Genomic DNA, 51,315 nt, shown 5'->3' on the forward strand with positions numbered 1-51,315 from the left:
CCTTTGATGTGTTCAATGATTAAAACGGATCACCTTGCCTCTTCTCTCTGATGCCTGATATAACCAGTGTATAATACAGTAGTTAATAAGCTGCTTTAACTACCCTATAAAGCTACAGCATGCCCATATGTACACTGTGGTTCAGTAAATTGAAAGTTTGACATGTTCTCTCCACCAAAAATGAGCTAATGAAATGATGATGAACGAACAGAATTGAACTCAACTGCAAATTTATAACATGGAGCTACAGCTAAATCAGTCTTGTACGACAGCCCGGCTGGAAATCCTCCACTAATTGCTAAACATGTATACTTAATCCAGTCATTGACTTTTCAGAAAACATGGGACTGAAACTGGAAAAAACATGCAAATATTTTGCACTTACTGGGTTTGTTGAATTATACGTCTTTATAGTCATACAAGTGAGAGCAGACTCATCTCTTCCCTATAAAAGGCATACAGTTCAACAGCACCACAAACGACAACCTACAACAAGTTCACTAAGTTTAACCGACATGTCAAACTATTTAGCCAAAAACTGACCACAAACTATAACAACCAGGGCTGTCGTATTAGATTGGATTATTGCTGTACCTTATAAACCGAGTTGTAAGTTTGTAGTAGAAATATTATGAGACCTAAAACATTGCAGAAAATGCATCTCACAGTGGTTTCAGAGCCGCCTGCCACTGACACAATACTTCTAGTTAAAATTTCCATTTACACTTCATCCTGTGTGACTTTATTAGCAACACTTCACCAAAACGCATAATAAATACAAAAACTATTTTGGCTCCGCTGGCAAATGAGCCACTTGTGTTATTAGCATTGTCTTTTTACATCATGTGGTTTTAAAACAACATGTTTTTACAGACTGTCTCGTCTGTAAAAGCTCATGCCTTCAAATGTTATAGTGCTACGGTGTTCAGATAAATATTCAAGCAAGGAGTGCATGTTTATGCCGCTAGCCCTTTTCCTTCTTTGCTCGTCTTAGCTCTGCCCAGCCATGAAATGTGTTTCTATAAGCATCATCCTTCACAAATTTAACATTTAAACTAACATGCTCTATAAAACTGAAGAATCTGCTTCATATTCAGGCCAGATATTCATAAAATATAACAATTATATTATTTACATTATCATCTGAGCCTAATCAGAAAAATTAAGTCATATTTTGAAATGTGAAAGTGCTGAAAATCCTCCAAACTAATAAAATACTCATTACAGTAGCAAGCTTTTCGATCACAAATGTGTCGAGGCTCATAAAGGAAAGGCATGAAGACAGTGGAGGTGTTGTGTGTCTCACTGGGACTTAATAAATTTCAGATTGACTAAAACTTCCAGACTGCTTCTTTGGCACCGAATGCTGCACAATGAAATGTTTAGTGATACTACGTATATGCACACATACTCACACATGTATGAGGAACTCAATTGTACGATCAGTTATTTTTCAATTCCCTTTACGCCCACGTGTAGATAGGACAGAGGGAATTTTACCTCACCTCAGTATCAGTCATGTTTCCTCATTTACAGTAGAGCTACCTCAAAACTGTCCAAGCTGCATGAAGGAGTCAAGCAAACCCTCACAATTCAGGTACGATGGTTCGGAAGGGAATGATGAAAGTAATTCAAAAGTCTGAAATATTTTGTTATGCATTTCTTTAAGGTCCTCTTTTTTCCAGCTTTCCAATGTCACATCAAGCCTTCCTCCACTCTTGGTGCAGTTTTAAACTGATGATCTTTGGATGAAATATGATTGTATCCATCTGAGGTGACCAGTATCAAACTTTTCTTTGGTGGGTCAGCTGATGGAGGGAAGGATGGAGTGACGATGAATGAACTGATGATTGGCAGTAACACAGAGGTCCTGCTTTAGTGTGAGGACGATGAGGAGGATGAGAACAACCACAGCACAGACGGCACCAATAACCATCATCCTCTACAGAGAGAGACACAAAGAGAGAGCAGCGTTTAGCGAGGAGCAGCATGGAATCTGAAACTTGCCCACAGACGAAACACCAGCTTAAAACGGTGTGTGACTAACCCACTGTCAGAACTGCTTTGTTTGTTTAGCAGGAACCAGAGGCAAGAGATGCAGAATGGGATAAAAAAAACCACACACACCCAATAACTTCAAAGGCACACAAACACACCTTAATTAAACCCTCTGGATACAGAGGAAAAACACACAGACACCTTCAGGGAGCCGGAGATAAAGAACCTGCAAACCCTTTTCCAAAGTCTTCCTCATACCCACACACACCCAACATGGCACTGCAGGAGTTATCTGCTGCAGAGTTACTCACCCTTAGCTCTCCTCTTACTCAGGTATCATCAGCTTTACTTCAGTCCCACTGACAACCCGATAATGAGAGCTAGTACAGCCAGCAAGATCGCCACAACCACCGCTATTATGATCATTTTCTGTTGGGAACAACCAACACAGCACCATCAGGATCATTCTCAGTGTTGAAACAACATTAATTATACTCTATATACCTATCTGTGATCCTTACTGTAACTATTGCTGTACACTATAAAGTATTAAAACACGTTTTGTGAGGGAAAAAGGGTTTTATCAAGCTTCATTTATTCTCTTTGTTGCTTGGTAACCACCCAAACACTGCGCTTCAATGAAGTCTGATAAACCAGTTTTCACTTGGCACAACAATGTTGACTTTATGGTAATGTCACAGTTCAACAGTTATTTTCCCACATACTGAAGCAGAGAGAACAGCGAACACACTGCGAAACAAACAAAAGAATAAGAACAAGGAGAATAAGGCAGACGTCTTGAGCAAACTGTAAACAGAGACAAAGTTAGGGTTAAAGCTGAAGAGAAAGAACTGGGAGAAAAATAGTTAAATGTAGAACATGTATGTAAGTGTGTGAGTTTGTGTGTGTGTGGACCAAGAGGACAGGAGAGGTGGGGGGGATCATCACACGTAACAAGGTGAAGATCGGGGTCTCGATGGAGATGGGATGGTCGTCATGTCGCTAGGCAGGTTTCCCAAAAGCAATCTTTGATTAAAGCTGTTTACACTTTTAATTGCAATTATATTGGAGTATCAACTATACAGGAGAAAAAGGGCTTGTGCAACAAAGATTCTACCAGAAACATGTGCTTCATTGGCCGACATGCAAGGAACACCTGAATATTATGAATTGTTATGTAAGATAAAACTTGAATCTGACTCAGTCTTAGTCCTGTGGCGTCTATTTCATTTCTCATCCCCTGTATTTAAATTTGTAGATCAGTGATTTCAGGATCATCGACATTCTTCTTTAAAACCATAAAAACAAAGCTTTGACGGTTGCTTTTGGGAAACCGGACTGCTGTTCTGGACCGTAGTCACTCACACGGCGAGCCTCTTGCTGAAACTTTGCTGCTTTCTTAGTGTCGGCTACAGCCCTTTCCACAAAGCCCACTGATTGGTCCATGTTGCTCTCAATCCTTTCAATCATTCCACCCTAACGTGGGTCGCGGGGACGAGAGGTTACGAAAAGTACAAGAAAATAAATATGACAAGTGAGACAGAGGAAGAAAAAGAAAAGAAAAGCACAACGAATGCAACAGTTGCGCACCATTGGTATTGTGGGTGCAGGGTGAGGGAGTGAGAACTGTCCACACAAGCTGTGTCAAACAGTGTAAAAAGTGTTAGTGTGTAGAGAAAGTAAGCAGAAAAAAACAGGAAGAGGCCAGAGCAAGCTGGAGCATCATTTGGCTGAATCACATTACCTTGCGAGCTTTGGTCTGGTACCTTACAGCTTTTTTGGTCTGCTCCTTAGCGACTGTTATGTGGTCCTGTGACTTGGATACATTCTGCTCTATGTTGTCTACTATGTCACCCTGAAAAACACACAACACAAACAGTAAGATACAGAGCAACAACTCAACCAGTAGAACACAAGTAGTAGAGTTGTTTAAAAACACATTTTTCATAAGTTCGAGGTTCATTGAAGAATTTTGGATTGTCCTTAATCTTTTTTTTTATTATTATATTGTGAAAAACACTATTGATATTCACACAGTTTCCATTCTTTAACATTGTGAGATATGTTTTAAAAATCTTCACAATCTCCCTAGGAAATATTTCTTGAATCTTGTTGAGAAAAATCTGGCACATTTAGGGAACTCACATCTCGGAGTTTATCTAATCTTGAATTAATGTACTGTCGGGCCTTTTAGTTCAGTTTGAATAATGACTCCAGTTTTGTTTTAGCTTTTAATGCACGGGTAAATGTCACAGCCAAGTATTCAGAGTGATAATATTGCTCAGTTTCTTTGGAACAAACTTCTTCCAGCAATAAACTTAAAATACAGAATGGTGAAGGTCAAGAGTTGGTTGAGACAGTTTCTCTTGCTGAGAAAACAAGAGTCCAGAAAACCCACCCAACACAAACAGTGCAGTGTTCCTTACCTCAAACAAGCTTTTCCCTCAGAAAGCATGGTGTAAGCAGCAAGAGATATGTTGTTATACTCATGTACACATAAAAACACACAGTTACTGACACGTGTTTATTCTGATGGTAGTGCAAAGTCTGCTCTGTTCTACAATGATGCAGAATTCATACATCTTACTAAAAGCTTTAAAGTGGATTCCATCAGTGTTGGGTGATGAGATGGAGGAGGCAGTGGAAAGAGACAGTAAAGAGATGTATAAGAAATGCATGGAGCTGGAAAAGAGGAAACAGAGACAGACGCAGGTTGATGGTCAGACCACAGAAGTGATGAGAAGAGAAACAAACAGGAAGAAAAATAGTTGAAGACAGTCTGGATTAAACAGAGCTGCAGATAAGAGTCCGGGATCGATGCAAGGAGTGAATAAACGAATGGATTAGGTGTTAGGTTACTGAGGTAACTGATGGGCAGACAATATGATGGGCTGATCAAACGAGTGGAGGAGTGTACCTGGCTCTCCACCAACATGGCAATGTCTACAAACATATCGTGCAGTTCCTTGATGCTGCTTTCCAGACGCACGATGTCTTTGTGTCTGGATTCGATCTCACTCAGGGCTTGTTTAGATATCCCAGAATCCACAATCTGTGGAGAAGAGAGAATATCAAAATCCTATCCTTTTCAATTCACTATAGGGACCATACATTAGTTTTTCTACTAAACCTTTTTATGTTTAACAGAATAAATCTTCCTAAATACGAATCCTAATACAAAGGGACTGTAAGAACCTTACCAAGGTAAAATTACACCAGTTCAATTCTTTCAGTTGTTTTTCTTTTATGAATTCAGTGTCACTACACTTGCTGACTTATAAAGAAGCAAAGTTGGTCAATTTAGAATTTTGGTTTTAGGACTGTAGTAAGAAAACATGGTAATATAAAGGACTGATACTATTTCATCCCAATCTTTCTCTATTCTCCCTTTCTATTTGCATTCATGGTCACATTGGCTGAGGCACGTTTTTTAAAGCCTTTAGCTGCTATCAGATCGGAGAATGTCAAACTACATTGTGTGTCCTTGTGAAAGAAATTCTTCTCAGGTTGTACTGGAAACAACCTTGTGCACAGAGAAGCTTTCTCACTATTTGAAATGTACTTTGCTCTCTTTTTACCAGCGGTTTCATGCAGCTGAAACAAAACAACAAAACACTCTCTGTCATGATGTGTCATCATATTCTTGCAAACCATGTTTGAGCATTTGTTCATACAGCCCACTTCAAAATACGCCGCATTCTTGCCTGAAAAGTTAATGATCCTCGTCTCCTTCTATTTGTTTTTGTTTTTGAGAACACCACTTGGCTGTTATATCTTTGAATGAGGGTCAGAGGGCTCAATAAGGCCCAAAGGAGCAAACTGACTTTGAGCCCAATAGGTTCAAGCACAGCTAATCTTTAACCTGTTGATACAGGCCTTTTGAGTTTTTCCTGAGCCACTGACAACTTGACCGTATGACCAGTGTCAACAACAAAGTGGATATTAAAAGCACACAGTCTTACCCCTGCAGTGAAGACAGCAGAATTCCCACTCTCCAGCATCTCATCCAGCTCGTCATCCGTGGTTTGCTTTCCAGCTAGAAAGGAGAAATGAAATGTGAAGGGTAAATGACAAAGAATACAGTAGGACCATCATGTGACTTTAATGCTGTGTATGTGGGAAACACTCACTGATCTCTAGCTGCCTCTTAATCCGTCCTTTACTCCTCTCCCTGAAGTCCACCTGGGCTTCATTATACTTTGTCATTACCTCCACAAACTTCCTTGACAGCACTGCATGCTGGGAGACAACAGAGAAAATATAATATAGCGTAGCAGTAAGTAAAATATTAAACCTGGGGGGACAACAATTATGTGGAACCAACTGAAAGTTAAGGTGCGCATCATTTACCTGTGATTTACGTATCCGCATGTCAGCTGAGACCCTCTCCTGCTCCTCCGACTCCAGATTCCTCTCGATGGCTGGAAACAAACCAATATACTAATTTATGATCAAGCATTACACAGCACATGTTCTAACTTCACATTTCAATTCACTGTTTCACATTATATCGGAAAAAAACATCAACCATTATTCTGAGATGTGTGTGTGTGGTGTGTGTGTGAAGCAGACTCACTTTTGAGTTTGTTTCTTGCATTGTTGGCCATCTTCTTAATGTCATTAGTGATTGCCTCCAGTTCATCCTGTGTTTCTGAAAAGGAAAAGATACAAGTCAGCGTATTCAGTTAGGATTCTCTGACATTTTCAAATCAGTTAATGACATATCTATATAATATTTCTTTAAGTTATCAATTCAAGTAATCCATTAAGGTTTAATGATGGGGTACCAGAATATTTCTGAGTTTTTCTTAGCAAAAGTAGGACAGAATTCAATTTGGGACACAAACAATTAAATGCAGCTTGTAAATGAAAAACATTACTAAGGGTGAAGGTCTGGGAAGGAAACCATCCTTAATGGGACCCTAAGTGACTACATTTTTAATAAATGTTCGGCTGTAAAGGATGAGATATCTTACTCTGCTCTGAAGTGGGAGCAGAAAGGATGACAGAGAAGAGCTTTTTGACTTCAGCCACGTTGTCATCGATTTTATCAATACTGTTCCTAATGTCCTCGATCTGAAACACAAAAGTTGAATTTAGAAAATTACACAACATATGCCAATTACTAAACAACAGCAACTTGTCCCCTTTAATGCAGTGACAGTAAGAGTCACCTGAGAGAAGAACTCGTCCATGAAGGCTGCGTTGTCCACAGCAATCTCCACGTCTTCGTCATCTTGATCACAAGTCTAAGAGAAGAAAAAGGAAGAGACTGCATCACACTTATACCACTACATCCAGCTGGACACGGAGAGCGTGTGAAGGGTATTTCTCTGAAACGCACAGGATAAATAAAAAGCGTGTCATCAACGCCTCGGGATTAAAGGTTTACCCTGATGTTCATTGTGGTCACCAGGGTAAAAACAGAAAACCTGACAGATGTGTTTCTGTAGAGCAATTTATGACTATTTCTTTTTTTTTATCTTCAATTTGTTTTACTGTTTCTATGTCCCATCTCTGTTCATTAAATTGCCTTATGATTCTGTTATATCTTGTCTGAATGTATTTCTGTTTTATGTCAACTTGTACTCCCTTGTTATTGAAAGCTGCTACACCAACAGCTCAGAACAAACTAGATAAAATATAAGTAAGTACACAAAAATCTATGACCACCTACTCAATAGTCCCAAAAAAGTATTCTCTAAATAAATCAACATTCCTATGATCATCCCAACACAAAGTCTGAATTTTTATAGCCAATACAAACATTTTAAATGAAAAATGATGTTCAAATATACTGTATTAATATCAACTTTCAATTCCACAATTTCTGTCTAAATATACCAAGTGTTTTCCAGATGAGATTTTCTAATCAGGGAAGGAAGCCTACACTGAGCAGCATTTAGACAAGGAGCCACCACAGAAGGCCATTCTAATGTAATGCTTCCTGGTTTTCGCAGCTCTTTACGAATACGTCAACCTTAAACATTGGACTGATCCGAATCAGCCAACACTAAATTCATCAGAGAGCTTCCCTCTGCTGAAGTCATAAAAGCATCACAGGGCACAGTGGGTACACACAGAGCTCAGCCCGGCTGGGGAATATTTACATGGTGAGGGACGAGGGCCAGGCTCCAGGAACTCAACCTGTTTTCAACTGACTTCAAGAAACCACAGCTCAGTTGCAGTGTAAACAGACATCATCGGGCCGTGCTGTGACGGAGTTAGAGGGTGGGGAGTAGGAAGTAAAGCTTCATGTGTTCCTTCCCGTTTGATTACTTATGCATTTAAAGTCAAACATGTGTACACTAAACACCCGATTAGCTTGGGCTTTGCCACTACACCCTTAACACTCGTGTTTCTGTCTAGCATGGAAGACACTCGGTGGTGTCCCTCCTTTTAATCAGTACAAAGCATTCAACATGTTAAACCAACCTGTGAACTTCTCCACGCTCTCATATCACCTGACTTAGTTTCCATCTCTAAACTGGAAATCTCAGTACAACACTTCAAAATATGGTTTAAGTCGCAGCATTCCTGTTTCTCACTGGGTTACACAATGCACAGTACAATGTTTTTAAATTAACTTGTTGAATCACTGTTGGTCGGCTGACGATTACTGGGCATTGATTTAGGGCTGCAATGACTACTCTATCAAATGATTGTTTAGTTTATAAAATATAAACTAAGTAGAGCACATTCCTACACCAAGGCCAAACAGTCCCCTGAAATTAAATTAAGCTGCACTAAATTGCACACATTTAAAGATAATACTTCCCTATACATGCCTGATTACTTTCTTTAAGAATTATTCAACGCTAAACAAAGAGGGGGGGGGGGGGGGGATCATGGTGCTGTGACCTGCTTCGGACATGCACCAAAATGTATTGAGTTCTATCATGGGTCATTCCCCACCCCTCCACAAAATGTCATGGAAATTGGTAGAGTAGTTCTTGTGTATTCCTGCTTACTAATAAAGGCAGACGAAATATTTTACTTCGTGGTGATTACATCAAGGCTACATCAATGTTTCCAGTTAGCTTAGGACTTACAGTCTAATCCTGTAAGATATTCAATTTACTGTAACATGTAAAAAAAATAAAGTGTCCTATTTATGAAGCTGTAACTATATTTTATGAAGAAAAAAACGTGTTTAAACAAAACTGCCAAACATTCGATAGCTCCAGCTTCTCAAATATAAGCTTTTCTATTTGATAGGACAGTTTTTTCAGTCAAATAAAACAATGAATGTTTCACCTTGACCTTTAGAAATCACAAGTACTCTATTAAAATGTTGAGAAATTGAATTAATAAACAGTCTGCAAATAATGTCACTGCTCTCTGTGCAAAAACCTTTACTACAACTGTTAAAATGCAGACTTTTAGTTTGTCTTTAACCTTCTGCCCCTCATCTACAATTTGACTTGCAAATGCAGCCTGGGACCATTTGTTTCAGCCTGCTGTAACTAACAACACATGGGAACAGAGACTTCCCCGGACACGCACACAGGTCACGCTGCTTGTTTTTGAACCTCTGGCCAATACATTATGCTCCCTCACACAGCCTTATGCAGCAGCAAGATAAGAGCAAGCGTTCGTTTCCTTCCAGTGTCTCTCATTCAGCAAAAATAAGAGGAAAGACACCAACACACCCACACATCCACACACCAACACACACATACAGACGCAGGTTCTTTCATGTAAGCTGGCTGATACTGACTGTAACCATCAGAGGCAGTGACTTTGTCGAAGTCATCAAGAAAACATTTACAACAATTTTTGTTAAACTCACTCACTGGTCTTATGACTCAACTTGGAAGCACCTGTTCTGGTTCGAAGATTAAAAGATAAATTCAGGGACTTGAGCCGAACACACAACCTCACACATGCTTATTCTTTTGGATCAAAAAATGTAATCATTACTAAGTAACCTTGTACTGTTTCCTAACACTGAATGGGGGTGGGTGGTTAGCTGTGTAATGCAGTTTAACCTTTCATGACTAGTTGTGCTTGTTAACTGTGCGATCGTGAGATATGTAATGTTCGCAAGGTTTTTTTGCAAACTGACAAGTATTTTACAGCGTTTGTGCAATAATGTCTGATGCAAAGGGGAAAGAAACACACTCACTATCACTGTGCCATATATAAATATATAAATTGTGAACAAACTAGGTTTAATTCCACTTTAAGCAGCTGTGCCAAAATGTTAATTCACAGTCAACCGTCCAGAAGCAAATTAGATTCTCTAGTTTTTTCGTTTACTAAATCAACACAAACACTATAATCTCATGCTTAGTTACAGCTTGTGTAATCATGAAAACATTAAAAAACACAACCAGGATAACATTTGGACGACTTGGCATCATGTTAGAAAATACGACACATGCTGCACGTGAAGGACAGAAATGTGACCCCGGATACAGGCTCATTGCTTTTATACAAAACATTTAATGACATTTATCCTGCAGACAAAGCACCATATGTCAGGTTGCATAATTCCTCTCAACAAGGCAATGACTGAGCCGAGGTTTTACTCTGCGGCAGATAGATTCAACTAGCATCAGCTTTACAAATACAGATGGTCATAAAACTGACTGGCTCTCTTTACACACAATGTCATCTGACCTCCAATCAGATGACAGCTTTAGGATTCAGGAAAGTCTGATCAAATGGGACACTACATAAAGAGGGATCTTACCAATGGAAAGACACATACACAAGTACAATGGCAGAGCTCATTTGGGTTGGCCTTTACACCCCCGCAATAAAATTAACTTCAGCATACACACACAAACTATAAGCATCAGAGCAAATGTATAATAAAAATGGAGTGACCTCTTTGACTCATTATCATGCACAAAACTCAATAAACACAGGGCCAACCCTCTGGCTCACTTATCTTTCCTGTGATTCCGTCATCTAAAGGAAACAGAGCTGATAAAATGGCAGACTTTGTCACTGGGGATCATAAAGGACGAAACAGTAGCATAACACATTCAACAGGATAAAATACAGGGCAAAATTATGTTTACACTAGTCGAGCGGCAATAGTTTGTTAATGAATCTATCGGACAATTGAAAGAAAAGTTGTGTAGACGTTGTGAAGCCGTGTGGGAGTTGGTGTTTTCACCACCATTACAGTGTGTGTTTTGCTGGGAGAGCCCCAGCAACTAGACATGCAGCAAACGGAAATGAATAATCGTGATCCATTAAGAGTGACTAATACAGTGGAAGGAAAAAACTGCTTACTGGCAAACTGGCTAAACAGTGTGTTTTTTCTTGGAGATACTTCATTTATTCTGGAGGATATAGCAGAGCAGGAAAAAGCCAGTGGTAAAGCAGGTCTGACGCAATTAAAAGGCGACCTGTAGTGTCACACAAAATTGTGCTTTGCATTTTACAGACTCAACTAGGAAAAGAGCCATTCAGCAGGTTAAATAATTATTTTTTAGGTGCACCTCCGTGCACTACACTGTCCCACAGGACGGTTTAGAGAGTGAGCCACCAGCTATTAGCAGCAGCAGGAGAGGGACCTGAGGTCGGATTTACAGCGGCCTGGTGACAGAAGCCAAAATACTCTCATCAGGACTTGTGTTAATGCAATGCTGAAATCTGACAAGGGATTTAAAAAAGTGCAGGTGCCACAGTAAAAACCACGATTGTGCCGGTAGAAATTCCCCCATTCAGTGTGCTGGTATTGGAGCCATATCGCCGAGGAAAGTCACACAGCAGGGAGGGTAAGGCTTTGACTGAAAGTACATTTGAAAATAGCCGAAAGGATGAAGAACACCGAGCTGTCACATGGACATCAGCCTTTAGACTAACTGCAAGTTAAGATTGTATTCATCGATTCTATTTTGGCCATAGACAGTAAAGAAGACAGACGACGCATCTCTTCTTCCTCCGAGTATACAGAAATGTCGTAATAGCTCGGATATGAAAGCTGCCATCTTGCGCATTTGGAGCCAGAGTCTGTGCTGATGTAATCGGGGGATGGAGCCGTGGTATCTGGGTCTTGCCAACACATATGCTCAACAAATATCAATTCAGCCTCAGCTGTTAATTAATGACGTTTCCGCCCATTTTTACAGCATCAAATAACTACTTAAAACCAAACTTCAACAAACATAAGGCTGAAGAACTATCTAAAATGACAGAAACATTTACTTGATGTGTTTGTTTCCCTCATGTCCCATCCAACATGAAGGAGGATGGATTTACAATCAATACTGCAGCCAACCACCAGATAACTTCAGTTTTCATCAAAAGGAGACACTTTTGCATTTTTTCAATAAAAATATTTACCCAATATATTTTTGTAGTTGGAGCTTTACTCAAGTCTTTTGAGAGTTGTCCAGCTAACTTGTAACTAACTAGAGATTTTGATGTTTTTGTTTAAAATGGTCTGAGCAGCCAGCCATATCATAACGTGACTAAACGACTTCCAGCGTGAGCTGTCTCAAAGAGCCAAAGCTCAGGTTAAGCTCCTGGCTTCATGTTGCTTCTCTTTCCCAAGCTTCTCCAGGACTAAGGTATGTCAGGTGACATGATCACGCTGGTGGCATGAGCCCACATTCACAGGAATACATGCCCCCACCCAAACCACACAATTTACAGCCTCAATTCGGGGGAGAATAACAAAAAGTTAACTGAGGAATGCATCCTGGATAGTGTAGGGGTGGAAGCAGTGATATTTGACTTTCCAGGTGTTAACATAGCCTCCCAACAAATAACTGACCTACTTCATTTGCTATCTGCACTTCTTTGCCCTGAAAAGAAGCCAACTGTGTGAGATACAGACGCCTGGAAGGGGGGGGCAAATATTTGGCCAGGAGTAGCTATGGCAACACATCCCGACTTGGGTTACAAAAGGATCAAGGCCCCCCCCCCCCCCCCCCCCCTGCAAGTGTATTTACTGTCATTAACTTGGTTTTGAATAGAGAAAAGGTGATTAAAATGGAAACCTCTGTTGCCAGTGATGACTCTGTTTAATAATCGTAATAATCTGACTCTGATGACTTGAGACATGGGAATGGATTGTTTGGGCCTTTGAACTCAGATACAATCAACCCGAACATTAGATCCCGTATCCATTTGACAACTTTCTACTAAGTCTATCCTTTTTTTATCTTTTTCTTAAGAATGTGAGAGTTCTAGTAAGAGTCATTCTAGTATTTTCAATGGTTTAACGTATTCCTAGCACTGGGGGGGACTACAGTTGTAAAGAATGACTGTTCCATTGTAACTATGCTTCTGTTACCGTTCTGTTTTCTTTTTTAGATAATCACTTTGTCTATGAAATCATATTACAGTTCTAAAAAAAAGAATTTGTGTGACCATCAGCTCACAACCATGATGTCTAATTTCCATTGACATATAACAACCAACCCACCACATATGAGAAGCTGAAATGATCATATTTGTACGCACATGTCTACATCATGTTAGGAAGCGATGGTTATCAGAGCAGCAGCTTAAATATGCAATGTAAAGAAGATAATAAGCAACAGTTTAGATCACATCTTAATTTAATAGTTTACACAAGTGAAGCACAATGTAGCTGGGTGTTGAAAGGTGAAACCTAATTTAAGTTTCTCATTATTAACATTATTATCGTTTATAATTATTATTATATCCAACCACACAACATGGCTGCATGTAAAAGAAACTGGAAATGATGTTTAAACAGATGACTCTCTTTACAACCTGCATTTTACTACACACATCAGGAGTTATGTCATCACAGGGTAGGCTGTTGGCTCCAATGGACAAAATTGTGTATTTATCCAAAAGGTTTGATTAAAAAGTGAATTGGAAATGGGGGAGGGGGGGGGGGGCTTTTATTAATCTGAATTGATCCTCTCTTTTTTTCTTCCATAATGTGTTTTTCAACGCGTTCAAAGAAACGACCCATGAAGAGGAAGAGACCGAGACGGACACTTGAAGCCAACCTGACATTTCCCGGACATCACTCACCGCTTTAAGTTGCTCCAGTCGGTCCTTCATCTTTCCGATGGTCGATTCAACACGTTTCTAACCGAGCGGATGAAAACAGGGTTGAAAAGCTAGTCCCGGTGCGTGGACTCCTCCACCAGCTGCTGGGCTCGCTGTCCGTCACAAACCCTCCGCCACTGAGAAACAACATGAAACTCCGCTAAACTCCCGAGTCTGAGGAGGACAACACTCTTTTTCCCGGCGACAACAACCTTCCCGTCGTTTTTTTCCATACAATATGGCTGCTGGGTTTAAACCCGGTGTTTTCTCGTCGCTAAATCTCCTCGGGCCGCGGATTAAAACAACAGTTGTGTGCAGCAGTTTAATCTGTGTCTCTCCGCGCTGGACTGTAATCATACTAAAACGCACTTCTCCGTCTCACGCATGCGCGCTGCGAGCCCCGTTCACCGGGGAGGAGGCCACGCCCTGAACCACCTGCAGCAGGGTGATGCGTTCAGGTGAATAACACAGACTTGACACACCTCACCGCCTGAATGAAGGCTTTCGTCTGTAAAGCAGTGTGTAGGATTTATGTGAGAGGATGATAGACTGTAGAGGATCTATTGGCAGAAACTGAATATGAAATAATCCTGAAAAAGTGTATTTCATCTAAACAGTACAAATAATTGCTTTCTCTACCCTAGAATGGGCCCTTTATATTTAAATACTGCCACCACGTTGTTTGCAGTAGTCCGAACTGGACAAACTAAACACCTTTTGAGTGTTTATGACAACTGAAGGTTCCCTCTCATGTTTGGAAGGGGAGGATGAGGTGAGGGGTGTTCAGCTGCAACATGAAACGTCTCCACTAGATTTCACTAAATTCTATATACACTGAACCTTTAAATAGACTGTTTTAAATTAAACTGGCCGCAGAGAACTTCCATATACATGTACATAAAGAGATGGTAAGGTGAAACGACAAGGAAACATGGTAGAATCTCCTCGTGATCACTAAAAGATTCAAGAATATTTTTGTCTTTGAAGAAACACAAGGTACATGAGAGGGAAGGAAACTAGTGAGGTTGACAGCAATGAAATGGAACGACAGAATCTAAAACCAAAGCAGATGCAGCAAATAAATGCAATGATATAAAAAAAAAACATAGCATGTTGCCTTATATTGCTAATTGATCAAAACAATAAGCACTTCTAATAATATTCAAAGTTACTTAACAGAATTTCCAACACAAAGCAGATAAAAGTAATTTATAATAAGCCTATTTAAGTTTTTGAAACATTACATTTTTGAGCAGTTCAAATAATGAAAACCTTGATGCCTTAATGGTGATAAAGTACAATTTCTCCTTTCCACTGCTAACTGTGGAGTTGATGGATACCACAATTATCATTTTGTATGACCATTACAGTTTGTGTCTCAGATTCCTTGAGTTTATTAGAAACTTTCTCCTTGCTGTTCTTACAATAATGAAAGCCTTATTGTAGCTAATGACGATTACATATCAAACCATGTCTGATTGATGAGAAGGCATGCATGTGTAAATGGTTGACTACGTGCTAAACGTCATTTCTAAAGAGGGCTGACGTCATGGTGAACGAGGCCTCAAACTATGAGCTAATGCCAACGTGAGTAATGAGATTGAAAGAACATGAGTGACCCCTGGTGGACATCAGTGTATTTAGCAGGTAAGACGTGTCCCTTACTTAGAATAGTGACTTTGCAAGGTTTCATTTGGCAGTTACTGAAAGCACTCATTCTTTTAAGACTTATCTGAAATTCATTAATCTAATTTGTTTGTTTAAGTCTGTCTTCTGCAGCCCCCACAAGAGGCAGATGTTCAGCTCCCCTCCAACAAAAGAGGACATGACTTGCAAAAATATCAAGTTCTGTGCATAGGGATTCATAAGTGTCATGCACTTGGGAAACTAGCAGGGGGAAAAAAAATTATTTTCAAGAATAATACTGCTCTAAACCTTCTCACTAAATCACATTTCCGCTACTCTGCATAAGCTCCTTTTGATTATCAATGTTTTCATCCTACTTGCAATTACTGACCCTGTCCAGTCCCCTACCACTGTGAAAACTACTGCCAGAATCAAGCCAATACCTTAAATATTGAGTTATGTCGTACCATTATTTAAGTTAGTGAGGACTATGTAGAAAGTCACACGATTCAAAAGTACAAATAAACTTTACAATTCCATTTGACTGCTTCTGAACTTCCTGCTTAAAGGTCACACTTTAATAAGGGGCCAAAACATCTTTACAAAAAGGGGTTTAATGGTACGACCTAAACTCACAAAGTATCACATTAGCTTCAGCAACACTGTTATCCAGAGGTTAAAACAAATAAACAAAAAGGACATGTCATATTGAGAATGTTTTTATTCAAAGTTTACTCCCCATAGCATTTCCAATACACCATACAACAGCATTCTGTGGGCTGGTTAAGTGCAGTGGAGGGTGCTCGACGATGAAGAGTAGCACGTTACCATGCCAATGACAACACTAGGGTGGGGTGTGTCTTATACAGTGAAATTAGAAGCACAACTTTTCCACCTAGTTATCTTTCTTAGTTTTAAAACAAACAGAAAAAATTCAAAAATAAAAAAAATCTGAAAAGGGATTTTACAGTAGGGGGGGGGTCAAGACTCCAACAACTTCCTGTCCATAGCTAGGAGGGAGAGGGACAATTTGGGTAACAGGTTAGAGGTCATCTTCGTCATCTGGCAATGCTGTTTCTGATGCAACCTGATGAGAAGATGGAGATTACAAGTTATTAATGAGTTTGAGTAATTGGCCCAGACCTAGAAGCTGCTGGATTGGAATTACAACATACAGTCAAACAGACATGGAACCTGCGTGTTTTACTCACTTGAAGCTCATGCTCGTACTTCGCAGCTAATGTTGGGTCCATGTGAACCTCTGGAGGAGCGAGGGCAGGCATGGCCACAAATTCCAGGTTGGGATCACCGATCAACTTCCTTGCTAGCCACAGGAAAGGTTTCTCGAAGTTGTAGTTACTCTTGGCCGAAATGTCGTAGTACTGGAGGAAGAACAGTGTGCAACCAGACGATTGTTAAAAAGAATACACGAATTATTTTACATTCTTCACTGACTGGAGTAGGCACGAGGGTTGACATACCTGCAGGTTCTTCTTGCGGTGAAACACGATGCTCTTGGCTTTGACTTTCCTGTCTTTTATGTCAACCTTGTTGCCACAAAGGACGATGGGAATGTTCTCACATACACGGACCAAGTCACGATGCCAGTTAGGCACGTTCTTATAAGTGACTCGAGAGGTGACGTCAAACATGATGATAGCGCACTGAGCTGTGGAAGTAAGAGAAGATTTATCTCACCATTCCCACATTTTAACATATAGTCATTGTAGAGAAAGTTCAAGGTTTAATGACTGTAACAGCACATTGTAGGATTGATCCACACACCTTGGATGTAGTATCCATCTCTCAGGCCTCCGAACTTCTCTTGACCAGCTGTGTCCCACACATTGTACTTGATTGCTCCTCTGTTGGTGTGGAACATCAGTGGGTGCACCTCTACTCCCAGAGTAGCTGGAATATTAGGCATAATATTAGGCATAAAAAGGTGAGTATGTGAAACATAAAAAAAGGTATATATATATATATATATATAACAAGATGGGCCAAGGAAGGAGCAACACAAATGGGGGGGGGGGTGTTCAGTTTAAAGAAACTGGCAGTTGCGTGGATGTGAATTGTATTGGTTTATTAGCACATAAGGCATATCCACCTGGAGGAAAGGCACCCATTAACTTTAGATTGATTGTCCTAATCAAACAGGTTCTGCATAACACAGACCAACAACAAAAGTAAAATCCTGGAAGTTGCAATTAAGGCCCAACCCATAATCATTTAAAAAAAAAAACGTATGTATACAAACAAAATCTGTATCAACAAATTTGTTTAAGTCAATTTGTAAGTGCTTTCTGGTGGACAAATCACGTAATGGGGTTACTTTCTAAATAACATAAAACCTAGTAAAGCATTTCTGTACAATATGTTGTCAAGTCAGCCCCAGACATACGTGTGAACCCAGGGCCTGCTGACTGCTTGCTTAGCCCCTGCTGTCGGTTGGTGAAACGTCTTTTTGCTCGTTATCTGTCCCAAACTGACGTGTCACTCTCTCTACACATCAAGATACTCACCGACATATTTCTTCTCAAACTCTCCTGTGATGTGTCTCTTCACAAAAGTTGTTTTCCCGGTGCCTCCATCTCCAACTAACACGAGCTGAGGGGGGAGAATGGTACAACTGGTTGGTACTGGTTCCGCACTGCTGGCGCACATACCGCCATTATCTTTTGGTCAATTTACATCATTTACTAGATCATTTCAGAAACTTACCTTGAACACCGCCACACACTGAGCCATTGAGTCCGCCATGGTTACTCTTTATCTGGTTGAACAAGACAAGGCGGGACGGTTAGAACGTATTTCATCATCCAGTTAACGTTGAGCTAACGCTGTTAGCAGCTACGTGGTTAGCTATTAACAATACATAAGTGAACTATAAGGCAACAGTATGTGTAATAGTTCGGGTCTAGTGACGCTTTGAGCGGCTAAATGCTACAAGCAGCAGCCTGGTGCTTGGTAGCGATAGAAGCTTCTAGCATTTCCTATGCAAGCTACCGCCAAACACATTGCGTATCAGTTATGCTAACAGCTGAATAAGAAAGGTGTAAATCACATACGCTTTCCCCTACGAGGAAGTTTTGAATGAAAGCTCGTCTATCAAGCCTATGAGTCCGTATTCTAGATCTAGCCGTTACCCGCTGGTTAGCAGCCGTTGGTTTGAGTGCGCCATACCAACGGCTAGCGCACTTTTTCTTGTTCGCTTGAAACAATCGACCCGGGAGACCGCACCGTGTTCCCCGCTGCTTCCGCCCCCAACCAGAGGCTAACACCACTAACAGGGCCGGCGACAGGCTCCTCATTAAGTCACTAATAATAAATATAGTTGATAAGATGAATGAAGAGGCTCTCAGGAACAAAGCGATGAGGGCTACTAGCCGATTAGCCAGCACGGCATGGAAGCCATTCACTTAGCTAACAGGCTACATTAGCTACAAGGGGGGAAAAATCCAGTGGCCTTGTCTGGCAGAGGCTTCTTCACGTGGCTACACATAAACCACCAAACGGAGCAGAAACCCTATCGTCGGGTCTGCGGTAGGTTTTAAACAGACTTTCCTCAAACACACAAACTTACAGTCAAAGTCGGGCCGCGATGGGAGAAGGAAACAGAGACTCACCGGTGCTGTTGCGAGGAGAGAAAAGAGTAAATGGCCGCGTTCGCGGGAGATTCAGCGTGGACTAGGAGGCAGTTTCCGCCCTTATCACGTGACAACCCCGGCGCTCAAATAAAAAAAACCTCTGCGTGAGACCATAGACCAGAGAGTGCGTAATATAGCCACAGTCTGTGTGATGAGTGCGACACATCGTGGAAAATCACCCAGCACGAGTCTGCCTGTGTGAGCCAGAGCAGTTCATTTAAAGCCCTGAGATCCAGCTTCTGTGCAGTCTGTGTTTACTGCTCCTATTGTATCATTTACAACCACCAAGCTGCAGTATTAAGACATAACAGCTAATGGTTGTCAATATGTCCGTAAACTAAATAAATAATGCATTGGTCTAGATATCAGAAACAATGTTAACCATACGTTCAATTAAAATTGATTAATCCAATCAATTTACCAACTATATTGAACGTCCTATCACATCCTATAGAGTAAGTGAAATAAGTTAACACACACCAACAAGCAACAGCCAGACAGTATTATTTGAATTAAATATTGATGATTGGTGTTTATTCCCTCAGTTGAGTTTTATTTGATTGCTTGGTCTCTTTAGCTCTAATTAATATTAAACTGTGGTTATGCTATGTCATTGACATTACAGAATTAATTCAATTAGCACTCATAGCAGAATCCACCACCAAGGCCCAAACTGTTTATGTAACCACATTAAAATTGACTAGATCCAGACTTCATTAGGATCGCACATATTCATTAATATCAGTCGCCTAAACACACAGTTCACATTCTGAAACAACTTGTTTCCTTTGAGCAACAAAACCAAAAATGTCCACAAAATACACCGGATGTAATAAAAAACTATGAAAAGCAGCGACTCCTCACATATTATAAGCTGGATCCAGATGTTTTGAACAATCGATTAAATAGCAAACATATTGGCATTTACTAATCTATCACTCGACCAACTGTTTAAGCACCAGCTATAATACAACAGACAGTTAATGTTTAAAAACAGGATTTACTTCTCTCACTTTCCTAAATAGCGTCAGCAACATACATACATATATTTTCAGAAATGTCCAACCTATTAAATAAGATGAACCTTGATTTCTTAAAGTGCAGTAGAAGATAGTCTATAACAAGCATGTGCATAGGTTACATGGGTTACAGTTTATGATATCAACTTCAGAAGATACACAAATGTAGTTTGAGGGAGGTTGAAGCTCCAACACCGAATTTATAGCCATTTTGTGTGTCATGGCGAGTTGATGAACTTTGACGCCACGTCACAGTAATCTTATGTCTACATTATCAATGTCGCCACAGGGGGTGCTGAGATTTTAAGTCACGATTTCTGTGTAGATGTCATCAAGCCGGGACTCTTGCCCAAACGGCAACTTAATGCAAAATGTTTGTTTGTCTGATAATCCTGTGTATAGATTTTTGTGAAGATCGGTCAATGTGAACGCGTTCCAGGGGTCTCTGGGGCGCCATTGAGACATATAGGGCCTCACTGTCTCCTACAGTTCGGTGCCCGGGCCCTTAAAATGCAATATCAACAAGAATTGAATTGTGCGTTTTTATGTTTTTTCTCAATTCTGATGACAGAGTCTGAGGCTGCAAGGCTTCTCTACCAGTAATCTCTTTAGTGCATAGAACGATGATGATACACATCATTTCACGTGTCACACATCTTTGTTGTCAGTCTGCAGATTCAACAGTCTATCTGTACAGGTAGTCTGCTTGTATGTTGGCTGCTATCTCCGCCTCCCATCTGTCTCCATTGTTCAGCAGCTTCTCCTTGTTGTACAGCAGCTCCTCGTGGGTCTCTGTGGAAAATTCAAAGTTGGGACCCTGGTGGAGAGATTGACAAAGAAGAAAAGAAAGATATGACGTTTGCATGTCAAAATCCACACACATGTTCAGTACCGTATTGTGCAATAGGATTTTGATGGTTGAGTAAATTATGCACAGTTTGATAACTTGTGTATATAAAAAACATTAAGGGAACACTTAGATCTTGATGAACGAATTATTCCGAATTGAAAATCTTCAATGATGTATCACCAGTAAATTAAAAATCCCCAACCCATTGAGGGCTGGATTGAAAACCTTGATTCAGCTCCACAGAATCTATTCAGAAGCTGTTTCCTACCTCCACAATGGCATCAACAGGACAGGCCTCCTGGCAGAAGCCACAGTAAATACACTTGGTCATATCAATGTCGTAGCGCGTAGTCCTCCTGCTGCCGTCAGCTCGAGTCTCAGCTTCAATGGTGATGGCCTGGGTTAAACATAGAAACAGAATTAATAGCTGCGACAGAGTCAGAGAGGTCAAACAGGGATTTCAGCAGATAATTAATCAGAGCTTATTAGAGTAAACATTACAGTCATATTGGCTGTTTGGTCAAGGCAGGAACTTGGTTGTTACCTGAGCAGGGCAGATGGCCTCGCACAGTTTACAGGCAATGCAGCGCTCCTCTCCGTTAGGGTAGCGGCGGAGGGCGTGCTCGCCACGGAAGCGGGGTGACAGAGGTCCCTTCTCAAATGGGTAGTTGATGGTGGCGGGTTCACGGAACAAGTAACTCATGGTCATCGCCAAACCTGGAGGGAGGGTTGGCCAAAGGAACAAAGAGGTGATGACTTTTTCCCCCATAATTCTATGTCTAACTTGTGCAAAGCGGTGTGACCCCTGGTATTTAAAGATACCTTTTCATTTTCATAAAAGGTAGCATTGTTTCATAAAACACTGTCAAACAAAAAAAATCGAGTTAATGTGGTGACTGTTTGTTATAATGAAGGAGCAGTGGTGTTGCTTCTATTTGCCTTTAATCGTTTTTGGAGATCTGTGGGCAGATAGGCGTATCCTTTAACTCTACACATGATACAGGGTCCAGAGCCAACCACTGTCTGTGTGTATGTGTGTGTGTGTGTGTGTGTGTGTGTGTGTGTGTGTGTGTGTGTGTGTTTGTGAGGGATGTGTGACCTCTGAAAAGTTCAGTCCACAAGAGGGTTGTTGCAGCCCGGTCAGTGATGGACCTCAGGTCTGTTGGCAGCTCCAGAGCGTTCACGTACTCTGCAAACAGAGACAAGTTGGCTCCAAATAATCTCAATAAATATGTCTTATGTGAAAAGCTGTTGGTCGGCAGCAGTACTTACTGAAACCCTCCCTATGCACACTGAGACTAAACGGGCGCATGACACCAGGACCATGTCCCGATGTACCTGATGACACATATGATACAAATGTGATGTGATGAGGCCTGATTGTGTGCAAACATATATCACTGAATTTATTGACACCTGCTTCAGTAGTACCGTGCTTTGAGTAGCAGTGGAGAAGACGCAGGCTGAGTGCAGTGACGTTGGACATCTTAGCAGAGAGGAGAGAGGGGAAGCGACTTGAAATAAGTGAGACACGTTCAAAATAGTTGGGGCGATCCATAGAAAGCAGGAGAGAAAACATAAATCACAGACCATTCATCCACACAGCACTGCTTGTCGATACTAACAAATCTAAAAACATACATTTAGAAAACAAACATACAAATATGTCATATTGAAAATGCCAGATTAACTGTCTAACGAACGGGAATGGTTAAAGGGCAAGTGCATTCATTGATGTAAACTGACCATCACCAACCATTCAGATGACCCCGGAATAAACCTAGACGACTTCCTACTTGTTTTACATACATGCAATCTGAAATGCATTGATGATGGCAGCCAATGGAAGTCATCATGTAGGACTTTGATATATTTTTATGCGTGTTCAGTATTTGTGTGTTAGAGGATTTAAAATGTTCACAGTAGATTATATCCTCGCTGTAACCAGGGGTGGGGGTGAGGGAGGGAGAGGGAGAGAGAGAGGGAGAGAGAGAGAGAGCAGCTGACTGAGAACATCCACTCTGTAATCTGGCGCCCCAAATCCCTGCTATGACGTCAGTGGTGTGGCACCTTCAGGGGATTTTGATCAGAATGGGAATAATGTTTGATCAATCCACTTTAAACGGTGGAGGAGCATTCAAAGATTATCAACCACCGTCACAAGATCAGCAGATAGTATCGAGCTTTTAAATACAAATAATAAGAGAGAATAGGCTTGAATTAACCATTTGTAATTAGTCAAAGACGGTCAAATCATATGTAGCCCCCACCCCTCCCCTCTACAATCATCGGTTAATTTTTATCATCTGATTTTATTGAGTGATATAACGTCATAACGCCTAGTCACAATTTTGCAAATGGCTTGCATGATTTTATTTTCAGTTCTGTTGCACGGATGCTCGTTTTCACGCACTGAACGAGGCACGTGAACGCGTCGTTTCAAATAAATCCACCGTTAATAGGTTCAAATGTTTTAATGTGTTACATAATTCTTTTTATTTAGTAAAAGCATGGTCACCATTCCAGATTGGTTTAAATTAATTTGATAACATGCAACCATTAGGTCCATCACCAACTTTTCTGTTAGAAGAGCAGGTTGATTTAATGTAATTTAACAAAATACTAGTCGCAGCTCGATTAATTCAAAATGGCTCCTGCTCCCGAAGCTTAAAATGATCATAGACTGAAACATTTCATTCTAATAATCATATTTTAACCGCACTCACCTTTTAGTTGAGTTACTGTTGAGCAGGAATACACAGCGGACCCTGAACTATGCAGTTGTCAGAATGCTGCATTCACGTGCACCTCGTCGATTTCACATTCTCAGATAGGGAATAGCAGACAAACGCAATCTTGTTGATATTGTCCACTTTATTTTAAGAACATTAGGAGTTGTGTTATTGTTAAATTTCCTTCAGCAAGAAAAAGTGTCAATAAGGTCATCCAGACCAGAAGAAGCACTTGACGTAATCTCTCATGTCATGTCTGATAGATAGATAGATGAATAGATAGATGGCTGGATAAATGGATAGATGGTTACACAGATAGATAGATATGTTCTTTATTGTTTCCAAATTGGGCAATTATTGTGAGACGGCAGCATGTCAAGGGCATTGCACATAAAGCGAAGTAGAATAAAACAAATACAAAGAATTAAACTAACTAAAAAAATCTGTACATACTCCCAAAATAAATTGATGATGAATCAGCATGTTTGAGCAACTGGGTATGAATTCTATGACAAATTAGAATCACATGTCTTATCCAATAAAAGTAATTTTAGCAGCCCTGCATTGATTGACAAAGTGAAGCTGATTTAAGAGGCATTGTGTATTTGTGAAGCTAAGAGGAGGAGCAAAGGGAGGGGAGAGAGAGTACAAATGAGTAAGAGAGAGGGAGGAAGTGCGTCTTCCTCACTTCACTGGAGGATTTCACACTTCACCTCCTCAGCAGCGACTGATCAAACAGGACGGAAATGTAAAAGGTAATTTCGATTTTATAGCTATTTTGGATTGGATATGTCCTGGTGATGTGTTTAGATCACTTAATGAATCGGTTTATACAAAAAACAGAATTATTACAAGCCTGGCTTGAATAAAAGAGGTGGTAAAACATGTTATTTCAAAATGTTACACACGGCAGAGGGATTTCTATTGAGCATCAACAGAAATTGTTTGCATGTCATCACAAACTACAAATACTTATGGAAGGGCTTAAGGAGTTTAACATCTTATATATATTTATATTTTTACATGTGGGAGGTATAGGGCTGCACAATATGGTGAAAATGTTTATCAAAACAGAAATGCTGATATCGGTGGATATAGATAATCATCATGATAAATGTCCCATTATTTTTTTGTTTAAGTTTAAAGATGTTTGCTCCTGAGTGAAGGTTGTGGTTTTAAACTCCTCTTCATGAGCAGAGAAACACTTGATAAACAGCAACACTGATGGAGGTCAGTTATTCATTATACCTCCTCACTTTGCTTGTTCAACGCATGAATAATGTATCAATACATATTGTTCTTTTTAAAATATTGCTATTGATGAAAATTGTATTGTGGTAATTATTGTTATCATTTTATTGCCCAGCCCAAGTTGGAGGAATGATCTCTGAGGCAGAGTAACATCAGTTTTCATTCATAATCATAATAACAGACGAACAGTTGAGTTATACGACCCCACTCTTCTCCTCTCAGTAAGATAATGAGTGCATCGAGTCCAGCCCAGAGGAACCTCAGTGAAGAGGACGGCTCTGGATCTGATGCAGGGTCAGAGGTCAGTCTGGAGCCTGAGACCGACCGCTTTGGATTTATTCTGACCAATGGATCCACTGCTGGGTGAGCATCTGTGCTTGTCTTCTCTTACTGTGACTGCAACTGTTAAATATAGGCTGAGGTGGCTGTTGAAATTACAAAATGGTCGCATTGGCCAAAATTAATAAACATACAGATCCTAATGTCCATACTTTAAAAAAAATCATATACATTCAGTCTAAAAAAAACAATGTGGGGTTTTAAAATCTCAGTCCATTACTAAGATTTATTTATTTATTTTCTTTACTTAAGCAAAGGTTTTTAAATGTTTGTGATCATATTGAGATGGATTGGTGAGATTTTCATACATTATTATCACATAATAGATTCAAGATTCAATACTTTTTTCAAATTGTTACATCAAGCTCACAAAATGACATGGACCAATATACACACATTCAAAATACACAATAGAGTATGAAACATATAAAAAATTCAAAGCTTCTAGATCCTGTAACCAATGTGAAGATGAATTCATATTAATATATATGTAAATATAGACATTTCAGTCAAAAGTACACTTCAGCATTTATGTTCCTAACTATAATCACTTAAGATTCAATTATTGTCATAGCCATCGTTATAAAAAAAGTGCCCGTAAATATTGAAGAATCATTCCATCATAAGGCTGCAGGTTAACTATAAGTTTTAAAGGGCCAATAAATTAGATCTTCCTCAAAACAAGTAATTTCCCTCCACAGTTAAACCACGTATGTGTACAGAGATCATGTCATCTGACAACCGGTGAATTTATTAGAGAATAAAAAGCATTGTTAGTGTTCAGAAAAATGTCTCTGCTAAGAGGTGAAAGGAAGCCTTGTTTACACAGAGAAACAAACATGGCTGTTTCCCCAATGCTGAGCTCTGTACTGTGAGATCAGATGAGGTGGAAAAACCACGAGAAAGGTTTAAACTCTGCACAGAATCTACAGTTAAATGTGTTGCAGGATTATTCATGAGTGTGGTTTTATAGAGTCATCTACACAATTACTGCTCTGTTCAGCAGAGACATGCTGCCCACAGTGGCTTTAAGTTGTATGGATGAGGATTTAATGTTGAAGAGGAACAAGGAAGAGATCAAACCTACTGCAACGTCACACGACTCTGGAGGGGCTGCAATAATCAAAGATACAATAATGAATCAGAAACGTGTAAAATACTGAACACACATTTCAGATATCAGTGAGACTTTGTATTTACACCACATTAAAAACAACCATGAACAAAAATTCTAGTGGCAAACTGTAAATGAAAGCAATGTGAGTGAACAGGACACAAGTATGGCCACCTGTCGTCTTCGCACTTTCCCCAGTGCTGACATCCTGACTTGTTGCCACGGAGACGTAACCCTGCTAACGTGTGGTTTTCCTGTTTCCTGTCTTGTTTTTTCGGAGCACTGCCTTTTCAGAAACGACAACACGTTAAAGTGCATGCAGAAACATGGCACATTGACATGAAGGCCTGCAGTTAAATGAGCATTAATACTGTAAAGTCAATGGGTGAGATACAGAGTAAGTATTTCTTTGCTGTCAGAGTACAGTTGTTGTCAAATACTTACCTGGTGTTTTGTGTTAGGAGTGTGGGCCCACCACCCGAGCTGGTCAGGCAGAGGGAGAACAAGTGGATCAGCATCATTCTCCAGTGGGATCGTATAATGTCGAAGAAGACCAGTAAGGTGTGTCCCATCTTAAGACACAGAGTCAGTAAATAACCCCTAAAATGTAATGATGGCTGAACTCAGTATAGCTGATTAATCTCAGCAGGGTCCTGGTATAGAGCCATCATGAGTACCTGTTTGCCCTCATATCGTAAAAAAAGTTATAATCCAGAATTGTGTTGCTGTATTCACGTGTTTAAATCTGCCCTGTGTTGATCCTGTGTCTCTGTCACATGTGTCCCTTCAGGTTAAAGAACAGTGTCAAAAAGGCATCCCTGCCTCCCTGAGGGCAAAGTGCTGGCCTCTGCTGAGTGCAGCCACTGACAGGATGAAACAAAATAACAACCTCTACAAGGCAAGACCACCTATTTAATAGTGCCATAAACAATTAGTTGAATAGCAACAAATATACCCGTCATTTTCTGGCCCCAGTTTTTCAATTGTTTTATGTCACATTTATATCATATCATTTGTGGATATTTCAGTTAAGTCACTTCTGTCTCTTTGCCAGGTTCTGGACTCGCAGCCTGCTCTGCAGAGCTGGGTGGACGTGATTGAAAGGGACCTTGACCGACAGTTCCCCTTTCACGAAATGTTCCTCTGCAAAGATGGACATGGGTAGGAAACTTCTCTACAGGCTTAGTCCTACTCTGTGTCTGCTGCAAACTATAACTTCTTTTAGACAAGAAAGTAATCTCTAAATGTATCTCTCAAGTGAGTTTCATCTAAGCAGGATCTTCTAAACTTGTTGAACTGTCTGTTGTGGTGTGTGTGTGTGTGTGTGTGTGTTTGTGTGTGTAGGCAGCAGGGTTTGTTCCGGGTGTTGAAAGCCTTCACTCAGTTCCAACCAGAGGAGGGTTACTGCCAGGCACAGGGGCCTGTAGCTGCAGTGCTGCTGATGAACATGCCTGCTGAGGTAGATCAAAAGTTTAATTTAATCTATTAAATAAATACACTTCAAAACATTTTATGTATCTGAATTTGAAGTGGAGAAACAAAAGCCCCTTTCAGACACTGAATCTGTGTAACTGTTTGCTTCATCTATCTGTTAATATACTGGCAGTTTAGCAAGAGCCTGTCCCTTGGCATGAAGACTGCTTCAGATATATCTACCTTTGTTCTAACAGGTTAATAAATCAAAACAAATCACATCAACTAAAATTGACCCTGTGTGACTCCTACAGGAGGCCTTCTGGTGTTTGGTGCAGATCAGTGAGCAGTACCTTCCGGGATACTACAGCCCCCTGTTGGTGAGAACATGCATGTTCCCCACACATCACAGGAAATGCTCCGCATACTTGCAAACCTGTTTACCTGCTGCCCTGTGACATGTAGGAAGGCGTCCTGTTTGATGCCGGCATGTTGACCTGGGTCTTGAGACGGACGTGTCCAGCTGCTCATAAACACCTGCAGCACCACGAAGTGGAGCCCCTCATGTTCGCCACTGATTGGCTAATGTGTCTGTTCACACGCCACCTGCCATTCAACACTCTGCTACGAGTCTGGGACCTGTTTTTCTGCTACGGTACATCCTCCACCCAGGCCATAGGCTTAGGATCAGACTAATCACATTGTTTCCCAAAAGGGAGGCAACTTAATGAGTAATTTCATCAACAAAGTAACCTGCAATTCATGGGAGACCATAGAGTGCATACCTACGCCCAATCTCGCCATGTTAAACAAAGACAAAATAAATTTGTCAAACTGGCTGTGCTCCAAAATTGAATCGGTTCTTCCTTGGAACCACCCCTTCACAAAATTGACTCTTATGTAAAATCAATTTCATTTGATGTAAACCAATTTTGTATTTTTGGTTTAACCCTGCTTAAATTTGTTTAATATGTTTGCCGCTGCTCTCTGGTGTCTCTTCTACCTCTCTGTCCACGCTGTCCTCTCCACTCGTATGTGCAGGCGTGCGGGTGCTGCTCCAGGTGGCCGTGGTGCTGGTTCGTCGTGTGCTGGGTCGGGCCGAGCAGAGAAGGCAGTGTCAGGGTCAGATGGAGACTCTGGAGAGGCTGAGGGGCGTCAGGGAGCAGGTCCAAGATGAAGACGATGTCTTCATAGCTGAGGTAAGGAACTGACTGCATTGACTGCCATCAACCCTCATTCATTTTCATGAAGGCACCAGTTTACCACGGTAACAGTAATTTTCACTAATATCTATCACTTGTCTTTGTGCGGTGGTTACAGTGGTTACACTTAGGTTAGTGTGGTATATTCATTATTATCCAATACTGTTCAACTGTAATAGTGACATTACTACAGTTGTAAATAGGGTTTCACAAGTGTTTTACTTTCCCTGCACTCAGGTGTGCTCTGTGCCGCTGTCGTCCAGAGATCTGGAGAAACAAACGGAGAAGGAGCTTGAAAAGTGGAGAAAAGACCGACCTTCGTCCACATTTGACCCCAGAGGTCGCTGCCAGGGACACCGGGTGGCGTGGGCGAGGGCTCGGCAGAACCAGGAAGACTGTGATAGGAAAGAGAGACAGAAAGGCAACCTTTCTGCCCCTCTCTCTCGCTCTGCCTCTACACTGACGTTGTCCCCTTCGCTCCTTCCTCAGAGGCTGGGGAAAGGCGGAAGTAAAGTTGTAAGGCATCTTTCGCTGGGAGCAAAAGATGACTGGAGAAGCCGCAATTATTTGAACTTTAATAAAGTGCAGGACCTTCAGGAGGAGGAGGACGTGGAAGCATGTAAAGAACAAAGTGAGGTGAATCTTTTAGGACAAAGTAATGAGAAAGAACTTTTAGAGGAACCAAAGGAGATGGCTCAAAACCTAGATATACTGACAGAGCACACAGAAGAAACAGAAACAGTAAAAAAAGAGAATGACCGAGCTGAAACAGTAATGACAGAAATGGAGGTAAGTAACTCTAAAGAGACAAAGGATGAAAGAATGGACAGTGAAGAAACAAGTGTGGGGTTCGAAACAAACCAAAGTCCAGCCAAAGACCAGACTGTCCAAAATACTCTTCAGCTAAATGAACATACCTCTCACCATATACAGGAAGAGGAGCTGGGCTCTTACAGCCAATCACAGACTCGCAAAGGCCAAGACCAGGAAACTGAGGTCAAAGACATGACGGAGGAGACAGAAGAAGAAGTTTCAGAAAGTGAGCATTCAGCTGCGGTGGAAAAAAAACCGCGTGAGACACAGAATGTTACTGCAGATGCTTACACACAAAAGGAAATGGAAGTACCCGCAGACCAACGTGAGGAACAGATGATTCAGTTTGACATGAAACCGGAGGAGGACACAGAAAGTAAAAACAATCAACAGCTGCAGGTGGACATGGTCACCGAAGTCTCAGAAACAAGAACTGAGACAATTCAAGGCTCGGAGACGGAGGAAGAGGAGACTTTCACTGGCACAGATCTAACAACAGAGGCAGAAACCCAGGAGGAAGTGATCACAGAGGTAGACGAAGGCTCACGGGTTGAAGAATTGGAGGAAATCGAAGAAGAGTTCGACCCACCAACAGAGAAAGAAAGGGAGGAAAAGATGGAGGAAAACTCAACGACAGAGGATGAATCAGAGAATGAAGTAGAACAAATAGATTCAAGGACAGACACAAAAGCAGAAACCTTAATCCTCACGTTACCTGAATGCATCCAAGAACAACAGGACCAGGACGTAGTAGCTGACACAGAGACTGAAGCTGTAATACCAGTTATGGAAAACACAGTGACAGAGTCAAGTGAAGCTTTTGCCCACTGTTCAGAGGAAGAGTGCGATGAGGTGACATTCGAACCCACGCAGGAAAAAGACAAAATCATTTTGACTGCACACTCAGAGGCACAGGTTGAGGATGATCAAACACAAGCAAAGGAAATACAAACTGAAACTCAGAAAAACATGGAGACTAATGACTCTGTCACATCTACGGTGAAGGAGGAGGCTTTAAAGCAGGTTGAAGCAGTGACCCTCAATGCAGAGCCTGACGGGAAAACAAGTTCAGTGGAAACAAGTGTCTCTGAGGAGCCTGTCCCTGAAGATCCGACAAGCCGGGTCACTATGGGTCCTTCAGAGGAGAAAGAAAAAGAGAACGTCTTCATTTCTCCTCCTAACTTGACAGACAATCTACACATAGACAGCAGCTCACAGACACACAATAAAAGTGATTTTCCGACCGAGCTGAATAACAGTGGCCTGACACAAGCCTCTGGGCGCCGCAGTAGCCACTCCTCAGTTGATTTCTGTGTCCGCAAGTCTTCCAACTCCCATGGGTCCAGGTTGGCACGTAAGCTCTCCATAGACCTCTTCAGTGCCCCAGAGAAAACAAGTCAACCACCACCTGTCCCTTATCACGCAGAAGTTAAAACCAGTGAATCACAGCCCAATCCTAGAGCAGTTAACCCGACCCTAACTTCCCCTGATGTGACTCAGTCTTCTGAAGTCACCTCGACATTATCTGGAACAAAGAGGACGGGGAAAGAGCAGGAGCCGGCTGCCACCCCTAAACGATTGGGTTTCTTCCGCCGACTGAGAGGAGAGCAGTCCAAAAAGACAAAGGAAAAAGGCGCACAGAAAATGCAAGTCCCCAAAATCTTGATTCAGGACTTCAGTGATGGAACAGGGGTGGGGAAAGTGGTTCAGGAAGAAGGCGAGGAGAAACTCAGCTCCAGAGAGAGACGGAAGATACGGCGGGAGCGAGAGAGATGTGGCAAAGAGGAGGAGAGGGCGAGAAAGAAGAAGGAAAAGGAGATGGAGAAGGAGAAGGAGCGAGAGAGGAGGAAACCGCAGACGAGGGGTAAAAGTTTTCAGGTGCAAAAGGAGAAAGGTAGAAATGATCCAGATCAACTTGCAAAGACTGGCTCACAGACGCTTCGATATTCTGCGTCTCACACTGAAACTTACTTTTAACAAACGTTTGTAAAAGTGACTGGAGGGATACGATTTGTAAGTTATCTGCTTTAAGATAAAAGCAGCATTTAGCCAATGCCATATTTTTGCATCACCTTACAACTATGTATTTCAGATCTCATCCTTCCTGGTTAAAGGAGACATTACCCTCATCCTTAATCTTTGGAGCATTTAAACTTTTTATCATGAAAATAAATAATAAATGATGTTGACATAATTTGAAAAATAGCTGTGTTTTATTCGGAGGGACTTTCTTTTCGCTGCCCCTTGATCACAAACCGAAGAGCCTCCAAACAAAAATATACAGGAAGTGCTTCAATGTCTTCTTTCACATAATCCCAGGTTTCCACCATTAATATTATGAAGTAATAAAAAAACAAGCCAGTAAAGATGAAAATAAAGATCCCAGATGTCCATGTCTGCATTTTCAAGTCGTTCAGGTGACTCAGTGTAACAAAAATAAAAATGGAAACAAATGCATCCACTTTCAGGTCAGTCCATCTCTCTCTCGAGCCACATTCCATCAGTCCAGTGTTACTCTGCTTGTGTGTCATCCTCACTGTCACTGGCCAGCACTTCCTGATTTGTCACTGGTTGAGTGCTCATCTGAGAAGATGGGGGAAGCACGGATCCAAAGAACAAGGAACAGAACTGTGGGATGACAAGACGGGGGGGGAGGAATAGATGCTATGACAGTTAATACAAATGTTTTATATAATTATACCTCAAATGGTACAGGTCAAGGAGAAGTGTCTTGTGTGCATTAGGACCTGCTCTACATCATGATTTATGTAATTTATGGATTTGATTGTTTTAAAGTAAGTTAAGGTTAGAAAGTGTATATTTGACGTTTTACTATTGTTTGTATTATCTCCAAAAAGGAAATCTCTGCAATTTTCAGGGATGAATAATAATTCGTTAATTATAAAAACATAAAGACGTGTGAACGGAGAGCTTTTACTATGAAAAACATTTAGTCCTTTCATGACATTTGACCGAACGCTCTATTTAACTAACTAAACCATACCTTCTTATTAGGTGGTCTGTCCGAGTCATCTGTTTCCTCTTTCTCCTCCTCCTCTTCTTCACTGTGTATCCTCGTCCTGTGATAGGCTGCGACAGGCTGTTTGGAGTATGTGGATTTAGCTAACGGGGGGGTGGGTGGACCTGCAGACGAGGGACCCGGTGCCATGCTGGTATCCATGGCGATGAGGTAGGAGTCTATGTCATCGTTCATGAAGTCATCTGGAGGGGGAGGAGGTGGTGTCTGTGCTCTTAGAGGTGGAAGAGAAATAAGAATAAGTAAATTCAAGATGTAAAAAAGTAGTGTTAAATGAACGTTAATATAGTTAAGACAACGTGAAATGTTTTTAAGACCTAGTGCATAATATTTTAACGTATTTAGAACTTTTATAAGATGATTTAACTTTTTAAGACCCCATAGAAAATGGACGAATTTTTCTTTTTCGGTGAACTAACATGAACGGTAGGATTTCATGCTATTTAAAATGTCCATGGATTAAATGGCTGGTTGTGCCAATTCAACTACTCTGAACTCTAATTAGACTTTACCATCGACTACTGTGCACACCACTGCAGTCTGTGGTCAACTGCCTCTCCACTCAGGGGATGCAATTGACCACTAGGTGGTGCTGGAGTCCTTGAATTGAATGCTTTAATTTCCTGATTTCAGTTCTGCCATAGGCCTTTTCATACACCGAGGTGAACTTACCGTCTAGTGTTGTCTTTGCGTTGGTGGGAATCATCAGAGAGTGTGGCGAGCACAAAGTTCCCCTCCAGGACACTGTCCGTTACTGAAAGCACCACAGGGCTGAAACCCACATTGTAAATATCAGTACATTGTAACACAAGCGATCATATGATATCTGTATGTATGGGAGTATATTTACCTTCCTGGTTCATCAAAGTAGATAGAAATAGGGAGGTTAGCGGACTCTGCAAACACTAACAAACCCTATGGGAGAGATGACAAAAATTGAACTTGAACTTCATTCAAAAATTAGAAATCAACTAATCAGCCGACCACAACATATCTTAGCTGCCTCCACCTTGCTTTCAATGTCCGTAAAGGATTTCTCACCCGTAACTCCTTCAGACAAAATGTGACACTGTTGTGAGCTCGGACGGCGAAATGGTCAAACTCGTCTGATGCCAGACACAGCTCTGTCTGCATGGCCTTGGACAGCTCTGAGAGGGGACAACAGAGAAATGCATGAGTGATAAGAGGTTCAAGGTATTTCAAAAGAAATCTAAACAAATACAAATATGACACATTCTCAAATTCTATTGCGGTTATCACTCAAATTAATAAAATTAAATACACTCAAGCTTTGTTTATTTGTCCATTTAGTTTTACTTCTTTTTTGGAAACTTATTGACTTTCTTTAGTAAGTCAGTCTGTATCTGCCTGGTGAGCACATTGACAACCACGTCACCTGCTTCGTCCTCCACATGATTCCTGAACCACATCCGATCATCATTCACTGACATGGTCACTTCATCCAGAGACGAAGGGAAATGCACAACTGTGTCCGCCAGCAGCCTAAGAGCGAAGGAGCCCAGACAGAATGTGAAAGTGCAGAGAAAGAAGGAAAGCAGCGAGCTACGGCTTAATGAACAACTTAAATCCCAAACAAACGTCAAATGTAACAGAGATGGTCCAAGATAGAAAGCAGCAGACAGGCGATACTACAATAATGTTTTTGGAATGAAGAATGCAGAAAGATCCCACAAACCTGGGCTGGGCCCTGAACACATTGGCATAGCTCTCCTTATCAAACACGGCCTGTAAACTTTCACTGTCCTGGAAAGACAAGTTATGTGTCTTCAGCAGGCCTGTGGAGAAAATAAGGACACTCAGACTCTTACCCAGACCAATTAATGAATATGATGTGCTGCAAAGAACAACACAGCTGTCGGAGTAAATGAGATAATCGTAATGAAATCATCCATTTTAAGAACCGTGAACAGTCTGAGGGGGAAGTGAGACTCTGATACCATGTTTGCAGTGCAGCGTGAAGGTGAGGCGGTTCTTCTTCTTGTCCAGCTCGATGTGACATTTTTCCACCGTCTTCTCGAGAGACGCCAGAGACCTGAACACGGCCTGCACGCTCTGAGAGGAACATGAGAAGGACAGAAACACAGCACTTACATTCAATGTGCACTTTGATTTCTAAAATCTACAAGTGAACAGGTGCCCCACATTTTGTTGACATGCAACAATTCAACTGCTTGGTGACACACATCCTGCCTTTTGAAACTGCTGCCATAACCACAGAGCAGTACCATAGTAGCATTCTGACAGGAAATATAGTCTTTGAAGTTGAGTACAGAGACATTTACTGGTTCTGCTCTGAATCACAGAAATTGGATAATTAATAACCGAAAAATGTTTTGATGGAAAAGTAAATGTCGATTAGTTAATGTTTCAGGGGAAAAACCAGAGATAATTAGGATAAGAAAATGGTTTCAAGTTGGTTACTGCTGATCCATGTACAGTACAACAGCAGAGGATGTGCGTCCTGACAACCTGAATTTGTTGTAACATCACGCACTGTGTCTGAGTCTAAAAACGAGTGAGTATGAGGCAGGAGAGGTCAAGACAAAGGGCAAGAAGCAACTGCAGCTTCTAAATGATCGTACGAATGCAAACTCAGTTAGAACGACGAAAAGAAAAGAAAAAATGAGACCAGGAATAAACACTGGCAGGTTCACTAGGTCTTGTATGACAACAACATTGTATCAACACAGAGACGGCAGGTGATGGATGTTTTAAACATTACTCATTTCACAGTAGAAGAACAATGGCTGGTGTCTGTCTCAGCACCTTTATAGCCATCTTGCAGCGGAAGTCCTGCCCATTGGGGATGGTGTACCTGTGAGGAATGTGAGGGGAAGTTGGCTTAGAACTCTGACACAGAGAAATGTCTTGAACAGTCACACTGACACACACACACACACACACACACAAAGGCTGTACCTGGTGAAGAAGAGTGGTGCGAACAGGAAGCAGCCATATGCAGACCGAGAGGAGTTCACAGACCGCAGGGCGAGCTTCGAGAGAGAGAGAGGGAGAGAAAAACAAATCAGCTCTTTTTCATTGACACCAACGTGAAGCAACAAGATATGTGCACGGCAACAGGAAGTGTCGGTGCGTGTGCGTCAGTATCTCAGCAGCTCACCCCGTCGTCCTGGGGCTCCACATACAGCTCATCACCGATCCTGGACAGCGAGAGGATGGCTTTGGCCAGAACTGGACGGTACACACACACACACAAACACACACACACACACACACACACACATGACCGCAACACAATAATTACAATTAATTCATTCAAAATCTGAGGTTCTTGTTAAGACAGGACTGGAGATACCTTTCACGTTTCCTCCCGTCACGACGCAATCCATTCCTGCAAACTATAGGTCCTACTTTTTCCGTTAGGTTAGCAAACTCGGCTAAAAGTTAGCCGGCTCTAGCGCCTAAACACCAGCGTAAAGTGAACCAGCGGTGGTTTGATTGTTTTCACATCGGGTAAAATGTGTCCGTGTTTCGAAAACATGCTCCAACTGTTTTGTTCTCGTGTTGTTGTAAGTTTGACTTCCGATGGGGGCTCGACCGTTGCAGTTCCCAGCACCGAGCCAGCGTTGTTTACGCCGCCATTGTCCGCTTCCGCCCTGTGGACCAATCGGAGAGACAGGAAGTCGAAGGGGGCGTGGATGATTGCACACATGCGCGTTTGGTCTCTAAAAAAAATGGTCGAAAGAAAAGTCCCCTCAAAAAGAAATGGCCCCTTCATTCATCTTTCAACGATAATAAAACAATAATATTTTATGTCAAACAATATTTCAACAATAAAAATACAAACAATATAATTTAAATGATGTGAATCAGCTGCTTACACTTAAATAAAGTTAATATTGTAACTCAATAATAAGGATAATTTACTAATAATAAATTAAAATATTTTTAAATAAAGACAAAATTGTTTGAAAATTTCAATTAAATTAAATTAATCCTGCGCAGAAGTGGACTGCGCAGGAGTTAAAGTTAATTATATTAAAAATAAATAAATAACATAAAATTAATGAAATAAATGAAAATAAAAAACAATTAATTTGCCTGGAAAAAAAATAATAACAAAAAGCCAATTCATTATAACAAAAATTTAAAAAATATAACCAGGAGTGCTCAACCCTTGACAGTACCAACAATAAGATATAATTTCTAGAATGTTTAGGACTGCAAAGCAGCACTGCGCAGGCCCGAGCAAATGCATTTTGAAGCGTTGCATGCGTTTTGCCCTTTTCCTGAAAAAGGTAAATAATGACTGAGGAATTATTGACACGTAATCAAACTTTGACGCCACGCCACGGTCACACCATGTGACGAAAAATCGATTTTTGAGTTAGTTTGTATCTCCATCTTGTTGTGAGGAAACTCATCTCAATTTGAAGTTGATCTGATGTAAGCCCTGGTACAAGTACCTCAAAGTAAAAATGTGGAATATGGCCAAAATGGCCTCTAAATGCAAAATAGCAGCTTCCTGTTGCGTTTTTCAAATTGCACCTATGACTTCTTTTGTTTGCCTGGTCATGATAAACATGTGTATCACGTGTGAACACGTTCCAGGGGTCTCGGGGGTCACTGTTGAGCCACTTTTCCACGCCCATTGGAAATTTCTCCAGCATACGTACATTTTCACAACTTTCAAATTTTTGTAAGAATTTGAGCATGTTAAAGCCCTCAAAAAGCCAATTCATTTACCTGAATAGTAATGATCCTTACAATTTCAATAGTGCCTGTCAGTGCTCAGGCCCTAATAAATAAGTGTTAATGTAATAAAGTAACTACAAGAAGGCTAACTTCAACACATCTAAGGAGATTAACACATTTTTGTGTCACTTTTTTGAATTATAATATTGTAGATTCCACTGTTGATATGATTTTGCTTATCCCAAAAGTCATTGCAAGATTTTCTATTTCTTTAAATCTGAAGACACATAAATAGCAGCTGCTCTCAACGCCCTGTAATTACCGTACAAGGGTCAGAGTGGGAACCAAGAGGGAATGTTTGTGTGTGTGTGCATGTGTGTGTTCACAAACACGTGTGTGTGGAGTTGAGGAGAGGAGTAGGAAGGAAGGGAGGGGAAATATAAAGATGGGCAGGCAGACAGAGAGAGAGAGAGAGGGATAGTCACCGTCAACGCACAATTATCTCACCTTACTGGTCTTTCTCGTTGGTCTGCTTCAGTGTGTAAGTTTAAAGGAACACTGGCATGCTCCGGTGATCCTCCCATCACACTGACGGAAATGGCTGCTGGAGAAGACGAGTGACAACTGAAACCGTGGACATTTAAATGAAACCGAGACTTTCAGGGGACACAAGAGGACTGCTGCTGAAACACTTGAGGATCATGGAGGAGTGGGACCAGTGTGAGAGCGAAACATCTCGGAGAGGAAGCACAAGCAGCAAGGAAAAATAAACTTTTCTATCCTAACTGAGGGAGTGATGTGTTATAAGAAATGGACCTGTGTTGATATTTGCTATGAGGAACTGTTCAGAGAGTAATGGAAAAAGATTGGAACATGATAAAAGAAAGAAATAACCATCACAGGAGTCTTGACAAAAGAAGTTGGACACAGGGTTGATTTTAATTTTTTTTATTTTTTCTACAGTTTCTTCTGTCATGGTCTTCAGTTTCTTTTTAATCATCACAATACATAACACTGTGAGGAATCTAATTCGTTGAATATATTGTTAACTTATTGTTGACATGTTTTTCTGTGACTTTTGGATTTGAATCGCAACAATATCTGTTCCTAGATGTCTCACTCACATACTCCCACAGACACTCAGGGCATGCTGCAGTCCATGCTGCAGAGACTGAGGCTCCAGCCAGGAAGAGAGGGTCAGCCCCTCCTGCACAGCCCCGGGTCCATCACAGCCGCCTCTAACCGCCCTTTCAATGGCTTTGAGTTTGGTACCAATGGAATACCTTCAAATGAGTTTGGAATCTCTGCTAGGGGCGAGTTAGTCCTCAAAAGTGGGGACATACAGCAAGCAAGTGATGGCTGTGGAATGGACAGGAGTCTTGTTTCCTTCCCCTCACAGAACGACAATGTCGATAAGGACACGGGCGAGAACAGGGTGTTGGGAGAGGCCACATCACCTCGGATCACCCCAGCAGGAACCGGGCGGTCGTTTCCTGCTAAATCACTTAAAGGGGCTGATAGCACTTCCTTTGAGAAGACTGATAGGGAAAAGGGGACCTTTGGCAGTTCGGCTATGACAGGGCAGGTCCCTGCTCTCACAAACTCAGGACAGAATGCGATCCAGGATCTGGTAAAGGTTCAGGGTTTTGCACCTAAAGTCTACATGTGGTCGTTGACGCCCACTGCGGCAAATGTTGACACAGGAAGTCAAGAGAGTAAAGTGCTTCATGTGGGAAATGGAGAATTTGGAGCTTCGGCGCAAAGTAAAGACATTCACTTTGTCGCAAGTGGCCAAACGACAACGAACAGTAGCTCCAGACGAAAACAACGATCGTCGGAGAGTAAGCCAAGGAGATGGACGCAGAAGATCAAGGAGAGATGGATGGACAGGCAGGGGAGTTCGGTCAAAAGGGAGAAAGAGGATGGAGGGAGAGTTGACCAGAACACTCAGCAGGGAACTGAGGTGAGTAGTGAATTTAGATTATACTTTTGGATTATATTCTCTACGTGTCACACATAATGAAACTGCGACTCCCTTCACAGATTTCACCTCAGAAGCAGCCACTGCCAGCAGAACATCTCATCATGACATCACATAAAGAGGAGGAGGGGACGCTGGTCTCATTAGACGGCAGAGAAGCCCCTCCACCACACACAGACGACAGCTGTCTCGAGGAGCGATTCAGGTGATCAAACACGCAAACCAGCGCTTCATTCGAGCTCCAGTTCTCACAGTTTAGATTTTATTGAGGGTTGCTAAAGCGATACCAGTAAGATATGTGAGGTATTTCTGAGCCGAGCCACGCCATAGCTATGGTGTTAGTTTGGGCTGTTTATATGTACGCTGTGATGTGTCCTCCTGATCTGATGTGCCAAACACACCCCTCTCACTGACAGCACTTGTCAGCACGCTTCTTCGGCCACACTGAGGGAATGTGATAAGAAGCGTCACAGCATTTTAATTGCACCTTTTTTTTATCATCAACGAAACCATCAGTGGAAGCATCTGAAATATTCAGATGCTTTACTCTAGTAGAAGTGATAATATTACAACAAAGAAAAGTGTATTGGACGTGTTAGAAAAAGAAAATTCTAAATCTTACATATAAACAGACGTACAATTAACAAAATGTAACTCAATTAACAAAGGAAGAACTACTCTTTACACATGCAGAACGACCCTCATCATTGTAAGTTATACAGTATGCTATTGTCACTGATTTTATTTAAAAAATATAGGACAAAGTGGTTAATATCACTTTTACGTTTGAAGGTCTTCTGCACAATTTAAGTTACCAACTACCAGTAGATGTTAGAAGGTGTTAGCGGCCACCAGCGGATGTTAGGGACATAAATTCAGTTGTAATCAAAGCTACAACAATGCTTTGATGTGTAGGTTGGTGCTAAATTGAACCATTTCATACATTTTGTTTATATACAATTCACAATACGAATGGCTCATGTTTTTTGTGCCCATTGTTGATTCTTTTAAAGTCTACAAAGTAGCTAGTAACTATAATCGTTAAATAAATGCACTGGAGTGAAAAGGACAATACTTCTCAATACTTGTGAGATGTAGAAACACCCATAATTCTTCCCTTTGTGGTTGAAGGACAAGACAGGGGTTGTTCTGTATTCTAAGTTAGCTAAATCAATTAGAAGATGAATGTCTTTACAACGCCTTGTTCAAAGAGATACATCTTTAAAAACAAGTCACAAAAGTATATGTTCATTAGAAATAGTTTTTTTTCAGATTACTCCAGCCTTACTGCTCAAGTACAGTGATTCAAAACCAGGGGGCACCTGTATCTGACAGGAGATACTTCCCCAGTTGCCATTTTCGAGATCATGCTATAGAAATAAAAAATATTGAGGGGTTGAGAAAGTCGTACACTAACCAGATGGTTGGTGGTTTGATCTCTGGCCCATCCAGTTTTCATTCTGAAGTGGTCTTGGGAATGATACTGAACCCCAAATAGCTCCTGAAGGCTGTGCTGGATGAATGTTATGTGAGGAAAAGGCGTTGCGTATGTGTTTTTTTGGACACCAGAGTTTAATGGCACAAAGGAATAAGACACATCAGGCTGACTGGGATCAATCCTGTTACTTTTCTTCAGCTCATATGATATGTCTTCATGTTGTTTATAGGCCTTCTAGTGACTCTGAGTTTGGCCTGGGCTCATTCAGCCTCCTGGAGGAGATTGTCACAGGTCAAGAGTGGGCCAGGTTCCTGAACCCCAACCTGCCAGCTGCCTCAGCCAATCAGAGACCATCAGTGGAGCCGCCAAGCCAACTCAAACGCCCCCCGGATTTCAGCATGGCACAGATATCACCTGATAGATATTACCAATCTGTGAACATGGAAGTTTCAGAGGGAAAACAGCAGCAGCACGTTTTAGTGGTTGATCAGCCAGAACCAATGGAGGAGTGGCTGCCTGGAGAGAGAGGGCGGGGGCAGCAGCCAAGACCTCAATCATTTGTCGAGGTTAGATATCATTTATATACTTTTCATAGGAGTTATTGGATCCTTCTTCCAATTCAAATGTTTTCATAATGATTACAATAACAAGAATGCATTTTATTTAACCCTAACCAGTGTGTAAGATTTAGGGGGTTTAAATGGGCCCTTTATATTTAAATACTTTATATGTACATCGGGAGCGGGTCCTCTCTTAAGAGACTGCTATTTTTTTTACAGTAGCCTAGACTGGACAAACTAAAAGACCTTTTGAGCCATGTTTGAAAGGGGAGGGTGAGGTGAGGGGTATTCAACATGCAACTTCAACACTAGATGTCACTAAATTCAACGCACCAAAACTTTAAGGGTGACTGCTGAAGACATTAATCTTGCAACGCACAGAAATAACTGAACATCAATAAAAAAAAATAATAGGGTAATAAAATAAATAATAAACCAACTGATTCATGATATAGTGAGTAGTCTGAAGAATGAGATGAAAGAAAACAAGAACATACCCTTTTTTGGTGCGAGTGGCTGACCCTGTCGTCTGGTTGTCAAACGCAGCGTGCAGATATTCTGGACAACCCATTACTGAAGAGAATCCAGCTGAACAGAAAGAGACATCATCATTCAGCTGCCAGGGACGCGAGGCTGCCCACTGATGAAACAGGTAAGGGAGGAGACACAGACAAAGTCACTTCATGCTCTGTAAAATCACATATTTCAATCAGGTGGACTTTTGTCATATGCAGCAGACACATTTTTGTGACTCTGTTCCGGAGAATTAAAAAGCTCACTTCTCTCTTTTGTCTCGTCTTTTATTGGAGCATCTGCATCTTCGCAGAGAGTGATCAGCAGCCATGTGATGGATGAAACTGCAGAGTCGCAGCATGATGTTCTCATGCCTTTAAACCCCCTGATGTCTCCTCCTGCCCCTCTCCCCCCATTCAAACCCGTCGCCCCTGCACCTCGGGGTGTCCTCAAACACTCCATGTTCCTTGATTCAGAGCCCTCGATGGAAATAGTGACAAAAAGGGTGAGATGTTGGATATCACGGCGATTGCTTGTGGCTCAAAAGATATTATCTACACAGCGGGCCAGTGCCCTGCATTCATACTGCTAATTCTAAACCTTGATTTATTAGCGTCCTGGTGACACCATATTCCCCCCAAATGCAGCTGGTGAAAAGTAGCAGAAAACCGGAGAAAGGAAATTACATCATATTGATAAATATTTGATAAAAAATTTGCTTTGACTCTATTTTTTCTGTGAAATCCTGAACATTTTCCTCATAAAGAAAAACAGACAGGACCTTGAAACAAATGCCTAATTTAAATCCATTTTTATATTGACTCATTATTTTTGGATTCAAATGAATGTTGAATTTACTTTTGTATTTATCATTAATAAGTTTTAAAGACTCCATGTTACATGAGCAATTATATGGATCTGATTGATTACAAAACTACCATCTTAAACTTATTTATTACGTATTAGTACCATATTACATGATACTTTCGATGATTTTATGAATGATTTAACTGTAGGTAAATATTGAGCAAATGTATCAATTTATAATGAGTGTTATTAACATTCCATTTCCTCCCCTTTTTCATTCTTTTCATCATCTCTGAATCAGCGGCGAGTCGAGGAGAACCGCAGGGTTCACTTTTCAGAGGAGGTGTTGACCATAGACGCTCCGGAGCTGGATTTGGATGCTGAAGACTCGGAGGATGATTCTGGAGCAGAGGACGACTCTGTGATCGAGCAGGAGTGTGAGGTGGAGCAGGTGGAGATGGAGAAGGCGGAAGAAGCAGCAGCAGCAGCAGCAGCAGCAGCAGTGGCAGCAGTAGCAGCACGACGGTCTGTCCTCCCTGCCTGGATACAGGCTCTAAAGAGGAGGAACACTGGGAGGAAGCACAGATAGTAACAGACAGAGAAACTGTCTGAAACACAAGAGAGATAGTCTCACACTCTTGCTTTTTTGTTACTTGTTTTGTAAAATATATTATTTTGGGAGCTCGGAGGCCATGGACATTCACAGCATAGGGCTACAGTTACCAAATACAATTGAGCTGCCCTTCTATTGTGGTTGCGTAAACAATCTGATTGAAAGATAATGCCTCGACCACTGGCTCCTCCAGCTACTTCCTTTTTTACTCACATTTATGTGAAAAAAAAGTGACATTATGACAATTAACAAACCCATGGACACACACACACCTTTTTTTTATGCATGAGGAAACATTTTTTCTCTATCAACAGACGAGCTGCAGTGGACTTTATGATCCAGTGTATTATATCATTTATCCATTCGATGCATTATAATGATTCATTTATTACATTAAACTTTGTGGCTAACTGCTGTGAATTCCTCTGGGGCCTTCCTTCACTGTATCCGCTCCCGTAAATCACTGTCCGAACCATTAAGAGGCTCTTCGGCTGATCTATTAGTGCCCTGGTCACAATTTATTGTGAAATAAGAGGAGTAACAGAGAGAAGGGAGCGAGACTGAAAAATAGGCAGAAGATGACTAAATAAATGAGGACAGAGCCGCGGGAGTAAGAGAATCGTAATGTAGTTTTGGATTGTTCACACAAAAAAGCAGGATCACATTAGTCCATTAGTTCGTGTAGTAAGATCTCCTATTGTACGTCATCACCCTAAAGTGGACTAATAACGGTCCATTTGTAAACCTCAAGCACCACACATACTCATACCACCGCAACAAAACACACAGACCCATTCGTTCCACTGCCACAACACACACACACACACACACACACACACACACACACACACACACACACACACACACACACACACACACACACACACACACACACACACACACACACACACACACACACACACACACACACACACACACACACACACACATACATTCTTTACACCATTACAGCCTTCAGTGTTTTTATTTGTGCAGGAAGAAAACAAAGGAAAGGGAGTCGTTGTTTGTGTGAACATGACTACAAAAAGAAATAACCCCACATTATTGTCCTACGTGTTTTATTTTCCGCATTGTTTTTCATATCGAATACAGCTAACTGAAAACAGAGGCAGGTAAATTCAGCTTTAATACAAGTTCGCTTAATCATGTTGTTACAATTTATTAATGGATATTTACTGAATAATTAAACTGCTTATAATAAAATGTTATTTGTATTACCATAGGTTTCCATCTGATTTGAATTCTTTTGTTTTGCTAATTGGTTTGGTGCCTGTTACTCTTATAGGCGACAAGTCCATTGTTCCTTTTTCTTCTGACGCCGCTTCGATGTTGTGAAATTGTGAAGCTCCACGCAAAGCTGTTCTCCTTTCCCAGTTCCATAAACTAAATCTTGGCAGGATCCCGACATCCAGAATAAAAAGCATAACGATTCTGTCTCGATTCATGATTCTGTTTGTTAAAGAGAAACAGAGGAAAAAGAGGAATGTCTATTTCTTCAGATGGCTTTCGTCATTGTCGTCACTCACATGGGTTGGTCGGAGGCCGCGAGGGAAACGGCTCCGGAGTCGTAGGAGCTCTTGAGGCCTGGTTTGAGTGACAGCTGGCTGCCGGGGCTCTGAGCCATGGATGCTTCGATCTGAGCGTCTGACACCTGGTCGGACAAAACAAGAAGAGGAGAAGCTTTGATGAAGGGCTCACAGAAAAATTCAATGGACATTTGGTCAAACTCACACGTCGGAGTTTATCACCCAATTTTATTACTTAAAAAACCACACATTACCTCTTCAAATTTCTTGGCTTTGTACTGCTTCGCCCCTTTCAGGCAGTTCAGCAAGATAATATCACAGAGTACCGTACCCTGCCAGAAGGAAAAACACAAAAAAAGAGTACTGAGGACCGAGGGCAGCGAACAAATACATTTGTATCATCTGTATTTTGATCGGAAATGACAAACCAGTCCAATAGAGGTGAAGGCAGCAACCAAGTTGATCAGTGTTGGGACTGTGTCAAACTTTCCTGCCTTGAAGAGACAGACAGGAAGAGACGGAGTCAGTTCAGGTGACACAGTAAAAAAACGATCCCAGGGTGAAGCGCTTGGTCCAGAATATTCACATTTTAAATAATATAATAACATTAATCAGATTTCACTATTTAATACATAATTCTGTGTGTTGAGAAGCAGATGCATTTTTTTTTAAAGATGATTTGAATCATTCAACATTACTGGGAATGTGCTTATTCCCTTTCTTGCTGAGAGGCAGATGAGAAGATCAATGCCCCTCATTTATCTTTACAATGTCAAGTTAGCTTTTTACTGTTAGCTTAGCATAGGTCTGGAACAGGAGAGCGCCTGGTTCTAAAGTCTACAGATCGTTGAGCCCTACAAATCATTATATATACATTTTAATTTGATTAAATTTAAATGTACACACACACACACACACACACACACACACAAATTCCATGGCTGCAACAATTTCACACAACTCACCGTGCCCGTGACCATGACATCGAAGCGGATTGCGTAGGCTTTGTGAAGTGTCCGAAACTCAGTCCCATTCTCTGTCATGAAATATTTGGCAAATCTGCATTCATATAGAAGGAAGGGGAAAAAAAGGTTTTAAGAATAAAAAAGAAATACAAATTGAGTGGAAGTCGAGTGGAGAAAAGTCCTCCTCCCCACCTGAAGTTGTATCCTTTGGAGATGCGGTTCTTGGCAAATGGTGCGTCCAGGCGTGTGAATGAGTACTTAGGCACACACAATTCGATGTCCAGGTCCAGGTTACACTGCCATTGAATGTTTATTCCTATTTCCCCACCCTGAGAAAGAAGGAGAGACAAAACCTTGAGCATCAGAAGGCCTCCATATAAAGATAAGACTGTCAAGCAGTGAAGCCAAAGCATGTTGTTTGCCCCCTGGTGGCTGGCTGTGGTACAGGTCATAAACCCTCCATGTTAGTAGATAGGACATGCACACAAATGATTTGTCAAAGTACACATCAAATACATTTCTCTCAAAGATGGCTTCTGTCATTGTAGTGTGTTCCTTTCACACTGATGAATGTTCAATTCCTCATTTTATATTTGGTTTTAATTCAAAACAGGGGCATGACATTTCACATGTCATGATTGACAGCTGAGACACACTTGCGATTGGTCGAATGTGTGTGTATCGGACGGAACTCGCCCCTGCAGCTCCATCCCCTGCACAGAATCATGCTCTGCAAACGGGCAGTGTTTGTATCTGCAGTATTTAGGCTTAATTTCTGGATAGTGAGAGATGCATTGTCCGTCTTTATTTAGAGTCGAGATGTTGAGGTCACTCTGTGTGTGTCTCTGTGTGTGTGTGTGTGTGTGTGTATGTGTGTGTGTGTGTGTGTGTGTGTGTGTGTGTGTGTGTGTGTGTGTGTGTGTGTGTGTGTGTGTGTGTGTGTAGTCTTCAGTACAGTCACAACATTTCAACAATGAGAATGATGAGTGAATTAAATGAGAAAGATGAGACATTTTGTGTCAGGCTCTCCGGAGTCTGGTCTGTGTAATTCAGCACGTCCCCGACCCGAAAGATGGGACAGTAGGGGTTTGTCTCTGGATGGTACTTGCAGCGCCTAATCTCCGAGGACGTCATTGTGCTGGGAAAGTTCCCTCTGCAAGACAAACATGTCACATTTTGTGTTCACGGTTAGAAAAAAATACATTTTTGTAGCTCTTAAAGGAGCATGTGTGGTTATTACATATTATCCACATACCCTTATCAAACTACCATCGTGTTTTCTTCTGTTTAAATGGGAGAATATGTGTGAATATATGTGTATAATTGCCATGTGTGTGTGGGTGTGTGTGTGTGTGTGTGTGTGTGTGTGTGTGTGTGTGTGTGTGTGTGTGTGTGTGCGTGACGTACCTGGTGACATTGAAGAGGGGAAAGCGAATACTGTTTTTGATGAAAATGGTGAAGTTCCTCACATCAAGGATCCGGTCTCTGAGGAGGATGTTGACAGAGGTGGAGGTGTGATGATGACAAGGAAGAATTTTAAATGAGGGAGGTTTTATCAGGTTCACAAACACGTCCGTATGTTTGTGAGTGTGTGAATCTCACATGGTGACTCTGTCGTTCTCGGCTGGACACCATGCTTCAATCTCGCACCGACCCTCCGTCTTGTTGTCAGATTTGAGGCAAATACCTGTTATCACTCCTGTCATGTGAGAGAAAGAAAGATAAGAGAGAGATGTGTGTCAAATTGGAAATTCTCAATAGTTAAAAGGAGAGACACTCATTTTTGTTTTAATGATCTGCTTCTAGAGATTCTACAGATTCAGGGGATAATTCTCTGTAGGTTCATATAAGAAACTTGATTTCACATTGTAATTACAATTATTATAATATTGTAAACAATACACTTACCATTGGAAAGGATGGACCCAAAATACTTGTCGCAGTCTTTACTCGAATTACATTTAAAATTGCCAGTCTGAAAAACACACACACATGTTTTTTGGTCGCACAAAAGACTTCCTGCGGACCCTGTGTCTGGGTCTCTGAAGTTGGTTGCACTAACAGATCTTATTTGAACCACATGTCCTAGTCAGTATTAATCTCTAAGCCTGGTGAGTGTTGATGAATGATTTTATACTGAGTGAGATCAGTCTTCATAAATTGCCAATTGGCAGCAAGATGCCGTGCAGTGTTCGGCCATGGGTCTTTGTGTAAGGAGTTTGCATGTTCTCCCTGTGTCTACGTGGGGCTTCCATGGGTAATCCAGCTTCCTCCCACAGTCCAAACACCCATAGATAAGCTCAGATCAGATTTGAACTAACATTTATAACACCTACAGCATGTGTCAGGAGATCGCTGCCTGACGATTTGTGGTACTAGTCTGGTTCAGAGGGTCTTTAAATATAATCAGTTAAACCTTACAATACATTGAAACAGATTACCTACTAAAAAGCAGGTATTTGAATGTGTCCTCACCTCCTCACATTTTCCCTGGAACTGCTTTTCAGTGATGATGAGTTTGGTCATGATGCAGAACACCCCTGCGCCCTGGAACACAGCACAACATCATGGTTTACTGTGGGTTCATTAAAAAGCCGACTTAGACTTGTCCTTGAGAGCTCGTCTCATGTACTCCTAGAGGCCACTTGTTGGAGATCACAAAAACATTTAAAAGTCATCAGATCAACCAACAATTCAGCTTCTTCTGTATGGATGAAGTCATGAACTAAAAGCTCTAGATACTGACTCTGTGATAATTCACATGCACCACAAACCTTAAATTCAACCCTGAGGAGGTTATGTGGGATAGGAAACCTCAGATTAAGATTAACCATTTCTCAAAGCAAGAATAAAAGGTGTTGGAAAGCAGAGATCCCCCCCTGAGGTCAACGGTGATGCTTTGACTCTGTGTGGGGGCGCTTAACATGTGCTATCAGGGTCACACTCACCTGTGGGGGATAGACGTAGTCGGCCACATCCATTATACGGTCTTGATGGTAACCAAAACCTTTCACCTTGGTCATCACGGAGGACTCGATGCCGGTGTCAATGGACTGATAAGCCTTCTCGTGAATGAAGACCCAGCTGCAGGACGAAGAAAACAACAAATATATCTAACAGCAGCAGTGTCCTCTCTGGACAACTGGAAACTGCCAATACAAATCGTATCATGGGCACATTTCTTTACATAAGAAATACACGTACATTTTCCCTGTAGCCTTAGAATCGTAGATGTAAACAAATTTGATCGTACGTCTCCAGTTTGATTTTGGTCCCTTTTGTTTCTGTATCTCTTTGTGCAGCACTTAAATAAATAAGTACTTTATCTCCAGTTCGGTTGTTATACAGGTTTTTATACAGGTTTCTATACTTCTAGTATGTATATGCTAATCCTATTTTTTACATCTATAAAACATATTTCATAGGCAAGTTTTACACTTTTTTACTCTTTTACATTTAACAGAGTAAAAATGTTTAGCAGTAAATAGCTATAAATACTACTGAAGTTACAGCAAATGAAGTTTGAATATAACCTTATATGTTTGAAAATATTATGCATTGATTTAACTAACCAATCAATGCTATGAGTATGAAAAAAAGGAGGAGGCTACTGACCCGACAAAATATGTGATGATGAGCAGCTGTACGATCCGGTTGATGATTCCCACAGACCAGCTTTTGACCACCACAGACTTGGTGGTCTCGTAGGTGAAGAAGTTAGTGACGGTGTTCCCCAACCAGGAACCCATGGCTGCTTGTCAGAGCGAGTCAAAGGCCGACGACAAGTGCTCTTCTTCCAGAGTCTCAGGGAAAGCTGTGGCTCCTTCTGTAATGTTGTCTTGGTCAAGCTCACTCCTGATTCTAAATGATGGCTTTAATCTAGTCGTTCAGTTCTGGCTGTGGCCTCTTCTCATCTGCCTCACTGCAAATTTGATGGTTAACCCTCACTGTATCCCTCCTCTCTCTCACTGTCCTGTTTCATTGGTTTATGGCACAAACTGGACCTCCCCTTCCTTTCTATAAATGAACCATGAAAATGTTAAAGTGTCTATTCTGTCCCTCCCTCTCGCTTTCATTCTAGACCACAAATCCCCATCTCCCATGCCTCTTTACTCTCTCCATCGTCGGCTAATTCCAGCCACAGACAGTACTTTTGTAGAGCACACTAACACCGCAGTTTACAGGCAACAATCATTTCCCCTTAAAATTGGTTTTCCTTTGCTCCTGGCATGTTTTCAGCGTGATTTTGACACTTCATTGATGCTTTTATAGAATATTGAATGAATCCAATGCAAGACATGCTGCCTGATCATTCATTCAGTCTTTCATTCAATTTAGAGAGTGAATCAGAGGGCATTAAAATGGACCATTCCACTACTGAACCAAACAGAACACAACATCTAATGCTGTTCAATAGCAGCAAGTACCAAAGTTACCTAAGTACAGAGTTGGATTCTTTACTGGTTTATTCGACAGGGATGCTCTGTAATAGACACGACTACAGATAAGCCAGACAGAGACTGTGAAAAGGATTTTCTATCTGTTATAATCAGTCAGATACTCAGGCTTCCGAGATGAGCGTACAGCTACACTTATACTAGGTAATTATAAGCAATGCTCTCACTCAACGAGCAGGCTTTCTCTGTGGTAATATTGAGTTTCTATATTATTATGTTATAATATAATGTTACATTATTATGACATAATATAATTAAATTGTTTCATCAATGTGGCATCAAGTATTTCAGGTATTCAATTGGTTGCATTGGTCAAAACAACCATTACTGCGTGGTTATTTACCCATAAGCAGTTTTCCATTGATCCTTCAACAATAGATTTAGACATGATATGTATTGATATTGCAATATAAACTAGAATGGCACTCAGCAGAGCACATACCTCCACCAAGGCCCAACAAACTCAATCAACATGCACCACCTTACACACACTCATAGATATCAGTTCCCTAAATGGTTCTGACTTTTGATCATCAAGAGTCATGAATTTTTTTTTTATTCCTGCATCCAAAACAAAATATACCTGGTTCTTCCTTGAATCATATTCTGCTCAGTAGTTTTTGTGTAATCTTGCTAAACCAACCGACCAACCAACAAACACAGGTATGAAAATATAACCTCTTTGCTTTTGTGGAAGTAAAGATACAGTGGAATAAGGT

General features: G+C 41.1%; 7 protein-coding genes across 11 annotated transcripts; 2 read left to right on the forward strand and 5 right to left on the reverse strand.

Moving 5' to 3' along the window:
- Positions 1-707: 707 nt before the first annotated feature.
- Positions 708-14,370, reverse strand: stx3b (syntaxin 3b). The gene is made up of 11 exons (XM_053428880.1): positions 13,975-14,370; positions 7,173-7,247; positions 6,975-7,074; positions 6,575-6,649; positions 6,349-6,419; positions 6,129-6,237; positions 5,961-6,034; positions 4,916-5,050; positions 3,743-3,853; positions 2,310-2,427; positions 708-1,942 (listed from the first exon to the last, which is right to left on the reverse strand). The coding sequence occupies exons 1-10, from the start codon at positions 14,002-14,004 to the stop codon at positions 2,344-2,346; spliced, it is 864 nt and encodes a 287-aa protein (XP_053284855.1). The 5' UTR covers positions 14,005-14,370; the 3' UTR covers positions 708-1,942; positions 2,310-2,343.
- Positions 14,371-16,321: 1,951 nt separating this feature from the next.
- Positions 16,322-19,355, reverse strand: ran (RAN, member RAS oncogene family). 2 transcript variants are annotated; one of them, XM_053428732.1, is made up of 7 exons: positions 19,248-19,355; positions 18,343-18,394; positions 18,144-18,228; positions 17,404-17,529; positions 17,100-17,287; positions 16,830-17,000; positions 16,322-16,705 (listed from the first exon to the last, which is right to left on the reverse strand). In XM_053428732.1, the coding sequence occupies exons 2-7, from the start codon at positions 18,379-18,381 to the stop codon at positions 16,661-16,663; spliced, it is 654 nt and encodes a 217-aa protein (XP_053284707.1). In that variant the 5' UTR covers positions 18,382-18,394; positions 19,248-19,355; the 3' UTR covers positions 16,322-16,660. The 2 variants fall into 2 exon arrangements, with proteins under 2 accessions (XP_053284707.1, XP_053284708.1); XM_053428733.1 differs by having other exon boundaries at positions 19,205-19,307.
- A 1,608-nt stretch (positions 19,356-20,963) lies between these two features.
- ndufs8b (NADH:ubiquinone oxidoreductase core subunit S8b) lies at positions 20,964-22,654 on the reverse strand. Of its 2 annotated transcripts, XM_053429212.1 has the most exons (6): positions 22,569-22,654; positions 22,410-22,475; positions 22,237-22,326; positions 21,682-21,854; positions 21,406-21,534; positions 20,964-21,104 (listed from the first exon to the last, which is right to left on the reverse strand). In XM_053429212.1, the coding sequence occupies exons 1-6, from the start codon at positions 22,621-22,623 to the stop codon at positions 20,973-20,975; spliced, it is 645 nt and encodes a 214-aa protein (XP_053285187.1). In that variant the 5' UTR covers positions 22,624-22,654; the 3' UTR covers positions 20,964-20,972. The 2 variants fall into 2 exon arrangements, with proteins under 2 accessions (XP_053285187.1, XP_053285186.1); XM_053429211.1 differs by having other exon boundaries at positions 22,410-22,634.
- Positions 22,655-24,505: 1,851 nt separating this feature from the next.
- On the forward strand, positions 24,506-32,195 carry tbc1d10c (TBC1 domain family, member 10C). 2 transcript variants are annotated; one of them, XM_053429614.1, is made up of 11 exons: positions 24,547-24,624; positions 25,009-25,099; positions 25,343-25,483; positions 27,035-27,134; positions 27,364-27,471; positions 27,628-27,734; positions 27,918-28,032; positions 28,301-28,366; positions 28,452-28,641; positions 29,028-29,185; positions 29,426-32,195. In XM_053429614.1, the coding sequence occupies exons 3-11, from the start codon at positions 25,350-25,352 to the stop codon at positions 31,976-31,978; spliced, it is 3,531 nt and encodes a 1,176-aa protein (XP_053285589.1). In that variant the 5' UTR covers positions 24,547-24,624; positions 25,009-25,099; positions 25,343-25,349; the 3' UTR covers positions 31,979-32,195. The 2 variants fall into 2 exon arrangements, with proteins under 2 accessions (XP_053285588.1, XP_053285589.1); XM_053429613.1 differs by lacking the exon at positions 25,009-25,099 and having other exon boundaries at positions 24,506-24,624.
- Positions 32,196-36,696, reverse strand: rad9a (RAD9 checkpoint clamp component A). Its single transcript, XM_053429617.1, has 12 exons — positions 36,376-36,696; positions 36,181-36,251; positions 35,979-36,052; positions 35,826-35,874; positions 34,997-35,111; positions 34,735-34,834; positions 34,435-34,541; positions 34,080-34,186; positions 33,889-33,953; positions 33,711-33,809; positions 33,006-33,252; positions 32,196-32,629 (listed from the first exon to the last, which is right to left on the reverse strand). Exons 1-12 carry the CDS (start codon positions 36,407-36,409, stop codon positions 32,513-32,515), a joined length of 1,185 nt encoding a protein of 394 aa, XP_053285592.1. The 5' UTR covers positions 36,410-36,696; the 3' UTR covers positions 32,196-32,512.
- zgc:113229 (uncharacterized protein LOC550612 homolog) lies at positions 35,934-45,082 on the forward strand. 2 transcript variants are annotated; one of them, XM_053429616.1, is made up of 7 exons: positions 35,934-36,258; positions 38,852-39,678; positions 39,759-39,901; positions 41,364-41,700; positions 42,241-42,346; positions 42,504-42,712; positions 43,316-45,082. In XM_053429616.1, the coding sequence occupies exons 2-7, from the start codon at positions 38,863-38,865 to the stop codon at positions 43,601-43,603; spliced, it is 1,899 nt and encodes a 632-aa protein (XP_053285591.1). In that variant the 5' UTR covers positions 35,934-36,258; positions 38,852-38,862; the 3' UTR covers positions 43,604-45,082. The 2 variants fall into 2 exon arrangements, with proteins under 2 accessions (XP_053285591.1, XP_053285590.1); XM_053429615.1 differs by having other exon boundaries at positions 35,938-36,258; positions 38,254-39,678.
- Positions 44,258-50,089, reverse strand: p2rx3a (purinergic receptor P2X, ligand-gated ion channel, 3a). The gene is made up of 12 exons (XM_053429618.1): positions 49,755-50,089; positions 49,088-49,223; positions 48,615-48,686; positions 48,048-48,114; positions 47,742-47,838; positions 47,547-47,624; positions 47,151-47,292; positions 46,332-46,468; positions 46,140-46,233; positions 45,603-45,668; positions 45,429-45,506; positions 44,258-45,299 (listed from the first exon to the last, which is right to left on the reverse strand). Exons 1-12 carry the CDS (start codon positions 49,886-49,888, stop codon positions 45,171-45,173), a joined length of 1,230 nt encoding a protein of 409 aa, XP_053285593.1. The 5' UTR covers positions 49,889-50,089; the 3' UTR covers positions 44,258-45,170.
- Between the last annotated feature and the right edge of the window lie 1,226 nt (positions 50,090-51,315).

This window comes from Pleuronectes platessa, chromosome 8 (genome assembly GCF_947347685.1).
Source record: "Pleuronectes platessa chromosome 8, fPlePla1.1, whole genome shotgun sequence".
NCBI classification, from domain to species: Eukaryota; Metazoa; Chordata; class Actinopteri; order Pleuronectiformes; family Pleuronectidae; genus Pleuronectes; species Pleuronectes platessa.

Coding starts and splice junctions, on each gene's coding strand:
- ran (XM_053428732.1), bottom strand. CDS start 18,381: ATGGCGGACTCAATGGCTCAGTGTGTGGCGGTGTTCAAG. Junction 18,229..18,342: donor AGTGTGTGGCGGTGTTCAAG/GTAAGTTTCTGA, acceptor CTCCCCCCTCAG/CTCGTGTTAGTTGGAGATGG. Junction 17,288..17,403: donor AGATGGATACTACATCCAAG/GTGTGTGGATCA, acceptor TTACTTCCACAG/CTCAGTGCGCTATCATCATG.
- rad9a (XM_053429617.1), bottom strand. CDS start 36,409: ATGGATTGCGTCGTGACGGGAGGAAACGTGAAAG. Junction 36,252..36,375: donor GACGGGAGGAAACGTGAAAG/GTATCTCCAGTC, acceptor TGTACCGTCCAG/TTCTGGCCAAAGCCATCCTC. Junction 35,112..35,825: donor GCTGCAAGATGGCTATAAAG/GTGCTGAGACAG, acceptor TGTTCCTCTCAG/AGCGTGCAGGCCGTGTTCAG.
- zgc:113229 (XM_053429615.1), top strand. CDS start 38,827: ATGTCTCACTCACATACTCCCACAGACACTCAGGGCATGCTGCAGTCC. Junction 39,679..39,758: donor ACACTCAGCAGGGAACTGAG/GTGAGTAGTGAA, acceptor CTCCCTTCACAG/ATTTCACCTCAGAAGCAGCC. Junction 42,713..43,315: donor TGGAAATAGTGACAAAAAGG/GTGAGATGTTGG, acceptor TCTCTGAATCAG/CGGCGAGTCGAGGAGAACCG.
- p2rx3a (XM_053429618.1), bottom strand. CDS start 49,888: ATGGGTTCCTGGTTGGGGAACACCGTCACTAACTTCTTCACCTACGAG. Junction 49,224..49,754: donor ATCATCACATATTTTGTCGG/GTCAGTAGCCTC, acceptor TTCGTCCTGCAG/CTGGGTCTTCATTCACGAGA. Junction 45,669..46,139: donor ATGTCATGGTCACGGGCACG/GTGAGTTGTGTG, acceptor TGTCTCTTCAAG/GCAGGAAAGTTTGACACAGT.
- ndufs8b (XM_053429211.1), bottom strand. CDS start 22,623: ATGTCCAACGTCACTGCACTCAGCCTGCGTCTTCTCCACTGCTACTCA. Junction 21,535..21,681: donor AGGCCATCTGCCCTGCTCAG/GTAACAACCAAG, acceptor TGTTTAACCCAG/GCCATCACCATTGAAGCTGA. Junction 21,105..21,405: donor CTGTTGATGCCATTGTGGAG/GTAGGAAACAGC, acceptor TCTCTCCACCAG/GGTCCCAACTTTGAATTTTC.
- stx3b (XM_053428880.1), bottom strand. CDS start 14,004: ATGAAGGACCGACTGGAGCAACTTAAAGCG. Junction 6,420..6,574: donor TGCAAGAAACAAACTCAAAA/GTGAGTCTGCTT, acceptor GTTTGTTTCCAG/CCATCGAGAGGAATCTGGAG. Junction 3,854..4,915: donor CCATGTTGGTGGAGAGCCAG/GTACACTCCTCC, acceptor TGTGTTTTTCAG/GGTGACATAGTAGACAACAT.
- tbc1d10c (XM_053429613.1), top strand. CDS start 24,521: ATGAGTAAGAGAGAGGGAGGAAGTGCGTCTTCCTCACTTCACTGGAGG. Junction 27,472..27,627: donor AAAATAACAACCTCTACAAG/GCAAGACCACCT, acceptor TCTCTTTGCCAG/GTTCTGGACTCGCAGCCTGC. Junction 28,033..28,300: donor TGATGAACATGCCTGCTGAG/GTAGATCAAAAG, acceptor TGACTCCTACAG/GAGGCCTTCTGGTGTTTGGT.